Raw genomic sequence first — 72,089 nt, 5'->3', positions numbered from 1 at the left:
AAAAAATAGTTATCCTTACCTCATAGAATTCAATAAAGGACAAAATGTGATAAAACATGTGCTGATCTTGGCATTCAATACATTGTACTCAATTCAAGTTACTATTTTACTCTTTTTCTCCTGAAAGGTGTCCAAACATAATTTATCACCAAAAGAATATGTTCTTGTCCACCTTATAGATAAGATATTCAAAGCATGTAGAGTTTTTATGAGTATAGGTCACTTGATAATTGAAAATGAGCAAATGAACAGATGAAAAACTAGGATTGATAGTGAACATAGTGTTCCTAAGGCATAAGAATGTCATTGAACCTGTACTCATTAATCTCTTAATCATGTCAGTCAGGGAACCAGAGGTAAGTGAGATTAAGGTGTCAACCTTGTGATATGGTTCTTTTAACTTCTAAGTTCTTGGTTTCCAAGTGACACAAAATCAATTGAAGCCCGACAGCTGTTTGGTAAGCTATGTAAAATGAATTCGGTGAGTCAGCTGAGCTTCTAATGGTTAATGTCTTCAAAGTAGTGGATGTCTGATGGGTCTAATTTGTCACCAGGTGCTGCCAACTATTCTAGCAATTTGGGTAAAAAAAAAAAGAAAAGAAAAGAAAAGAAAAAGGATGGGGAGTGGGTCCTGTTACTGAGCAACATTGGTCTGATGAGAATTCCTTTCAGCAAAAATACCAAAGTTGAATTGTAAACAGCATTAAATATTAAAAAGATATATATATTTCTACCTAACAAAAGCAGAAGATATTAAGAGGAGATGGCAAGAATACACAGAAGAACTGTACAAAAAAGATCTTCATGAACTAGATAACCAAAATGGTGCAATCACTCACCTAGAGCCAGACATCCTGAATATAAAGTCAAATGGGCATTAGGAATCATCATATGAACAAAGCTAGTGGACTTGATGGAATTCCAATTGAGCAATTGCAAATCTTAAAAGATGATGCCGTGAAAGTGTTGCACTCAATATACCAGCAAATCTGGAAAACTCAGAAGTGGCCACAGGACTGCTAAAGGCGTTTTCACTCCAATCTCAAAGAAAGGCAATGCCAAAGAATCGCCAAACTACTGCAAAATTGTGCTTATCTCACACGATAGCAAAATAATGCTCAAAATTCTCCAAGCCAGACTTCCAACAGTACATGAACCAGGAAACTCTAGATGTTCAATATGGATTTAGAAAAGGCAAAGTAACCAGAGATCAACTTGCTGATATCCGTTGGATCATCGAAAAAGCAAGAAAGTTTCAGAAAAACATCTACTTCTGCTTTATTGATTGCACCAAAGCCTTTGGCTGTGTGGATCACAATAAACTATGGAAAATTCTTCAAGAGATGGGAATACCAGACCACCTTAGATGCCTCCTGAGAAATCTGTACGCAGGTCAAGAAGCAACAGTTAGAACTGGACATGAAACAACAGACTGGTTGCAAATTGGGAAAGGAGTACATCAAGGCTGTATATTGTCACCCTGCTTATTTAACTTCTATGTGGAATACATCATGTGAAATGCTGCACTGGATGAAGCACAAACCGGAATCAATATTGCCAGGAGAAATATCAATAACCTCAGATATGCAGATGACACCACCCTTATGGCAGAAAGAGAAGAGGAACTAAAGAGCCTCTTGATGAAAGTGAAGGATGAAAGTGAAAAAGTTGGCTTAAAACTCAACATTCAGAGAATGAAGATCATGGCATCTGGTCCCATCACTTCATGGCAAATAGATGGGTAAGCAATGGAAACACTGAGAGACTATTTCTTTGGGCTCTAAAACCACTGCAGATGGTGACTGCAGCCATGAAATTAAAAGATACTTGCTCCTTGGAAGGAAAGTTATGACCAACCTAGACAGCATATTAAAAAGCAGAGACATTACTTTGCCAATAAAAGATCCATCTAGTCAAAGCTATTGTTTTTCCAGGAGTCATATATGGATGTGAAACTTGGAATATAAAGAAAACTGAGTGCTGAAGAATTCATGCTTTTGAACTGTGGTGTTGGAGAAGACTCTTGAGACTCCCTTGGACTCCAAGGATATCAAACCAGCTAACCTAAAGGAAATCACTCCTGAATATTCACAGAAGACTGATGCTGAATCTGAAATTCCAATCCTTTGGCCACCTGATGTAATGAACTGACTCATTGGAAAAGACCCTGATGCTAGGCAAGATTGAAGGTAGAAGAAGAAGGGCATGACACAGAATGAGATGGCTGGATGGCATCACCGACTCAGTCGATATGAGTTTGAGTAAGTTCTGGGAGTTAGTGATGGACAGGGAAGCCTAGCATGCTGCTGTCCATGGGGTCACAAAAGGTCGGACCCGACTGAGCAACTGAACTGAATGGAATTGATACACTCACCCTACCAACAACCTTAAGGGTATACCCTGTTCCTTATTGTTCTGTCTTTTTTGTTATTACACATTGAGTGAGTGAGTGAAGTTGCTCAGTCGTGTCCAACTCTTTGCGACCTCATGGACTGTAGCCTACTAGGCTCCTCCCTCCATGGGATTCTCCAGGTAAGAGTACTGGAGTGGGTTGCCATTTCCTTCTCCAAGGGATCTTCCCGACCCAGGGATCGAAGCTGGGTCTCCCGCATTGCAGGTAGACACTTTAACCTCTGAGCCAACAGGAAAGCCCATTACACATTAGGAAACTATAATACAATTCTATTGTATCTCTTCCCAGAAACGTAAGTTACGTTGATCTTCATGGTCTTCTTTGTGAGTCCTGGTGCTGGTCAAGTCATAGCTGGACAATTTATCTTCCTTTCTAATTCATTCTCATTAAAGCAAGAATTATTGCTTCCCCGAAATATTTTAATCAGATAGGCCCCTATACAAGAAAACATTCTAGCTCTTAATTAGCTCTTGAATCAAACTCATCAGCATCTGCCCAAAGGCCTTGAACTCCTGTAGCTCATTTTGCTGATTTTATTACATGGTATACAAGAAGCACAAGCTGGAATCAAGATTGCCAGGAGAAATATCAATAACCTCAGATAGGCAAATGACATCACTCTTATGGCAGAAAGTGAAGAGGAACTAAAGAGCCTCTTGATGAAAGTGAAAGAGGAGAGTGAAAAAGTTGGCTTAAAACTCAATGTTCAGAAAACGAAGATCATGGCATCTGCTCCCATCACTTCATGGGAAATGGGGAAACAGTGGAAACAGTGTCAGATTTTATTTTTTGGGGGCTCCCAAATCACTGCAGATGGTGATTGCAGCCATGAAATTAAAAGACACTTACTCCTTGGAAGGAAAGTTATGAACAACCTAGATAGCATATTAAAAAGCAGAGACATTACTTTGCCAATAAAGGTCCATCTAGTTAAGGCTATGGTTTTACCAGTGGTCATGTATGGATGTGAGAGTTGGACTGTGAAGAAAGCTGAGCACCGAAGAATTGATGCTTTTTAACTGTGGTGTTGGAGAAGACTCCTGAGAGTCCCTTGGACTGCAAGGAGATCCAACCAGTCCATTCTAAAGGGGATTAGTCCTGGGTGTTCTTTGGAAGGACTGATGCTAAAGCTGAAACTGCAGTACTTTGGCCACCTCATGTGAAGAGTTGACTCATTGGAAAAGATTCTGAAGCTGGGAGGGATTGGGGGCAGGAAGAGAAGGGGACGACAGAGGATGAGATGGCTGGATGGCATCACCGACTCGATGGATGTGAGTTTGAGTGAAGTCTGGGTGTTGGTGATGGACAGGGAGGCCTGGCGTGCTGCAACTCACAAGGTCGCAAAGAGTTGGACGTGACTGAGTGGCTTAACTGAACTGACTGATACATATTCAGGTACGGTAAGTCCCCCTCTTTTCATGTAAACTCACCTGGTCACTTCTGATTCTGAGTTTTCAGGTTTATTTTTCTCCATGTTGAAAATGCACTCTTTATAAATTGTATTTCCAAATCCAACTTTAGATTTTTTTCCTTCAAATTCACCATCTCATTTACCTTATCTGTAAAACTCCCCTGCTGCTGCTGCTGCTAAGTCTCTTCAGTTGTATCCCACTCTGTGCGACCCCATAGATGGCAGCCCACCAGGACCCTCCATCCCTGGGATTCTCCAGGCAAGAATACTGGAGTGGGTTGCCATTTCCTTCTCAAATGCATGAAAGTAAAAAGTGAAAGTGAAGTCGCTCAGTCGTGTCTGACACTTTGTGACCCCTAGATACTAGCAAATCCTTTCATTTTAGTATTTACTTTGCTTTGGGGGCTAGATTTCTACAGGGTACTCAATAAACTTTAGTTATTATATATTTATGTAGAACAAAACATAGATATATAAACATAAATATATAAAACAGATAATATTGAATGTAATATGTTAATTATGTAAATTTATTTGTAAGGCCTCCCCAGATAGCCATTTTGCTTTTTTTGCATTTCTTTTCCATGGGGATGGGAAGACAACAGAATGGGAAAGACTAGAGATATCTTCAAGAAAATTAGAGATACCAAGGGAACATTTCATGCAAAGATGGGCTCGATAAAGGACAGAAATGGTATGGGTCTAACAGAAGCAGAAGATATTAAGAAGAGGTGGCAAGAATACACAGAAGAACTGTACAAAAAAGGTCTTCACGACCCAGATAATCACGATGGTGTGATCACTCACCTAGAGCCAGACATCCTGGAATGTGAAGTCAAGTGGGCCTTAGAAAGCATCACTACGAACAAAGTTAATAGAGGTGATGGAATTCCAGTGGAGCTATTTCAAATCCTGAAAGATGATGCTGTGAAAGTGCGGCATTGAATATGCCAGCAAATTGGGAAAACTCAGCAGTGGCCACAGGACTGGAAAAGGTCAGTTTTCATTTCAATCCCGAAGAAAGGCAATGCCAAAGAATGCTCAAACTACTGCAGAATTGCACTCATCTCACACACTAGTAAAGTAATGCTCAAAATTCTCCAAGCCAGGCTTCAGCAATATGTGAACCGTGAACTTCCTGATGTTCAAGCTGGTTTTAGAAAAGGCAGAGGAATCAGAGATCAAGTTGCCAACATCCACTGGGTTATCAAAAAAGCAAGAGAGTTCCAGAAAAACATCTATTTCTGCTTTATTGACTATGCCAAAGCCTTTGACTGTGTGGATCACAATAAACTATGGAAAATTCTGAAAGAGATGGGAATACCAGACCACCTGACCTGCCTCTTGAGAAACCTATATGCAGGTCAGGAAGCAACAGTTAGAACTGGACATGGAACAACAGACTGGTTCCTAATAGAAAAAGGAGTACGTCAAGGCTGTATATTGTCACCCTGCTTATTTAACTTATATGCAGAGTACATCATGAGAAATGCTGGGCTGGAAGAAGCACAAACTGCAATCAAGTTTGCCAGGAGAAACATCAATAACCTCAGATATGCAGATGACACCACCCTTATGGCAGAAAGTGAAGAGGAACTAAAAGCCTCTTGATGAAGTGAAAGAGGAGAGTAAAAAGTTGGCTTAAAGCTCAGCATTCAGAGAATGAAGATCATGGCATCTGGTCCCATCTCTTCGTGGGAAATAGATGGGGAAACAGTGGAAACAGTATCAAACTTTATTTTTCTGGGCTCCAAAATCACTGCAGATGGTGACTGCAGCCATGAAATTAAAAGACGCTTACTCCTTGGAAGAAAAGTTATGACCAATCTAGATAGCATATTCCAAAGCAGAGATATTACTTTTCCAATAAAGGTCCATCTAGTCAAGGCTATGGTTTTTCCAGTGGTCATGTGTGGATGTGAGAGTTGGACTGGGAAGAAAGCTGAGCGCCAAAGATTGATGCTTTTGAACTGTGATGTTGGAGAAGACTCTTGAGAGTCCCTTGGACTGCAAGGAGATCCAACTAGTCCATCCTGAAGGAGATCAGACCTGGTATTTGTTTGGAAGGAATGATGCTAAGGCTGAAACTCCAGTACTTTGGCCACTTCATGCGAAGAGTTGACTCATTGGAAAATACTCTTATGCTGGGAGGGATTGGGGGCAGGAGGAGAAGGGGACGACAGAGGATGAAATGGCTGGATGGCATCACTGACTCGATGGACGTGAGTCTGAGTGAACTACGGGAGTAGGTGATGGACAGGGAGGCCTGGCGTGCTGCGATTCATGGGGTCACAAACAGTCGGACATGACTGAGCGACTCAACTGAACTGAACTGAATTATGTAAATATAAATTATTTGTGTAACATAAATTATATATAGTAATATATCAAGTGCATTATCTGTTTAATCATATAAATATGTTTATCTAAACATAATAAAATATATTTATTCTATGCTCCTTTAAGCACTTTATACATATATAAAAAAGTGAACATAACTCTATAAAGGTGTTTTTCTTATAGTCAGTTTACTAATAAGGAAAATGAGACACAGAAAGGTAAAATAACATGTCCAAAGTAACTGGCTGCAAAGTGTTGGAAGTGGATTCTGAAGCAGGCCATGTGGCTTCAGAGTCTGTATTATTTATCACCAAACTCTAAGATAGCTGCATTAACTTTCATTCACCTGTGAGTTTTCTGTTTTAAGTTTTGTGTCTTAGTTACATTCTCCCATTTAACTCCTGCATTTTATTGGCAGAACCCAGAAATCACAAACTCTACAGATCAGCCATCTATCTAGAAACATGATGTCCATAGAATAGAATCTCAAAATATTCTGTTGCCTAAGCTCAAAGTCATGTCTGACTCTTTGCAACCCTATGGACTGTAGCCCAACAGTCTCCTCTGTCCATGGAGTTCTCCAAGCAAGAATACTGGAACGGCTGGTTATTTTTTTCTCTAGGGAATCTTCTTGACCCAGGAGTTGAACCCGTGTTTCCTGCATTGCAGTCAGATTCTTCACCTTTTGCACTACCAGGAAAACACATTGCTGCCCAACCCACAACCTAATATTTCAGGAAATTTGTTTTTTCTCTTGAAATTTTGGGCTAAGGCTTTTACTTTTTTGGTGATTTTCACTCTCAAGTTTAAAAAAGTAAAAATGTTGGACTTCTACAGAATTCTGAAGATAATGTTTTCTTTCTGTACACTGCATGTTGGACATCGGGCTAACACTGGTAATAAGCAGGGAATAAAATCACTTTGGAAATAGCTATCCTACTGGAGAAGATGGCTATCAAAGCAGAACAGGCAAATATGTATTTTATTATAATTAAATGCCTTGAAAATATTATTAATTATAATTTTAACTGCAATTTCATTATAGCTTTCACAAATTCTCTGAAGTAGACATACAGGGAATTATAGGATTGAGTAACAAAAGAATCTAACTTTGCGGAAATCAGAAAAGGGTTCCTTGAGAAAGTAACATTCATAGCTTACAGAATCACTGAAAATTGGCCTGATGAAAGGAATAGGTATGGAGTAGCATTCTCAGCAAAAGAATAGGGTGAGGCCAGGTCCTAGAAAGAGTAGGAGTTAGAGACTAAGGAGCTAAAAAGAAAGCTAGAATGGCTGGACCTCTGTGAATAACAGGACCGTAGGGTGGCATGAGACTGGAGTGGTAGGAAGGGGCCAGAAAACACATGGCTTCATGCATCGTAGTGTTTTCTGTGTTTTGAACCATCAAATCCTTTTTCTGCATCCCTGTTTTTCCTCCTAAAAGAGCTCCTCCAGCTCTCAATGTTTCTATATTCTCTCTCTTTTTCCTGTCTCAACAACACCTCTTGTGAAATGGTGAACTTTTCACTAGTGATTGTCTCAAAGTACAGTATTGCCCATGGACTTTTATACATACCAGGGGGCAGAATCAATGTATTGTTATAGCCAAACAAAGTATAATTACCTTTTTTTTTTTTTTTTAAACTCAATGACCATTTAAGAATGTGAGCAGAAGAGCAGTTATTTTGTTATTTTGTTTTTTATTTTATTTTTAAATTTTTAAATAAATTTATTCATTTTAATTGGAAGCTAATTACTTTACAATACTGTAGTGGTTTTGCCATACACTGACTTGATTCAGCCATGGGTGTACATGTGTTCCCCATCCTAAACCTCCCTCCCACCTCCTTCCCCATCCCATCTCTCTGGGTCATCACAGTGCACCAGCCCTCAGCACCCTGTCCCATGCATTAAACCTGGACTGGCAATTCATTTCACATATGATAATATACATGTTTCAATTCCATTCTCCCAAATCATCCCACCCATGCCCTCTCCCATAGAGTCCAAAAGACTGTTCTATACATCTGTGTCTCTTATGCTGTCTTGTATATAGGGTTATTGTTACTATTTTTCTAAATTCCATATATATGCATTAGTATACTGTATTGATATTTTTATTTCTGGCTTACTTCACTCTGTATAATAGGCTCCAGTTTAATCCACCTCATTAGAACTGATTCAAATGTATTCTTTTTAATGGCTGAGTAATACTCCATTGTGTATATGTACCACAGCTTTCTTATCCATTCGTCTGCTGATGGACATCTAGGTTGCTTCCATGTCCTAGCTATTGTAAACAGTGCTGTGATGAACATCGGGGTACATGTGTCTCTTTCAATTCCGGTTTCCTCAGTGTGTATGCCCAGCAGTGGGATTTCTGGGTCATATGGCAGTTCTATTTTCAGTTTTTAAAGGAATTTCTACACTGTTCTCCATAGTGGCTGTACTAGTTTGCATTCCCACCAACAGTGTAAGAGAGTTCCCTTTTCTCCACACCATCTCCAGCATTTATTGCTTGTAGACTTTTGGATAGCAGCCATTCTGACTGGTGTGAAATGGTACCTCATTGTGGTTTTGATTTGCATTTCTCTGATAATGAGTGATGTTGAGCATCTTTTCATGTGTTTGTTAGCTGTCTGTATGTTTTCTTTGGAGAAATGTCTGTTTAGTTCTTTGGCCTATTTTTTGATTGGGTCATTTATTTTTCTGGAATTGAGCTGCAGGAGTTGCTTGTATATTTTTGTGACTAATTCCTTGTCAGTTGCTACGTTTGCTATTATTTTCTCCCATTCTGAAGGCTGTCTTTTCACCTTGCTTATAGTTTTCCTTTGTTGTGCTAAAACTTTTAAGTTTAATTAGGTCCCATTTATTTATTTTTGCTTTTATTTCCAATATTCTGGAGGTGGGTCATAGAGGATCCTGCTGTGATTTATGTCGGAGAGTGTTTTGCCTATGTTTTCCTCTAGGAGTTTTATAGTTTCTGGTCTTACGTTTACATCTTTAATCCATTTTGAGTTTATTTTTGTGTATGGTGTCAGAAAGTGTTGTAATTTCATTCTTTTACAAGTGGTTGACCAGTTTTCCCAGCACCACTTGTTAAAGAGATTGTCTTTTCTCCATTGTATATTCTTGCCTCTTTTGTCAAAGATAAGGTGTCCATAGGTGCGTGGATTTATCTCTGGGGTTTCTATTTTGTTCCATTGATCTATGTTTCTGTCTTTGTGCCATAGCATACTGTCTGGATGACTGTAGCTTTGTAGTATAGCCTGAAGTCAGGCAGGTTGATTCCTCCAGGTCCATTCTTCTTTCCCAAGATTGCTTTGGCTATTCGAGGTTTTTTTTGTATTTCCATACAAATTGTGGAATTATTTGTTCTAGTTCTGTGAAAAATACCATTGGTAGCTTAATAGGGATTGCATTGGGTAGCATACTCATTTTCACTATACTGAGTCTTCCAGTCCATGAACATGGTATATTTCTCCATCTATTTGTGTCCTCCAGGATTTCTTTCACCAGTATTTTATAGTTTTCTATATATAGGTTTTTTGTTTCTTTAGGTAGATATATTCCTAAGCATTTTATTCTTTTCATTGCAATGGTGAATGGAATTGTTTCCTTAATTTCTCTTTCTGTTTTCTCATTATTAGTATATAATAATGCGAGGGATTTCTCTGTGTTGATTTTACACCCTGCCACTTTATTATATTCATTGATTAGCTCTAGCAATTTTCTGGTGGAGTCTTTAGGGTTTTCTATGTACAGGATCACGTCATCTGCAAACAGTGAGAGTTTACTTCTTTTTTTCCAATCTGGATTCCTTTCATTTCTTTTTCTGCTCTGATTGCTGTGGCCAAAACTTCGGACTGATGGTAAAGCTGAAACTCCAATACTTTGGCCATCTCATACAAAGACTTGACTCATTGGAAAAGACCCTGATGCTGGGAGGGATTGAGGGCCGGAGGAGAAGGGGACTACAAAGGATGAGATGGCTGGATGGCATCACCGACTTGATGGACATGCGTTTGAGTGAACTCCAGGAGTTGGTGATGGACAGGGAGGCCTGGCATGCTGCAATTCATGGAGTTGCAAAGAGTCAGACATGACTGAGCGACTGAACTGAACTGAGTGCTGATAGTGGGCACCGTTGTCTTGTTCCTGACTTTAGGGGAAATGCCTTCAATTTTTCACCATTGAGGATAATGTTTGCTGTGGGTTTGTCATATATAGCTTTTATTATGTTGAGGTATGTTCCTTCTATTCCTGCTTCCTGAAGAGTTTTTATCATAAATGGATGTTGAATTTTGTCAAAGGCTTTCCCTGCACCTATTGAGATAATCATATGGTTTTTATCTTTCAATTTTTTAAATGTGGTGTATTATATTGATTGATTTGCAGAAATTGAAGAATCCTTGCATCCCTGGGATAAAGCCCACTTAGTCATGATGTATGATCTTTTAAATAGGTTGTTGGATTTTGTTTGCTAGGATTTTGTTAAGGATTTTTGTGTCTATGTTCATCAGTGATATTGGCCTGTAGTTTTCTTTTTTGTGTGGCATCTTTGTCTGGTTTTGGTATTAGGGTGATGGTGGCTTCATAGAATGAGTTTGGAAGTTTACCTTCCTCTGCAATTTTCTGGAAGAGTTTGAATAGGATAGGTGTAAGCTCTTCTCTTGCAGAAGGCAATGGCACCCCACTCCAGTACTCTTGCCTGGAAAATCCCATGGACGGAGGAGCCTGGTGGGCTGCAGTCCATTGGGTCGCTAAGAGTCGGACAAGACTCAGCGACTTCACTTTCACTTTTCACTTTCATGTATTGGAGAAGGAAATGGCAACCCACTCCAGTGTTCTTGCCTGGAGAATCCCAGGGACGGGGGAGTCTGGTGGGCTGCCGTCTATGGGGTCGCACAGGGTCGGACACGACTGAAGCGACTTAGCAGTAGCAGCAGCAGCAGCAAGCTCTTCTCTAAATTTTTGGTAGAATTCAGCTGTGAAGCCGTCTGGTCCTGGGCTTTTGTTTGCTGGAAAATTTCTGATTACAGTTCCAATTTCTGTGCTTGTGATGGGTCTGTTAATGTTTTCTATTTCTTTCTGTTTCAGTTTTGGAAAGTTGTACTTTTCTAAGAATTTGTCCATTTCTTCCAAGTTGTCCATTTTATTGACACATAGTTGTTGATAGTAGTCTCTTATGATGCTTTGTATTTCTGTGTTGTCTGTTTTGATTTCTGCATTTTCATTTCTAATTTTGTTGATTTGATTCTTCTCCCTTTGTTTCTTGATGAGTCTGGCTAATGGTTTGTCAATTTTATTTGTCTTCTCAAAGAACAAGCTTTTAGCTTTGTTGATTTTTGCTATGGTCTCTTTTGTTTCTTTTAAGTTTATTTCTGCCCTATTTTTTAAGATTTCTTTCCTCTACTAAACTTGGTGTACTTCATTTCTTCCTTTTCTAGTTGCTTTAGGAGTAGAGTTAGGTTATTTATTTGACTTTTTTCTTGTTCCTTGAGATAAGCCTGTATTGCTATGAACTTTCCCCTTAGCGCTGCTTTTACAGTGTCCCATAGGTTTTTGGTTGTTGTGTTTTCATTTTCATTCATTTCTATGCATATTTTGATTTCTTTTTTGATTTCTTCTGTGATTTGTTGGTTATTCCGCAACGTGTTGTTCAGCCTCCATATGTTGGAATTTTTAATAGTTTTTCTCCTGTAATTCACATCTAATCTTATTGCATTGTGGTCAGAAAAGATGCTTGGAATGATTTCAATTTTTTTGAATTTACCAAGGCTAGATTTATGGCCCAGGATGTGATCTATCCTGGAGAAGGTTCCATGTGCACTTAAAGAAAAGGTGAAATTCATTGTTTTGGGGTGAAATGTCCTATAGATATCAATTAGGTCTGACTGGCCTATTGTATCATTTAAAGTTTGTGTTTCCTTGTTACTTTTCTATTTAGTTGATCTATCCATAGGTGTGAGTGGGGTATTAAAGTCTCCCACTATTATTGTGTTATTGTTAATTTCCCCTTTCATACTTGTTAGCATTTGCCTTACATATTGCAGTGCTCCTATGTTGGGTGCATATATATTTATAATTGTTATGTCTTCTTCTTAGATTGATCCTTTGATCATTATGTAGTGTCCTTCTTTGTCTCTTTTCACAGCCTTTATTTAAAAGTCTATTTTATCTGATATGAGTATTGCTACTCCTGCTTTCTTTTGGTCTCTATTTGTGTGGAATATCTTTTTCCAGCCCTTCATTTTCAGTCTGTATGTGTCCATTGTTTTGAGGTGGGTCTCTTGTAGACAAGATATATACGGGTCTTGTTTTTGTGTCCATTCGGCAAGTCTTTATGTTTTGGTTGGGGCATTCAACCCATTTACGTTTAAGGTAATTCTTGATTAGTATGATCCCATTGCCATTTACTTTGCTTTTTGGGTTTGAGTTTATATACCCTTTCTGAGTTTCCTATCTAGAGAAGATCCTTTAGCATTTGTTGGAGAGCTGGTTTGGTGGTGCTACATTCTCTCAGCTTTTGCTTGTCTGTAAAGCTTTTGATTTCTCCTTCACATTAGAATGAGATCCCTGCTGGGTACAGTAATCTGGGCTGTAGGTTATTTTCTTTCATCACTTTAAGTATGTCCTGTCATTCCCTTCTGGCCTGAAGAGTTTCTATTGAAAGATCAGCTGTTATCCTTATGGGAATCCCCTTGTATGTTATTTGCTGTTTTTCCCTTGCTGCTTTTAATATTTGTTCTTTGTGCTTGATCTTTGTTGATTTGATTAACATGTGTCTTGGGGTGTTTCGCCTTGGGTTTATCCTGTTTGAGACTCTCTGGGTTTCTTGGACTTGGGTGATTATTTCCTTCCCCATTTTAGGGAAGTTTTCAACTATTGTCTCCTCAAGTATTTTCTCATGGTCTTTCTTTTTGTCTTCTTCTTCTGGGACTCCTATGATTCGAATGTTGGGGCATTTAACATTGTCCCAGTGGTCTCTGAGATTGTGCTCATTTCTTTTAGTTCTTTTTCCCTCTCTGCTTCATTTATTTCTACCACTCTATCTTCTACCTCACTTGTCCTATCTTCTACCTCACTTGTCCTATCTTCTGCCTCCATTATTCTACTGTTGGTTTCCTCCAGAGTGTTTTTGATCTCATTTATTGTTGCTGCGGAGAAGGCAATGGCAACCCACTCCAGTACTCTTGCCTGGAAAAATCCCATGGACAGAGGAGCCTGGAAGGCTGCAGTCCATGGGGTCGCTGAGGGTCAGACACGACTGAGTGACTTCACTTTCACTTTTCACTTTCATGCATTGGAGAAGGAAATGGCAACCCACTTCAGTGTTCTTGCAATATTAAAAAACAAAACAAAGTCACAAACATTATAAAATATATATATGAAATTTGCTTTAAAAATAGTCTTTTTTTTTGCAAGGTAATAGTAGATTATAAAAATGAAAAAGGAGTAATAGAGGACTTAAAAATATATATTTTTTTAATTTTAAAAGATGAAAATAGTAAAAATATATCTAGGAATTTCTCTGGAGTTGTTGTGGACAGTGTGGGGTCAGTTCAGTTTCAGATAGTTCCTTGATCTGCATTATACTTCTCAAGATCTATAGGCTCCTTCCAATGTAGTCGGTGCTAATTATAGGGTTTTAATCTGTTGCACCTGTCACTTCCAAAGCGGTTCCCTCTGTTTATTTTAGCTTCTTCTGTTTGATGGTCTCTTCAGTGTTTAATTTCTGCCCTGACACAAGGGGGTGAAGGTGGTCACTATTTTAGGCTCACTTGTTCAGTCATGCTGTGGGCAGGGAGGAACACTGCAAACAAATATCACTGGTGTGTGTGGGGAGTTCTCCCAGTGTTTCAGCTGCACTGGGTTTGCACCTGCTCACAGTGTGTGTGCTTTCCCTGTCTACACTGCTCAGGCTCCAGGTTGCTCTGCAGGGGAACTGTCTGAGGCGGGCCCTGGGTTGCGTGCACTCCCCAGGTCTAAGCCACTCATGTTCAGGTTCTCAGGTACTCCCCAAAGGCGCAGACTTGGTTGGGCCTGCGTTTTGTGCCCTTCCCAGGTCCGAGCATTCAGGTGACCAGGTGCTTGGCAAGCGCAGTCTCCCCCTGGTGGGCAGTGCGTCTTATCACCTCTCCTGTCCAAGTCACTAGGTTTTCTGGGTGTACAATGGGCGCTCCTTCTCAGGTGTGCTGTGTGTCTCTTCTGGGGAGCTGATCTCTGACTGTGACCCTCCCGGTGGATGTCGACCATCAAGAATCCCGAGAAGTCTTGGTTAGCAATGAAATCTGCTTGCAGTTTGGTATAGGATGCCTCTCTGGGGCAGCAATTGCCCCCTTCCGGCTCTGGCTGCCCCCGCCTGCCCGTCTCCAGCGGCGGATGTGCTGGTCCGCAGCCGGCTAGCTCTCCTCAGTCCTTTGTTCTGTGAATGGGCCTGGCAGTGCCTCAGGTTAAGACTTTCGCAGGATAGCTCTCTCTCTCTCTCTCCATGACTACCCCACGGTTTGGGTTGCCATCTCAGGTTAGCTCCCTCGGACTGCCTTCAGGGCAGTCTGGCCTGGTCCTTACCCTAAGCAATGCAGCCCGTGCCTCCATGTTCAGCCCCTCTTGCTAGTGGCTGATGCGAGTGTCTGCACTGCTTCTCCACTGGGAGTTGCCATTAGGCACATAATATGTAGGTTTTAATTATTTATTTATTTTTCCTTCTGGTTAAGTTGCCCTCTGAGTTTCCAAGGCTCACCACAGACTCACTGGTGAGAGTGTTTCCTGGTGTTTGGAAACTTCTCTCTTTTTAAAGACTCCCTTCCCAGGATGGATCTCCATCCCTACCTCTTTTGACTCTCTTTTTATCTTTTATATTTTGTCCTACCTCCTTTCAAAGACAATGGGCTGCCTTTCTGGGTGCCTAATGTCCTCTGCCTGCATTCACAAGTTGTTTTGTGGAATTTGCTCAGCGTTCAAATGTTCTTTTGATGAATTTGTTGGGGAGAGAGTGGTTTCCCCATCCTATTCCTCCATCATCTTAGGACCGCCCCCCAGAAGAGCAGTTATTTTGGAAGTGATAATATTGACATCATGCCAGTAGGCAGCCAACTGCCTGCTGGTCTAGGTCTTTCTCTTTAGTCTTTGTCCTTTAGTTGCATGGTTTCTGCTTCTAGTTCCTATGATGGTGATGGGAGTTGGGGTGGAAGCTTGTGAGTGGTGACATGTGAAGGAGACATTTGAAGAGTCCGTAATTGTATGTGTGTATGTTCATGCGTGTTAAAAGGAAAGGCAATTCCAATCCAATAAACTTGGTATATAATTCCTTAATCAGGAGGCCAGTCATTCTAGCCCATACATAAATTTAAAAATAATCCTGAAACTTTTATATGCTTTTCACTTAAAAGAAGAAAACACATTATGAAAGTCTTTCTTAATATACCATGAATCATGTGGTATTTGAACCTGCCACTTGGAACCTTGATTAATAGTATGCTTAATTGCTTTCCTTTTCCTTCTCACAGCTGGCAGATGGAGTGCTCTAGATGTGACTGAACCACATTGATGGCATTTATGCTGCAAACAAATGGTATTACAGTCTGTGGATTTTTTGTCTTTGATGCAAATACCCTAAAGACAGAGCAGAATTCTTGAAAATTTATCTGTTTCCACTTTGGTCTCTTCTGCCTTCTTAATTTTATAGGAGAACACTTGGGATTTGAGACCATTCCAAGGTGAACTTGAGGATTGTAGCTTGTTTCTGTTCAGCTCACAAGATAAGTAACTTAGAAAGCAAAAGCTTTGAGTGATAATTAGGATATGTTCTATTTACTTTGGGAAGATCATTCTTTGGCAATCCTGCTCTTCATGCTCTTTGCTCTTGCAAGCAGCTTGTAGCTACAAAAGCAGAGTAGATATGTGTCATTCATTCACCAGATTTATAATAAAAATACCCATTTGAATGTTTGCAGCTCCCCTTCCCTGGTGGCTCAGATGGCAAAGAGTCTGCTCACAATGTGGGAGATCTGGGTTCGATTCCTGGGTCAGGAAGATCCCCTGGAGAAGGAAATGGAAACCCACTCCAGTATTCTTGCCTGAAAAATCCCAAGGACAAGAGGGGTCTGGCAGGCTACAGTCCTTGGGGTCACAAAGAGTTGAACACGACTGAGTGACATTCAATGTTATATAATGTTATCAAAATTTTATCTCTCATTTTACTAGTGTTTACCTTCAGCTTGGGATACAGGGGTTATTCAGTTCTGTGGCCTCTAGGATTGCAACACTTCAGAGAAGGAGTCTCTCTTATGAGGTACACAGTATGAGGGAGAGGCAGATTCAGTGGTATCAGAAATGAAGCCATCCTCTTCACTGGTAACACCTGCTGAGGGAATTGTTTTCTGAGAGAGATTTTAGTTGCAGGAGTCCTGTTAACCTGAATTGACATGTAGCAGATGGATAGAGAAACAATGAAAAGAATTAACCTTCAAGGATGGAGTTTGCTGAGCAAAGGTTTTTACAATGGGGATAAGTAATGTTCAGTAGCATCAGGGAAATAAAAAAAACATTAAAATAATCCATGCTGGATTTTGGAGTTAAGTCAGGGCATTTTATAATTTTAAGATTTAAATCACATATTAAAATATTGATTTGATAATGTACTATATTGTGTACTGGAAAAACTGCACAAAAAAATCAGTTTCTTAAGTTGCTTTAGGATACTGTGATAGTTTCTGCTCTACAACAAAGTGAACCAGACATATGCATACATATATCCCCTCCCTCTTGGACCTAACACCTACCATCTCATCCATTTAGGTCACTTCAGAGCACCGAGCTGAGCTCCCTGTGCTTTCTAGCAGGTTCTGTTGAGCTTTTTATTTTACACATATGGTATATACATGCCAGTACCAATCTCCCAATTCATCGCTCCTCCATCCTCTGTCCCGCATATCCACACGTCTGTTCTATAACTCTGTGTCTCAATTCCTGCTCTGCAAACAAGTTCCTCAGTACCATTTTCTAGATTCCACATATATGCATTAATATACAGAGGATTATAGGCTTCTTGCCTTGAGAACCCCATGAACAGTATGAAAAGGCAAAATGATAGGATACTGAAAGAGGAACTCCCCAGGTCAGTAGGGGCCCAATAAGCTACTGGAGATCAGTGGAGAAATAACTCCAGACAGAATGAAGGGATGGAGCCAAAGCAAAAACAATACCCAGCTGTGGATGTGACTGGTGATAGAAGCAAGATCCCATGCTGTAAAGAGCAATATTGCATAGGAACCTGGAATGTCAGGTCCATGAATCAAGGCAAATTGGAAGTGGTCAAACAAGAGACGGCAAGAGTGAATGTCAAAATTCTAGGAATCAGCGAACTGAAATGGACCGGAATGGGTGAATTTAATTCAGATGACCATTATATCTACTACTGCAGGCAAGAATCCCTCAGAAGAAATGGAGTAGCCATCATGGGCAACAAAAGAGTCCGAAATGCAGTACTTGGATGCAATCTCAAAAATGACAGAATGATCCTGTTCGTTTCCAAGGCAAACCATTCAATATCACAGTAATCCAGCCTATGCCCCAACCAGTAATGCTGAAGAAGCTGAAGTTGAACAGTTCTGTGAAGACCTACAAGACCTTTTAGAACTAACACCCAAAAAAGGTGTCCTTTTCATTATAGGGGACTGGAATGCAAAAGTAGGAAGTCAAGAAACACCTGGAGTAACAGGCAAATTTGGCCTTGGAATACGGAATGAAGCAGGGCAAAGACTAATAGAGTTTTGCCAAGAAAATGCACTGGTCATAGCAAACACCGTCTTCCGACAACACAAGAGAAGACTCTACACATGGACCTCACTAGATGGTCAACAACGAAATGAGATTGATTATATTCTTTGCAGCCAAAGATGGAGAAGCTCTATACAATCAACAATACAAGACCAGGAGCTGACCGTGGCTCAGATCATGAAATCCTTGTTACCAAATTCAGTCTTAAATTGAAGAAAGTAGGGAAAACCACTAAACCATTCAGGTATGACCAAAATCAAATCACTTATGATTATACAGTGGAAGTGAGAAATAGATTTAAGGGCCTAGATCTGATAGATAGAGTGCCTGAGGAACTATGGACTGAGTGGTTTGTGAGGTTTGTGACATTGTACAGGAAACAGGTATCAAGACCATTCCCATAGAAAAGAAACGCAAAAAAGTAAAACGGCTGTCTGGGGAAGCCTTACAAATACCTGTGAAAAGAAGAGAAGCAAAAAGCAAAGGAGAAAAGGAAAGATATAAGCATCTGAATGCAGAGTCCTAAGAATAGCAAGAAGAGATGAGAAAGCCTTCCTCAGTGATCAATGCAAAGAAATAGAGGAAAACAACAGAATGGGAAAGACTAGAGATCTCTTCAAGAAAATCAGAGATACCAAGGGGACATTTCATGCAAAGATGGGCTCGATAAAGGACAGAAATGGTATTGACCTAACAGAAGCAGAAGATATTAAGAAGAGGTGGCAAGAATACACAGAAGAACTACAAAAAAGATCTTCACGACCGACATAATCACGATGGTTTGATCACTGACCTAGAGACATCCTGGAATGTGAAGTCAAGTGGGCCTTAGAAAGCATCACTACGAACAAAGCTAGTGGAGGTGATGGCATTCCAGTTGAGGTCTTTCAAATCCTGCAAGATGATGCTGTGAAAGTGATGTACCCAATATGCCAGCAAATTGGGAAAACTCAGCAGTGGCCACAGGACTGGAAAAGGTCAGTTTTCATTCCAATCCCAAAGAAAGGCAATGCCAAAGAATGCTCAAACTACTGCACAATTGCACTCATCTCACATGCTAGCAAAGTAATACTCAAAATTCTCCAAGCCAGGCTTCAGCAATACATGAACCGTGAACTTCCTGATGTTCAAGCTGGTTTTAGAAAAGGCAGAGGAACCAGAGATCAAATTGCCAACATCCGCTGGATCATGAAAAAAGCAAGAGAGTTCCAGAAAAACATCTATTTCTGCTTTATTGACTATGCCAAAGCCTTTAACTCTGTGGATCACAATAAACTGGAAAATTCTTCAAGAGATGGGAATACCAGACCACCTGACCTGCCTCTTGAGAAATATGTATGTAGGTCAGGAAGCAACAGTTACCTGGACATGGAACAACAGACTGGTTCCAAATAGGAAAAGGAGAACGTTAAGGCTGTATATTGTCACCCTGCTTATTTAACTTATATGCAGAGTACATCATAAGAAACACTGGACTGGAAGAAACACAAGCTGGAATCAAGATTGCTGGGAGAAATATCAATAACCTCAGATATGCAGATGAGACCAGCCTTATGGCGGAAAGTGAAGAGGAACTAAAAAGCCTCTTGATGAAAGTGAAAGTGGAGAGTGAAAAAGTGAAAAAGTTGGCTTAAGGCTCAACATTCAGAAAACAAAGATCATGGCATCTGGTCCCATCACTTCATGGGAAGTAGATGGGGAGACAGTGGAAAGTGTCAGACTCTCTTATTTTTGGGCTCCAAAGCCACTGCAGATGGTGACTGCAGCCATGAAATTAAAAGACGCTTACTGCTTGGAAGGAAAGTTATGACCAACCTAGATAGCATATTCAAAAGCAGAGACATTACTTTGCCAACAAAGTCTCGTCTAGTCAAGGCTATGGTTTTTCCTGTGGTCAGGTATGGATGTGAGAGTTGGACTGTGAAGAAGGCTGAGTGCCGAATTGATACTTTTGAACTGTGGTGTTGGAGAAGACTCTTGAGAATCCCTTGGACTGCAAGGATATCCAACCAGTCCATTCTGAAAAAGATCAGCCCTGGGATTTCTTTGGAGGGAATGATACTGAAGCTGAAACTCCAGTAGTTTGGCCATCTCATGCGAAGACTTGACTCATTGGAAAAGTCCCTGATGCTGGGAAATATGAAGGCAGGTGGAGAAGGGGACGACAGAGGCTGAGATGGCTGGATGGCATCACTGACTCGATGGTCGTGGGTCTGGGTGGACTCCGGAAGTTGTTGATGGACAGGGAGGCCTGGCGTGCTTGGATTCATGGGGTCGCAAAGAGTCGGACACGACTGAGCGACTGAACTGAACTGAACTGAACTGATGGAACCAGAAGCCATGATCTTAGTTTTCTGAATATTGAGCTTTAAGCCAACTTTTTCACTCCCCTCTTTCATTTTCATCAAGAGGCTCTTTAGTTCTCTTCACTTTCTGCCATAAGGGTGGTGTCATTTGCATATATGAAGTTTATTATAGTCTCCTGGCAATCTTGATTCCAGCTTGTGCTTCCTCCAGCCCAGTGTTTCTTATGATGTACTCTGCATATAAGTTAAAAAAAACAGGATGACAATGTACAGCTTTGACATTCTCCTTTTCCTATTTTGAACCAATCTGTTTTTCCATGTCCAGTTCTAACTGTTGCTTTCTAGACTGAATACTGGTTTCTCAAGAGGCAGGTCAGGTGGTCTGGTATTCCTATCTCTTTCAGAATTTTCCACAGTTTATTGTGATCCACACAGTCAAAGGCTTTGGCATAGTCAATAAAGCAGAAATAGATGTTTTTCTGGAACTCTCTTTTTTTTCCATGATCCAGTGGATGTTGGCAATTTGATCTCTGGTTCCTCTGCCTTTTCTAAAACCAGCTTGAACATCTGGAAGTTCATGGTTCACATATTGCTGAAACCTGGCTTGGAGAATTTTGAGCTTTACCTTACTAGCGTGTGAAATGATTGCAATTGCGTGGTAGTTTGAGTATTCTTTGGCATTATCTTTCTTTAGGATTGGAATGAACAGTGACCTTTTCCAGTCTTGTAGCCACTGCTGAGTTTTCCAAATTTGCTGGCATATTGAGTGTTTCACTTTCACAGCATCATCTTTCAGGATTTGAAATAGCTCCACTGGAATTTCATCATCTCCACTAGCTTTGTTCATAGTGATGCTTTCTAAGGCCCACTTGACTTCACATCCAGGATGTCTGGCTCTAGGTGAGTGTGAGTGATCACACCAGATAACACCGAAAAAAGATGTCCTTTTCATTATAGGGGACTGGAATGCAAAAGTATGAAGTCAAGAACCACCTGTAACAGGCAAATTTGGCCTTGGATTACAGAATGAAGCAGGGCAAAGGCTAATAGAGTTCTGCAAAGATAATGCACTGGTCATAGCAACCACCCTCTTCCAACCACACAAGAGAAGACTCTACCTATGGACATGAAGATGGTCAACACCAAAATCAGATTGATTATATTCTTTTCAGCTAATGATGGAAAAGCTCTATACAGTCAGCAAAAAGAAGACGAGTAGCTGACTGTGGCTCATCATGAACTCCTTATTGCCAAATTCAGGCTTAAATTGAAGAAAGTGGGGAAGACTGCTAGACTTTTCAGGTTTCACCTAAATCAAATCGCTTATGACTATATGTAAGAGGGTTTCCTTTTCTCCACCTTCTTTCCAGTATGAATTTTCTTAGGTTTTTTGAAGATGGCCATTCTGTGAAGTGTGAGGTGTACCTGTCTCTTTTTCTCCTTCCCTCCCTCACCCCCTCTCTTTCCTTCTTCCTTCCTATCCTTTCTGGTTTTGGTTTTTGCCAAAGTTATACACACACAGTCTTAATGGTGGTAACTAACCTTCCATGTTTTATCTCTCAGCACAGCCTATAACCCTCACTCCCCACTACGACCAGAACACTTTCTTTTCATTATGATTTTTTTCATTTATTAAAAATATTTAGGGCTCTTTTTATACCCCTAGGTAACTTTTTTATATTGACATCTTGATTTTTTCAATTAGATTATTATTTATTCTCCACTATAGAAGAAGAAGATACTGTGTAGTCTCTTCCTTTTTTTACAGTCATTCTCCTGACCCTGTTACACACAAAAGAATCCTTTCTGTTCCCATTGTCCCAGCGTTGTTATACTGCAGTTTCAGTCAGATCAACTCCATGGGTACAGTATTTGACTCTGTCAGCACTAGTCACAGCTGAGCCATGATGCTTTACTGGATTATTTTTTCTGTTTTGTCTATCTAGATGGCAAGACAAATTTATAATTCTTATTTTCATATATTTACTTGTCACTAATTGTACCCCAAATCCCTTGTCAATTATCTAAATCTTAATATATTTAGATGATTTAAGAGTTTGTAGTTTCCAATTTTTGAAAATATTTTTGTTAGCTTTCTAATATTCTGAGAGCCATGATGATAATTCTGAGAACTCCTTTTACCGGAACCCCAGGGCCTCTTTTTACCTCTATTCTGATAAAACCCCTATATCTTGTATTCTGTGCTTTTCTTCTTTTGAATTTTTTATTTTGTTGGAGCACAGCCTCTAGTAGCTGTGAACAACGGGGGTGAAGGGATTTAATATTTTCAAGATCTAGCCACTCTAAATTGTTTTTTTTTTAAATTCTATTCTCACATTAAGTATTTAAAATTTGCTATTAGTCATAATTTTCCTTTTGTCTTTTACAGGCTTCACTGTTGTTTACTTTCCACAAATATTGTTTGGCTAGTCTGATTCTTGGTGTTGAAGTGAGACTGATTATATTAAGGACTTCCCTCTCCTCAGACAGTAAAGAATCTGCCTGCAATGTGGGATACTTGGGTTCTATCCTGGGTGAAAGGGTCCCCTGGAGAAGGGAATGTCAACCCACTCCAGTATTCTTGCCTGTAGAATTCCGTGGACAGAGGAGTCTGGCAGGCTACAGTCCATGGGGTTGCAGAGTTGGACGTGACCGAGCCACTAACATTTTCACTTTCATTCTTTCTGATGATATTAATAGCAGTCTCACAAGATTGTTGTGTGGATTTAATAAATTAATCTGAGTCAAGCACTTAGAACAGTACCTGGCATATATTAAACTTTTAACAAGGCTTAGTTTTTTAAATTCACTTAGGTAGAATTCTTTTGAACAACATATTAGGTGAATTTTCCTCTTTTTTTTCTTTTCTCCATTCTCTCTGTCTGGAACTATATTACTCCTGACAGGACCTCTAAATTTCTTATCTTCTCTCTTCTATTTTTTTTTTTTTGTCTATTCTTTTGCTCAGCTTTTTAGGAAATTTATTTTAACTTTGTCTTATGACTCTTCAATTTTTCATTTTTAGTGTCATATCTTAATTTCCAACACTTTCTTTTGTGTGCGTGTTTCATAGCATCTTGTTCTTGGTTCATAGATGTCGTATCTTAATTTTATGAGTATATTAACTGTGATTTTTGCATTTCTTTTCCATGGGGATCGTCTTGATCCCTGTCTCCTGTACAGTGTCACAAACCTCCATCCATAGTTCATCAGGCACTCTATCAGATCTAGTCCCTTAAATCCATTTCTCAAGCCCACTGTATAATCATAAGGATTTGATTTAGGTCATATCTGAATGGTCTAGTGGTTTTCCCTACTTTCTTCAATTTAAGTCTGAATTTGGCAATAAGGAGCTCATGATCTGAGCCACAGTCAGCTCCCGGTCTTGTTTTTGCTGACTGTATAGAGCTTCTCCATCTTTGGCTGCAAAGAATATAATCAATCTGATTTCAGTGTTGACCATCTGGTGATGTCCATGTGTAGAGTCTTCTCTTGTGTTGTTGAAAGAGGGTGTCTGCTATGACCAGTGCGTTCTCTTGGCAAAACTCTATTAGTCTTTGTCCTGCTTCATTCCATATTCCAAGGCCAAATTTGCCTGTTACTCCAGGTATTTCTTGACTTCTTACTTTTGCACTCCAGTCCCCTATAATGAAAAGGACATCTTTTTTGGGTGTTAGTTCTAAAAGGTCTTCATAGAACTGTTCTTGTAGGTCTTCATAAAACTGTTCAACTTCAGCTTCTTCAGTGTTACTGGTTGGGGCATAGGTTTGGATTACTGTGATATTGAATGCTTTGCCTTGGAAACAAACAGAGATCATTCTGTCATTTTTGAGATTGCATTCAAGTATTGCATTTTGGACTCTTTTTTTAATTATTTTTTATTTTATTTTATTTTACAATATTGTATTGGTTTTGCCATATATCAAAATGAATCTGCCACAGGTATACATGTGTTCCCCATCCTGACCACTCCTCCCTCCTCCCTCCCCATACCATCCCTCTGGGTCATCCCAGTGCACCAGCCGACGGCTACTCCACTTCTTCTAAGGGATTCCTGTCCATAGTAGTAGACATAATGGTCATCTGAGTTAAATTCACCCATTCCAGCTTACAAATAGCTGTGAAAAGAAGAGAAGTGAAAAACAAAGGAGAGAAGGAAAGATATAAGCATCTGAATGCAGAGTTCCAAAGTATAGCAAGGAGGGATAAGAAAGCCTTCCTCAGTGATCAATGCAAAGAAATAGAGGAAAACAACAGAATAGGAAAGACTAGAGATCTCTTCAAGAAAATTAGAGGTACCAAGGGAACATTTCATGCAAAAATGGGCTCGATAAAGGAAAGAAATTGTATGGACCTAACAGAAGCGGAAGATATTAAGAAGAAGTGGCAAGAATACACAGAAGACCTGTACAAAAAAGATCTTCACAACCAGGATAATCACGATGGTGTGATCACTCACCTAGAGCCAGACATCTTGGAATGTGAAGTCAAGTGGGCCTTAGAAAGCATCACTACGAACAAAGCTAGTGGAGGTGATGGAATTCCAGTTAAGCTATTTCAAATCCTGAAAGATGATGCTGTGAAAGTGATATACCCAATATGCCAGCAAATTGGGAAAACTCAGCAGTGGCCACAGGACTGGAAAAGGTCAGTTTTCATTCCAATCTCAAAGAAAGGCAGTGCCAAAGAATGCTCAAACTACTCCACAATTGCACTCATCTCACATGCTAGTAAAGTAATGCTCAAAATTCTCCAAGCCAGGCTTCATCAGTTCATGAACTGTGAACTTCCAGATGTTCAAGCTGGTTTTAAAAATAGCAGAGGAACCAGAGATCAAATTGCCAACATCCGCTGGATCATGGAAAAAGCAAGAGAGTTCCAGAAAAAAATCTATTTATGCTTTATTGACTATGCCAAAGCCTTTGATTGTGTGGATCACAATAAACTGTGGAAAATTCTTCAAGAGATGGGAATACCAGACCACCTGACCTGCCTCTTGAGAAACCTATATGTAGGTCAGGAAGCAACAGTTAGAACTGGACATGCAATAACAGACTGGTTCCAAATAGGAAAAGGAGTACGTCAAGGCTGTATATTGTCACACTGCTTATTTAACTTATATACAAAGTACATCATAAGAAATGCTGGGCTGGAAGAAGCACAAGCTGGAATCAAGATTGCCAGGAGAAATATCAATAACTTCAGATATGCAGATGACACCAGCCTTATGGCAGAAAGTGAAGAGGAACTAAAAAGTCTTTTGATGAAAGTGAAACTGGAGAGTGAAAAAGTTGGCTTAAAGCTCAACATTCAGAAAACAAGGATCATGGCATCTGGTCCCATCACTTTATGGCAAATATGTGGGGAAACAGTGGAAACAGTGTCAGACTTTCTTTTTTTGGGCTCCAAAATCACTGCAGATGGTGACTGCAGCCATGAATTTAAAAGATGCTTACTGCTTGGAAGGAAAGTTATGACCAACCTAGATAGCATATGGAAAAGCAGAGACATTACTTTGCCAACAAAGGCTCGTCTAGTCAAGGCTATGGTTTTTCCTGTGGTCCTGTATGGATGTGAGAGTTGGACTGTGAAGAAAGCTGAGCACCAAAGAATTGATGCTTTTGAACTGTGGTGTTGGAGAAGACTCTTGAGAGTCTCTTGGACTGCAAGGAGTTCCAACCAGTCCATATTAAAGGAGATCGGTCCTGGTTGTTCATTGGAAGAACTGATGCTAAAGCTGAAACTCCAGTACTTTGGCCACCTTCTGCGAAGAGTTGACTCATTGGAAAAGACTCTTGTGCTGGGATGGATTGGGGGCAGGAGGAGAAGGGGACGACAGAGGATGAGATGGCTGGATGGAATCAATGACTCAATGGACATGAGTTTGAGTAAATTCCGGGAGTTGGTGATGGGCAGAGAGGCCTGGCGTGCTGTGATTCATGGGGTGGCAAAGAGTCAGACAGGACTGTGCTACTGAACTGAACTGAATTGTGATTTTGCTTTTATTGTTTTGTTTCCTATGAACAGTCTACTTTTCTTCTAATTCAAACTTTGTTTTGTTTTTTTTTTTAAGTTAGAGATTTTCTCAAGTATTCAGTGATACTTAACTGTCTGCTTTACTTGGAAACCCTATTCTAACTTTTGGATACAAATCTGTTTTTTTAAATTTTTATTCAGTTATGTTTATATTTTAGCTGTGTTGGGTCTTCACTGCTATGCAGGGTTTTCTCTAGCTGCAGTGATCAGGGGCTACTCTCTACTTGTAGTGCGCAGGCTTCTCATCGCAGTGCCTTCTCTTGTTGCAGAGCACAGGCTCCAGGGTGCACTGGCCTCAGTAGTTGTGGTTGCTGGGGTCTAGAGTACAAGCTCAGTATTTGTAGCACATGGGCTTAGTTGCTCCATTGCATGTGGAATCTTCCTGGGTCAGGGATTGAAACTGTGTCTCTTGCATTTGCAGGCAGACTCTTTTATCACTGAGCCACCAGGGAAACCCCAAGCCTGCTTTTTATCAAAATATAGTTGATTAACAATATTGTGTTAGTTTCACACATAGAACAAAGTGGTTCAGTTATATATATATAGCTTTTCTCATATTACTTTCCATTAGAGGTCATTTTAAGATATTGAATATAGCTCCCTGTGTTATACAGTGAATCTTTATTGCTCATCTATTTTATTTAAAGCCGTTTGTATCTGTTAATCACATACTCCTAATTTATTCCTTCCCTCCCTCCCTCCCTTTCCCTTTTGGTTACCATAATTTGATTGCTGTATCTGTGAGTCTGTTTGTGTTTTCTATATAGATCCATTTATATTACTTTTTAGATCACATATATAAATGATATATATACATTTTGTTGTTTAGTTACTAAGTGATGTCCGATGCTTTTGTGACTCCATGGATTGTAGCCTGCTAGGCTCCTTTGTCCATGGGATTTCCAGGCAAGAATACTGGAGTAGGTTATCATTCCCTTCTCCAGGGGATCTTCCTGACCCAGAAATCAACCCATATCTCCTGAATTTGCTGGTGGGTTGTTTACCACTGATACACACACACACACACACACACACACACACACACAGAAGGGAGGAGCCTGGCAGACTACAGTCCACGGGGTCACAAAGAGTCGGACCCAACTGAGCATCTAACACTTCCACTTTCATATATGTATATATATTTCCCACATCTTTCTAAACCAATCGTGTGCTGAAAGGCAAGCTGAGTTATTTCTGTGTCTTAGCTACTGTAAATAGTGCTGCTGTGAACATTACGGTACATGTATCTTTTCTAATTAAAGTTTTTATATTTTTTGGATATATATCTTTATCTTCATGGATATATATCATTTCCAGGAGTAGAATATTTTCGACTTCTTTTAGATCCTTAAAATTCCAGGCTGTTTCATGGTAAGAATATTTGCCCTTTAGCTAAAATAATCTGATTTTCACAGAACTTTCTCCCTTTTACATTCAACCTCAGCTATTACAATCTCTTCAGAAAAGCCCTCCCAGGTGTTGCAAGGACAGTAACAACCCACTGATTCTCTATCATAGCCACTGCTTTTAATCCTATAGAATACAATGATGACTATTTGGTATTTTTTACGTTTATATTATTTATTCCTACATGTACTGTATTTGTGTTTACTTTTATTTTTTAATAATTAATATAAGGTTCATGAATACAGGGACCTGGTGCACAGCTATATTCTGGGAGGCACACTGTGTTTACTCAGTCAGTGTATGTTAAAAACAAAACAATTTATGTGATATAAAGTTGTTTATCGAAAGCCTTGGATATAGAGATATGAGTGGAAAGTCATTACTCTTCCCCAGTACTCACTCTGCAAATCAGTTCAATGAATTTCTTCTTCCCCCTCATGGATTAAATCTCTGCCAGGTCTAATAGATTATGTGTTTGCATTCACAAACTCATAACCTCAGGCTAATTTTATATTAAAACTCTAGATTTTCATCTAATGAAAAACCTTCTCTTCCCCTAGTGAGCTTGAGTCTTGTGTCAGGAAAGGACCAGGAAGGAAAGATCAGGGGACTGCCCACAATTTTCCCACATTGTTCTTTCCTCCTCAGCCCTCACTCATTAAGATTTTTCTGTTTCCTCTGAAGCAAGGTGACTGCATAGCATATCATTTGTACTGGGACTCTTCTGTAAGGAGAAAGGCATTGTTAGGAATCACACCTGCACAACAGTCAAGTGAGGCTGCCCTGACACACTAGGACAAGGTGTATGGCTTTCTTATTCCAGGTCTGGGAATGATAGAGTGACGGGAGAAAGGAGGTAAAGGACAGAAAAACATTTCAGTTGGTGGATGCAACTGTAACTTGCACCTGAGCTTTCAGAGTGGCAAATACCTACTTGCTAGGTTTCTCTTGCATGGAGCACCACTGAGGACTTCTCAGAGTGGCACTGCCCCTTTCCCCTATGCTCAGGCCCCAGAAAGTGCTCTCTGAGGCTCCTGACGCAGGCCTCATCTCCTCTGATTGTTAGCCATGGCCTCTGCTCCAGAATCTGTGTTCTCAGCCTCATCCTCTGCCTCCTTCTGCAGACCTCACCACAGCCCAGGTGGAGAGCTCCCTTAGGTGGGTGTGTCTTTCAAGATAGATCACTGCCGTCTCCACTCTATGGGGTCCGTATTTGGTACCTCTGTCACTGCTATCAGTTAATAGACACTTGGTTCTTTTGTGGACTCCTCTCCCTTTTATGCCTCCTGTAGCCATAGTCAGGTACAAGGTGTAAACAAGCAGGTGGCCCATGACCTCTACAAGTATGTATCAAACTCTCTAAGTATTTGTTTGAAGGCCCCCCCCTTATGAGGCGTGGCTTGATGTAGCTGATCCTCCCTTTTTCTTACACAGTTCAGTTCCGTTCAGTTGCTCAGTCGTGTCCGACCCTCTGTGACCCCATGGACGGCAGCATGCCAGGCCTCCCTGTCCATCACCAACTCCTGGAGTTTACCCAAACTCATCTCCGTTGAGTCGGTAATGCCATCCAACCATATCATCCTCTGTTGTCCCCTTCTCCTCCTGCCCTCTATCTTTCCCAGTATCTGGGTCTTTTCTAATGAGTCAGCTCTTTGCATCAGGTGGCCAAAGTATTGGAGTTTCAGCTTCAACATCAGTCCTTCCATGAACACCCAGGACTGATCTTCTTTAGGATAGACTGGTTGGGTCTCCTTGAAGTCCAAGGGACTCTCAAGGGTCTTCTCCAACACCACAGTTCAAAAGCATCAATTCTTCGGCGCTCAGCTTTCTTTACAGTCCAACTCTCACATCCATACATGACTTTCTCCCACAACTCTCCACAAATTCTCAAATATCCTTCTCACCATTGATTTTAACTTCCTGAAGTTTTCTTTCTCTTCCCTTATGTAGCCCAAGTGTGGGAAATGGGTTATTAATGCTGGAATAACCAGTTCCACAATTAAGCTCAAGGAAGGCCTAGTACTTTTATACCTAAGACTATACAATACTGAGCACCTGTGGTAATATTCTTAGCCTTTTAAATCTCAGCTTAAATTCCAAGATAGTACAAAAAAATCCCATACAATACCCTGTTACACTAATCTTAAAGACTCTTTATATGCTGAACACAGCATTGGGTATTTTGCATGCCATTTCTTATTTAATCCTCATGGTAAATCCATTGAAGCAGTAGCCGTCTCCATCATACAGATGAGGAAACTGAGACCAAGAAATGCTAAATAATGAAAAACAGACAAATCACAGTCACACTAATGTTGTCAACTGGAGCCTGGATTTGAATCCAGGAAGACCGCTTCAGACGTGATAGACTTGATCACAATACCATCATGCAAATGAGGTATAAGTAGAGTAAGCATGAAGTCGTCTGCCTTCTTCACTCCTGTTCCTTCTAAATCTTACCCCAAGTGGCTGACAGCCTACTGAGATGGCAAAGGAATATTGTGAAAACTGATTACAATAATATCAAAACAAAACAAAACAGAACAACTGTTTGTCATGTGGGTAATACACTTTAAGGAGTGCAAGGATCCAGGCTAAACTGAGGTCTTGCAGGTGAAGTACAAGGGATCATTGCAAGACACAGCTGGTACCCTTCAGGAAAGATAGGTAGAAAAGGGAGGTGACTTGACAAGGGGAATAAAGAAATATTTTCATCTTTCTCTCAACTTCAGGGTTTTCTGCATAGGTTCTAGGAAGGTAGGGTTTTTATGATGATGGAATGAAGCTTCCAATTACTCAGGAGCAAAAAGGCAGCATACATGTAGTCCAGAGGAGAGGGAGCCAGAGTATTTATGTATTACAGTCTAAATAGAACGGAGCTGAAGAGCAGCTCAGGTCCCATTGGTTTTGGCTGCTTTTCTTATAGTTATCATGGCTGTCTCATAACTGAAAGAGTTTTGTTCCTGATTCTCCAGGATTTAACATATTTTAAGTTTTATTTTTTTCAGTTCAGTTCAGTCGCTCAGTCATGTCCGACTCCCTGTGACCCCAAAAATCGCAGCATGCCAGGCCTCCCTGTCCATCACCAACTCCCAGAGTCTACCCAAACTCATGTGCATCAAGTTGGTGATGCCATCCAGCCATCTCACCCTCTGTTGTCCCCTTCTCCTCCTGCTCCCAATCCCTCCCAGCATCAGAGTCTTTTCCAATGAGTCAACTCTTCGCATGAGGTGGCCAAAGTATTGGAGTTTCAGCTTTAGCATCAGTCCTTCCAATGGACACCCAGGACTGATCTCCTTTAGAATGGACTGGTTGGATCTCCTTGCAGTCCAAGGGAGTCTCAAGAGTCTCCTCCAACACCACAGTTCAAAAGCATTAATTCTTTGGTGCTCAGGTTTAGTGTCCCATTAACACATTGCTGCTGCTGCTGCTGCTGCTGCTAAGTTGTTTCAGTCATGTCCGACTCTGTGCTATCCCATAGACAGCAACCCACCAGGCTCCTGCATCCCTGGGATTCTCCAGGTGAGAACACTGGAGTGAGTTGCCATTTCCTTCTCCAATGCATGAAAGTGAAAAGTGAAAGTGAAGTCGTTCAGTCATGTCCAACTCTTGGCAACCCCATGGACTGCAGCCTACCAGGCTCCTCTATCCATGGGATGTCCAGCCAAGAGTACTGGAGTGGGGTGCCATTGCCTTCTCTGAACACATTGCTAGATCATTATATTTGTAATTTTTTACATCTTACAACCCTCCAGTTCAAACTAGTCTAGCCAAAATAGATTTGGGAATCATACTTAATATTTTAGTAGGGAAAGTAATGGAATGTAAGACATAATATTTTCCAGCAAGAAAAAACATCCTCAGTGATTCTCTAATAACCATGAAAACTTTTGTGTTTGTTTTAATATCAATATGATCCATCATCTATACAAATGTCACTCTAGTTAAGATAGTTAACTTATTTAATGGTTCTCCATAACCTTCCTTTACTAACATACAGTTCAGTTCAGTCACTCAATCATGTCTGACTCTTTGCGACCCCATGAATCACAGCACGCCAGGCCTCCCTGTCCAACGCCAACTCCTGGAGTTCACTCAAACTCAGGTCCATCGAGTCTGTGATGCCATCCAGCCAACTAACATACAAATGCTACACAAATCATAGATGAACAATTTTTTTTAAGGGAGAGAGATGTATATATGTAAGGGTAGTACCAGATTCAAATTTAAGTATTCTCACATTATAGAATGTGTTTAGATTCAAGAATCCAGTGCCTGAATTTATATCTTCCAATATGTCAACTGCCAAGAACTGATTCTTTTTTTTTTTTTACTAAAAATGATTTTGCTACTTCTATATAAGTTGGCCACACAAGCTGCTTAGCCAAAATGTAGGCATTCTTGTTGCTGTCTAGAAATGGACTTTGAGTGAAAACTGCTGTGATACTTAATTCCCAGCCCTATGCATTGGACATAAATTAATATATGCAAACCCAGTTTCTCGACTGAAAGTGACTAGAAACACATCAGATAATGTTGTGTTTTGGTCCATGCTCTGCTCCAAGGAATGCATGATCATGTTGCTTGTCCTCTCACAGCTAAAACAGGTCTTTGCTCTTCTGCAATGACTGGGCACCTGCCATGACCTGTGTCACTGCTTTTCAGGCATCATTTTCTCCTTTGCTTGATGAAACCAATTATCTTTTTTTCCCCAAGAGTGTGTCAATTATGTCACTGTCTATTCTGCAGCAAAAAGAACATCAGTCTTGCTTTCTGTTGAATTTACTCTGAAGCCTTGGCATTTTATTCTATGGCTTTTCCATTTTCTCCCCGTCTTTTAAAAATGTTCTTCCTGTACTGTAATTGCATTTTGTTGTCTCTTTTGATATGAACGTGTCTGCACTTGACATCCTTGTCAGAATGTTTTTCTTTATTTCTAATACTTTATTGTATATGTCACTGTGATTGTACAATTGTGTCACAATATTTGTCACATTCTCAATTTTGATGTTCAGTATGTGTCCTATTACTGCCACAGATACAAGATAACATTTTATCAGATACTTTCAGAGATTTCAGACAAAGAGTCTCAAAGAGTAGTGAAGAAGTTATTCATATTAGAATTTATTCCTGAAATATTCTGCAGACATCTCTAAAAAACAGAGTAAGAGCTTTCTCAAACCCATAGATTTCCTCAATTGTTTATTAAAGCTACCAATGACATTGCATTCTTTTTATGAATTCTTATTCTCATGTCATGCTAAGTAGTTAAATTTTTTTTTTCATATCCTTGCTTGAATTTGGTGGCTCTCCTGAAATGTAGGTCTGAACTTTATACAATGAACACTCACTGTACATGTGTGCATGCTAAGTTGCTTCAGTTGTGTCCAACTCTTTCTGACCCTATGGACTATAGCCCATCAGGCTCCTCTATCCATGGGATTCTCTGGGTGAGAATAGTGGAGTGGGTATCTTTTCTTCTTCTCCAGTGGGTATTTCTGACCCAGAGATTGAACCTGGGTCTCCTGCATTTCAAGAAGATTCTTTACTGTCTGAGCCACCAGGAGAACATTTTAATCTATAATGGAGAAAATATATCTCTTTGAGTTAATATGATTGTAAAAGTACATGTCAGATGCTATAAACACTAATAACATTTGGAGGAAAATAAAAAACTGAAACTTTCATCTTATTCTACAGGGTCATCTAAGTAAACCATTAAGGAATAAGAGGATAATCCACTCCCAAGAGCTAGAAGTGATTTTGATAATATATTAATTAATAGCTATGATTTATGTTACTATTTTTCCAGAATATAAAATTCCCATGGCTCAGTGTTTCATGACTTTTCTTTTCCCAAAACTGACTTAGTATCCTTTGGTTTTGAAGGCCATACTTCTTCTTGAGACCTCTAAAAGATTTCTTTTATGTTCTAGTCCTCCTAAAATTGTCACGAACTCAAATGGGAACTCCTTCCTTTTTTGTGATAAGGGCTTCTCCAAATTCAGTCTTCAATGCCCTCTCCCTGTTGATTTTCTTTTTATTTCAACCATTTACTTCTTCAGAAGTCAGACTAGAATTTTAATTTACACTCACTTGGATTACAGGGAAAGACACCGAAATCTTGGGTTAGGGACATGGTTAAACCACAGGTTGTCAGAAGTTGCATTACTTAAATTCAGCTTTCCCAGATTCATCTCAGTACATGAAGTTTTTCTCCAACCCAGAATATAGCTGTTTTCATGCCATTACTTAGAAATGAAGAGCAACAACAGAAGCAAACTATCACGGAGTGTTCCTTCTCAGTGAGGGAAAACTCAGTGATGTGCATTATCAATCCCATCAGAACAGTTCAATTTCATCCTCTATATATGTCCATCTGTGCTTATGTTACCACAAGACGTTTCTCTCTTGTCTTTAGGAAGAAATCTTCAATTATGAGTAAAGGGACAGAATGGCTTCCCTTGCTATTTTAGCTTGTTAAGGCAATCAGTTAGTGTTTATTATACTAATTAATTATTGCTCTGTTTATCTTGTGCAGTTATTTGCTTTTACTTAGTGGGTAGATAATGAATTCCTGTTGGCAGAGGGGAATAAAAGCAGAATTAGGAAAGTTCTAAAACCTTGGCTCAGGGTTTGAAGCATAAATGGAAAAGTTCAAAGGCTTTATTAGGATGCCATGAATCAGCATGAGCTAGTACTGCCTGTTGTCACTTCTTGAGCATCAGTTCTGCTTACTGAATTCCTCAGTGTTTGAACTTGCAATGAACTGCTTGCTTTAATAGTCTTCATTTTAAGTTGATGAATAAGTGTAAACATGTAATTAGATGCTACAGCCCTTGAAGAGTGATTTATTAGAAGATACATTTTTAGTAACAAATATAAGGCTATTAAGATATTGACATGATTAAGACAGTTACTATTAGAATTTTATATACAAATGTTAGAGTCACCTTTTAATGAGATGGTAGGATTGCCATTTCCTTCTCCAATTTTTAACTAAGCAAATCATTGCCTGCATTTCTCTTTGACATTTCATTATCTCATGAATTACATATTCAGTCTTGTCATAATATAAAAGCTTGGTTACTAAATAGCAGATTAAAAAGTTGATGGTGAATATATCTCAAAGATTTCAGGAATTCAGCCTCTCAGCAGTTTTTATTATTATATTGTTCCCAGCAATTTATTTCACAATGTATCAGTAGACACATGCATTTTAGGTAAACTTGATATATTAAATAGGATATAGTTTTTATCAAGATATATAGCAATCTTTTGAAATTGTTCTATGATATACTTTGTGATCAGCCAAATTGATTCTGTCAAAATCAAAGGAAATTCCCCATAATATTTCTATTTGTGTTATTTGCAGTTTGTTATTCAGTTATTTACTACAATATGGCACACACATATATTTTGAAATACCCAAGATTTAAACACTTTCTGAAGTTGTAAAGTTTTAGAAAGTGAAATTACTTGAATTTAATTGGGAACATGTTACAAATGATCTCAACTAGAATAAATTTTCAGCTATGAATATGGTAACAGAACAAGATGGGATGAAAGTGTTAGTGATGTTTACAACTTCTAGGTATTTAAATAGTCCTTGTTCTAATTAGCTTGAATATTAATGAATTTTATTCCTTAGTTTTTAATCATTATATATTTTAGGCAATTTTTAAAAAGATGTGAAGGGGCATAACTATTGGAGATGGAAAAAAATCTGAAATTGAGTCACTGTTTTTCTAGTTTCACTTTTTAATTTCCAAGAAGTAACATGCTGGAAAAAAAATGAAGACAGCCTAACAAACCTCTTGGACAATGTTAAATGCACCAACATTCACATTATAGGGGTCCCAGAAGGAAAAGAGAGAGAAAATACCTGAGAAAATACTTGAAGAGATAATAGCTGAAAACTTCCCTAACATGTGAAAGGAAATAGTCAACCAAGTCCAGAAAGGACAGAGTCCTAGGCAGGATAAACCCAAAGGGGAACACACAGAGACACATAGTAATCAAACTGACAAGAATTAAAGACAAAGATAAAATATTAAAAGTATCAAAGTGTAAATGAAAAATAACTTACAAGGGAACTCCCATAGGTTAGGTGATTCCTAAACAGAAATTCTACAAGCCAGAAGGGAATGGCATTATATATTTAAAATGATGAAAGGGAAGAATCTACAACCAAGTATACCCTACCCTGCAAGACTCTGGTTCAGACTTGAAGGAGAAATCAAAAGCTTTACAGACAAACAAAAGTTAAGAGAATTCAGCACCACCAAATCAGCTTTACAACAAATGCTAAAGAAACTTCCTAGGCAGGAAATACAAAGGAAGGAAAAGACCTAAACAAAATAAACCCAAAACAATTAAACAAATGGTACTAGGATCATACATATTGATAATTATCTTAAATATAAATGGATTAAATTCACCCATCAAAAGACATAGACTGGCTGGGTGGGTGAAAATGTGTGCATGTATGCACTTCCACTTATCATACCACTCCACTTAACCCCCCAAATTGTATGCAATTATTTGTTATTGTTAGCATAATCATATGTCCACTGAGGCTTGCAATAGGAATTTATGTTTAATTTTTTTGTCCAGCTTGTGTTACTGATAAACATCTTTTATTATTGAGGACAGTGACTGCAGCCCTGAAGTTAAAAGATGCTTGCTCCTTGGGAAGAAGGCTATGACAAACCTAGAGAGAATATTAAAAAGCAAAGACATCACTTCACTGACAATGATCTGTATAGTCAAAAATATGGTTTTTTCCAGTAATCATGTACAAACGTGACAGTTGGATCATAAAGAAGGCTGAGGGTGAAGAATAGATGCCTTTGAATTATAATGCTGGAGGACTCTTGAGACTCCTTTGGACAATAAGGAGGTCAAACCAATCAATCCTAAAGGAAATCAACCCTGAATATTCATTGAAAGGAATGATGCTGAAGCTCCAATACTTTGGCCACCTGATGCAAAGAGCTGGCTCATTGGAAAAAGACACTAATGCTGGGAAAGATTGAAGGCAAAATGAGAAGAGCACAGCAGAGGATGAGATGGTTAGATAGCATCAGAGACTGGATGGACATGAATTTGAGCAGACTCTGGGCGATAACAAAGGACAGTGACACCTGGTGCTACAGGCTGTGGGGTTGCAAAGAGTTTTATAGGACTTAGTGACAAAGGACTTTGACATGACAGTGACTGAAAAACAGCAACTTAAAAAAATAATTGTAATATAAATTAGAACTATATGTAACTTTGTTCTACATTTTCCAAGCCTCCTGTCAATGTATTATTATTATACTTTCATAATTTAAAAAAATAAAAGAAAAAGAAAAAATGAAGTAATGTGCTACATACTTATCTTTTATTACCTGATATATGGGAATAATAATAAGACTTCTGATGCTACTTTATGGACTGATTATAATGAAAGAGAAAATTATCTAGTTTGTTTTTGCTTGGCACTTAATGCAGTGTCTCAAGGATGTAGTAGGCATTTGACACACATGATCTTTAATCTTTACTCAATAACAGACAATATTTATTGAAAATTTACTAAATTCCTCCCATAGTTGTAAATATCTTGATATGTAATAACATATTTACTTTTCTTATCATAAGTTTATAAGTAACAGCTGTATTAATTATATTTTACAGGCAGTGGTAGTTAACATATCCAAGGGCAATATATTTTTTATTGATTGATTTTATTGTGCCATTCCTTATATGATGCATCATTATTTTATGTTAAAACTACAAGAAAAAACACTGCAGTTAAATTATGATTTATACCATCTATTTTGATGCAAACCAATTTCAGAGATGTTAGAATATGAAAAAATGTGCATTCTTTAATTGATGAAATAATATGGCATCTAGAAAATGTGAAAACTAAGACTTAGAATCCAGGCAGTCTTTTCCCAGAGATTTCCTGCTTTTTTTCGCACTATACTTTTGTACACAGAGTAAAGTTTCAACCGATACAGATGTATTGTTTTATAATTGTATAATTGTATATATAATTATAATTTATAATTGGTGGCACAAGGCCATCAATATGCCAATCACTCCACTTTTTGGACAGTCTTCACCCAGCTATTTAGGAGCATTAAGGAAGTGAGAAATGCTGGGCTGGCTGAAGCACAAGCTGGAAATGGGATTGCCAGGAGAAATATCAATAACCTCAGATATGCAGATGACACCACCCTTATAGCAGAAAGTGAAGAAGAACTAAAGAGCCTCTTGATTAAAGAGGAGAGTGAAAAAGTTGGCTTAAAACTCAACATTCAGAAAACTAAGATCATGACATCCAGTCCCACCACTTCATGGCAAATAGATGGGGAAACAATGGAAACAGTGGCTGACTTTATTTTGGGGGTCTCCAAAATCACTGCAGATGGTGACTGCAGCCATGAAATTAAGATGCTTACTCCTTGGCAGGAAAGTTATGACCAACCTAGACAGCATATTAAAAAGCAGAGACACACTTTGTCAACAAAGATCCGTCTAGTCAAGGCTATGGTTTTTCCAGTAGTCATGTATGGATGTGAGAGTTAGACTATAAAGAAAGCTAAACACTGAAGGATCGATGCTTTTGAACTGTGGTATTGGAGAAGACTCTTGAGAGTCCCTTGGACTACAAGGAGATCCAACCAGTCCATCCTAAAGGAGATCAGTCCTGGGTGTTCATTGGAAGGACGGATGCTGAAGCTGAAACTCCAGTACTTTGGCCACCAGATGCAAAGAGCTGACTCATTGGAAAAGACCCTGATGCTCGGAAAGATTGAAGACAGGAGGAGAAGGGGAGGACAGAGGATGAGATGGTTGAATGGCATCACCGACTCAATGGACATGGGTTTGGGTGGACTCTGGGAGTTGGTGATGGACAGGGAGGCCTGGCATGCTGCTGTCCATGGGGTTGCAGATAGTTGGACACAACTGAGCAACTGAACTGAACTGAACTGAAGGAAATGAGAGAGTGGGGGTAATACGGAATTATTTGAAAACATTTCTAACTCTTTTTGACAAATGTCATTGGTTGTTTATTAAACACAGACACACCTGGCATGCATGCAATAAATATTGTAGAGATAATGGTTGCTTAATTGTGACAAGCGAAATGAACATAAAATGTTTATAAATCCTCTTCCTTTCAGTTGCCTTTTTTTTTCCTCCTAATTTATATCATCAACAGTATGAGGAAAGATAGAAACAACTCCTCTTACTAGATGTCTGAAAACAAAGCAAAACAAAAACTGTGAATGCCTTTTTCTGAATTAAAGTTAACATTCTAGTGTAGAAGGCCATTTCTACAATATAATATTGTTTATACTTATATAATTCTGTTAAGTCATTAGAGACAGCACTTCTGAAACTTAAAATAGACAAGAATTTCTCTTTCATCTCTGTTATTTTACTATTGCTCAAAAGGTCACAGTTAATGCATTGGGTTATGAAACAAAAATTAAAAGATAAAATTATTGAAAAGGAAAATATACAAATATTTACATTTATGTATAGTACAAAAGCCTTCTTGAAAACAAAAAGAGGTTAACAAAATCTATTAGAAATAATGAGTTCAAAACAAGTGAGATATCAAATAATTATGCAAAATATATTTAGCAATAATCATTTTAGGATAATAGAAAAATTCTCATCATTAAGTAATAAGCAATATATAAGACAACTGTAAAGTATCTTTGAAGTTCTGTGTAGGTCAAATTGAATTGAAAAACCTAAGAGCATACATGATTTGGCAGAGAGACATATTTTGGATGATGGAAAGTCTCAATATTGTAAAATTTTCTATTCTTCCAAAATAATTTCAAATTTTAATTAAAGTCATAGGAATACTCAGTTATAAATCTTTACATTTAATGTAATTCCATTTAAATGCCAGCATGATTTATTTCCTTGAACTAAGTATGAGAATTCTAAAATTCATTCAGTAGAATAGACAGAGAAACTTTAGAAAAAAATAATTAGGGAAAACTAACATTTCAGATGTTAAATCGTATTATAAAGACACAAAAATTAAAAATGCTTTATTAGTATAAAAATAAACAGACCTATCAGGGGAGTAACTTTTTAAAATTCATAAATATGCCAAAATACATATGAGAATTTAGTACATTTTACAACAGTGGAATAATAAATAGATTCTTTAATAATTGTCATCTTGAACAAAATATGATTAGATTCCTACCTCTCACCTTCTATATAAATGAACTACCAAATGGATCAAAGACTTAAATATAAAAGAATGACAAAAATAGTAGACAAAAACATGGGAAATTGTTTTTAATATCCTTCAACTGGCAAGGTTTATTTAGGTAAGAGATAGAAGTCAGCACTCAGAAAAGATTGGTATTAGTGAATATTTAAAAATTAAATAAATAATTCTTCATTACATAAACCACTATTATCAAAGACAAAAGTAAAGAAAGTCTAGAAATGAAAAATTTCATTAAATATTACAGAAAAAAGTTTATTTAATGCATTTCAAACTCATTCTAATCAAGAGAAATGAAAACTTTAGAATAACATTTAAATATCATGAAATTTAATAGCCAGTGTAAACATATTTTAAATAAATGAAAAAATGCTTAACTTGACCTGTGTTATTAGAAATACAAGGTATTTCTAATATTTCTCATCTATTTGGTCAATAAGGTGGTGGTAGTGGTAAAGAACATGACTGCCAATGTAGGAGACATGAGACATGGGTTCGACTCCTGGGTTAGGAAGATCCCCTGGAGGAGGAAATGGCAACCCATTCCAATATTCTTTCCTGGAGAATCCCATTGACAGAGGAGCCTTATGGGCTATGGTCCATGAAGTTGCAAAGAGTCAGACTGACCAAAGTGATTTAGCAAGCAGAAGCTCTGAGAACACCTCAGTTAGTAAGGGAATGAAGAATTAGAGAATCTCATGAATGCTGGTGGGAGTGTTAACAAATGAAAGGATATGGAGAGCAATTTATCCATTTACTTAAAAATAAAACATGTACGTACGCTTTGAATCAGCAATTCTACTTCAGGCTTACTTACCTGCACATTCAGGATTTTGATCTCAAAAAGTCTATCAATGAGGATGACCCAGAGGGATGGTACGGGGAAGGAGGAGGGAGGAGGGTTCAGGATGGGGAACACGTGTATACCTGTGACAGATTCATGTTGATATATGGCAAAACCAATACAATATTGTAAAGTTAAAAATAAAATAAAAAAATATTCAATTACATGTTATCACAAATAATTTTCTTAGTCTGTTTGAGCTGCAATAACAAAGTACTATGGACTTGGTGGCTTATGAACATTAAAAATTTATTTCTCACTGTTCAGGAGGCTGGGATATCTAAGATCAAAGTGCTAACAGATTTAGTATCTGTTTCCTTATTCATTGATAGATGTCTTCTCACCATAATCCCACATGACTGAAGGGAGCTCTGGGGCTCTTTGGTACCTTTCTTATAAGGGCACTAAACACATTCATGAGGGCCCACCCTCTTGACCTCATCACCTCCCAAAGGCCTCAACTCCTAATACCATCACATTGGAGATTACAATGTTAACTTTTGAATTTGTGGGGAGAACAAACACTTTGTGTACAGCATTCGTATCTCTATCAATATCTACCTATTTATCTATCCATATAGTGAAAACTCCAAGATGTATTAGTGTAATGAAAAAAAAAAAAACAACCATGATGTGGAGTATTAGGAAGAATATTTTTACTTTTAATGTTTATAAAAAATACATATATACAGAAGCAATATTTTGGAACGCTTGAACTTTTTCTGAAAGGGTATTTAAGAAAATGAGTACAGCAGGTGCCTCTGAACAGGGCATAGGGTGGCTGGAAGACAAAGGAAAGTGGCATGTTTCTTGTGGTGGTGGTGGCTGTTTAGTTGCTAAGTCATGTCTGGCTTTTTGCAACTCCATGGACCGTATAGCCCATGAAATTCTCCAGTTCAGAATAATGGAGTGGGTAGCCATTCCCCTCTCCAGGGGATCTTCCCAAACCAGGGATCGAACCCAGGTCTCCCACATTGCAAGCGGATTCTGTACCAGTTGAGACACCATATTTCTTTGTATACCATTTCAAAACATTAAAAAAAAATTGTTTTATGTCATGAAATTTCATTAATTATAAAAAATATAAAGTTAAAACAATTAGAAACTCAAGATATTAGTGTACAATTTTGTACCTTCCTGCATTTTCCAAATTTATATAATGAGCATGAATATTAATTAGATAGCTTAACTATGTTTATAAGATGGGACTGAATTCACAATGCCTGTTTCACCACTTAGTTATGGAAAATTGTGTTACATAAGCCCCAATTAGAATTCTTTGTAATATATTTTAGTGTCATGATTTAATTACACTCATCACACTTATAGATTATTAGTGTTGTTTGCATTATCCATCAGACTGTGAGATTTAAGAAGTCAGGAATTGTGTCTGTCTTGTTTATGTTCAGTCCCTAAATCCTAATAGTGTTTGAGACAAACTTGGTATTCAATATATATTTATTTAATACAACAGAATAAAAATAACTAAGATATTTGAAAATATTTATACTTTTTATATCTTAGAAAAACAATTTACACATGATACAAACAATAGATTTACAAACACAAAAGTTGAAAAATTTAGAAAGCATTATACAATCTTAAAGAAATACAGTTATTACTCATAGAGTAAACTCAAATTTGGGGTTCCATATAAAGGGATTTATAGAAGCTGCTTGTCCTTCAAGTATAGAGCAGACTGGTTATGCAAAGGTTTTAGGAATTTTAAAACCTTAAGTATGGTTGATTTGCAATTTTATGTTAGTTTCAGGTATATAGTAGAGTGATTCATTATTTTTACCAATTACACTCCATTTAAAGTTATTGCCAATAATGACTATATTTCCCTGTGCTATACAGTGTATTCTTGTAAATAACTTATTTTATACATAGTACTTTGTACCTCTTAATCCTCTACTCCTCCCTTACCTCTTGCTCCTCCCCTCTCCCCACTGTTGTAACCACTAGTTTTTCCCCTATAGCTGTGAGTCTGTTTCTATTTTGCTATATTCATGTATTCATTTTATTTTTTAGATTCCAAATAATTAACAGTATTGTCTTTATCTTTCTGATGTATTTTACTGAGAATGATACATTTTATGTCCATTCACATTGCTGAAATAGCAAATTTCATTCTTCTATGGCCGAGTAGTATACATATATATACATATACATGTATAGGTAATCACATCTTTATACATTCGTCTGTTAATGTACACTTAGGTTTTTTCAATATCTTGCTTATCATAAATAATGCTTCTTTGAACACTGGGGTACACATATCTTTTAGAATTACTATTTTTGTTTTCTTTGGAAATATATATAAATATATAAATATATATAAATATATAAAACTGCATCATATGGCAGTTTTATCTTTATATTTTTGAGGAAACTCCGTACTCTTTCCACAGTGGCTGCATCAGTTTACATTCCTGCCAACAGTGTTCAAGGGCTCCCTTTTCTCCACATCCTTACCAATAGCTTACTTACAGACTTTTTGATGACAGCCATTCTGACAGATGTGAGGTGATATCTCATTGTGGTTTTTATTGGTATTTCTCTGATTAGTGAGGTTGAGCATCTTTACATGTTGGCCATCTGTATATCTTCTTTAGAAAAAATGTCTGTTCAGTTCTTTTTCTCTTATTTTTAAAATTTCTTTTATTTCATCAAAAAATTTAAATTGGAGAATAATTGTTTTAGAATGTTGTGTTAGTTTCTGCTGTTCAGTTCAGTTCAGCTGCTCAGCTGTGTCCAGCTCTTTGCGACCCCATGGACTGCAGCACACCAGGCCTCCCTGTCCATCACCAACTCCCGCAGCTTACTCAAACTCATGTCCATAGCGTTGGTGATGCCATCTAACCATCTCATCCTCTGTTGTCCCCGTCTCCTCCCATCTTCGACCTTTCTCAGCATCAGGGTCTTTTCCAGTGAATCAGTTCATCACATTAAGTGGCCAAAGTATTGGAGTTTCAGCAGTTCAAAAGCATCAATACTTTGGAGCACAGCTTTCTTTACAGTCCAACTCTCACATCCATACATGACTACTGGAAAAACCATAGTTCTGATAAGACAGGTCTTTTGTTGGCAAATAATGTTTCTGCTTTGTAATATACTGTCTAGGTTGGTCATAGCTTATCTTCCAAGGAGCAAGCATCTTTATTTTCATGGCTGCAGTCGCAATCTGCAGTGATTTTGGAGCCCCCCCAAATAAAGTCTGTCACCATTTCAATTGTTTTCCCATCTATTTGCCATAAAGTAATAAGACCAGATGCCATGATCTTATTTTTCTGAATGTTGAGTTTTTTTTAAATTTTATTTTATTTTTAAACTTTACAATATTGTATTGGTTTTGCCAAATATTGAAATGAATCTGCCACAGGTATACATGTGTTTCCCATCCTGAACCCTCCTCTCTCCTCCCTCCCCATACCATCCCTCTGGGTCATTCCAGTGCACCAGCCCCAAGCATCCAGTATCGTGCATCGAACCTGGACTGGCGACTCGTTTCATACATGATAGTATACATGTTTCAATGCCATTCTCCAAATCTTCCCACCCTCTCCCTCTCCCACAGAGTCCATAAGACTGTTCTATACATCAGTGTCTCTTTTGCTGTCTCATATACAGGGTTATTGTTACCATCTTTCTAAATTCCATATATATGTGTTAGTATACTGTATTGGTGTTTTTCTTTCTGGCTTACTTTAAGCCAACTTTTTTCACTCTCCTCTTTCATTTTCATCAAGAGACCCTAGTTCTTCTTCATTTTCTGCCATAAGGGTAGTGTCATCTGCATATTTGAGGTTATTGATATTTCTCCTGGAAATCTTGATTCCAGTGTGTACTTCACCCAGGCTGGCATTTCACATAATGTACTCTGTATATAAGTTAAATAAGCAGAGTGTCAATATACAGCCTTGATATACTCCTTTTCCAATTTGGAACCAGTCTGTTATTCCTTGTCCAGTTCTAACTGTTGTTTCTTTACCTGCATACAGATTTCTCAGGAGGCAGGTCAGGCGGTCTGGTATTTCCATCTCTTTAAAAATTTTCCATAGTTTATTGTGATCCACACAGTCAAAGGTTTTGGTGTAGTCAATAAAGCAGAAGTAGATGTTTTTCTGGAAGCTCTGCATGTGTGCTAAGTTGCTTCAGTCTACCACACTGACTGAAATACGTGGTATAGCTGAATATATTTAATATATCTACATTTTTTATTTCCACCATTAATATTCAATGCCAAGTTACCATATCTCATGTGGACTCTTAGAGTAGACTCCTAACCAGTTTCCTCATTTCCATTTTGTCTTCCTTCAATGCATCTCATTTAAAACATTTCTATGAAATATACATAGAACGGCTCTATCTCCTAGATATAGAATTAATGAAAACCATAAAATAAACCTCATTACACGGTACATTTTCAGGATGTTTTAAGACCTTGATGCATTCCACCTAGTATTTCCTCCATCCTTCCACATCAGGAGTAACCACTATTTCGCAATTGTGTTAATCATACCCTTGTGTTTTTAAAAATAGTTTTACCACACATGTATGGTTTTTATAGTATCTTTTACATTTTATGTGTTATTATTTTTCTATAAAAGGAGTTCTGCTTTTTAATTTGTTGTGACCTTTTCCCTTGCTCAGCAATATTTACTTGAATATTTCAGTGATAACTGGATAGTTTTTTCAGTGATAGCTATGTCTGTAGTTCTTTATCTCTAATGACGACTAATGCTCAAAATATGTCTACAACTTTTAAAATATTACAAATGTAAAATTCCTATTTTGTTTTTGACATTGCTTATTTTCTATTTGATTTTTTTTTCTGTTTTGCAACAATTATTGCAAGGACATTCCTGTTTATGTCTCTAGGTGAGCATGTACATATGTGTCATCCCATAGCTAGTGTGTTAATCATTCAACCATGTCCAATTCTTTGCAACCCCATGGACCACAACCTGCTAGGCTCCTCTGTCCATGGGATTCTCTAGGCAAGAATACTAGAGTGGGTAGCCATTCCCTTTTCCAGGGGTCCTTCTTGACCCAAAGATTGAATCTAGGTCTCCTGCATTGCAGGCAGATTGTTTACCATCTGAACCATTAGGGAAGCCCTATCCTATAGCTACCATATTATAACTAATCAATGAAAATAAACATGTCAATAGCAAGGAATCAATTAAATATTGTTGTATAATGAAACACCTTCAACTGTTAGCAAACTAATGCTGGTCTTGTGAGGTTGGGTTAGCTGTTCTGCTTATTTGCCCCACACTAAGCTGATGCCTCCCGGGTTTGTCATGTGTCAGCCATCAGCTTTCGAGCTGGCTGGGGCTGAACAGACAAGGATGGAGGCATCAGGGCAAATTCAGCTTGGCTCTGCATCATCTCACATCCTAAGCAGGCTACCTTGGGCTCATTCTCATGCTCATTCTCATACAGTGTCAAGGTTCATAAAAGAGAAGGCAAGAACATGCACAGATGCTTGGAATAGGCACACTACCCCTTCTGTCACATTTCTTTGGTGGTGGTTGTGTTATTAGCTCAGTCATGTTTGACTCTTTGACTCCATGGACTGTAGCCCACCAGACTCCTCTGTCCTTGGAATTCTCCAGGCAAGGATATTAGAGTGGGTTGCCATTTCCTTCTCTAAGGGATCTTCCCTATCCAGGGATCAAACCCAGGGATCCCACATTGTGGACACATTCTTTACCATGTGAACCACCACAAAAGTCACATTTGTTTGGCTAAAGCAAATCTCAAATGCAGCCAGCATTCAAGGAATAGAGACATAAACTCTTGATAAGTGGAGCTATGAAGTCAAATTGCAGAAACCATGAGTACAGGGATTGGGGTTGAATTGCACCTTGTTTATAATGTGTGCCATGCCAACTAGGAGGATGAATGGTTGGGGGAGCTCTCCTGCTCTGCTGGCATCACTGTAATTGATACAGTCACTTTGGCAATCAGTTTTGCATCACATAATAAGCTTCAAGGTTTTGCTCTGTTGTTCGATGTCATAACATTTTCAAGGGCAGATCATCTAGGAACAACAGCAAAGGAAGCCTGTGATTGCCCCTTTATACCTGTGCCAGGGTAGGTATGTGCCTGTCTGGGGTGTGGTGTTGGGAAGTCTCCTGTTCCCCTGTATGAGGCATATCTGGAACAGAGCTGACATTTTGACCTCTATCTGCCTCCCTACTTACCTCTTTCTCTACTATATCAGAAAAAGCACTGGGGAAAGCATTATTGTTAACTGGGCTCCTTCAAATCACCACAGCACATTGTTTAATATCTGTCTTTATGTATGAAAAATAAACTTTCCCACCCCCTGCAATATCAGTCATCATGTCAGTGTAATTCAATACAGTATTTCCAGCATGCATAAGTGTCAAGGTATTCCATAAGTGATGATTGGACTGATACAATGAATGAATGGATAAAATAACTTTTTCCTCTTGAAAAAACTAAGAACAAAGTGAAGCACAGTCTTGTGCTTTAGGTTGCTGAGATATTTTTGGCTCTGACCCATTTTATTTTTACACCACACCATAATCAGCACCTTTGGCTCATGTTCACATGGTGTATGTGATCCTTCACACTATGACGCTGAATAATCACTACCTACTGGTAGGTATTACTTCTTTCCAGGTTATCCTGTGATGGTGACCTCTATAAAGACAAAGGAAGCTCAGTGAATTAGCAATCCTGCCTACTTAGCATCTCAGCAGTGGACAGTTGGTTTCAGGTTTTTGGCACCCCCAGCATTTTTCGTTCATTATGATTCATACAGTGGGATCTATTCAGAGCAAACACATTAACAAGGGCATTTATAAAACTATCCTTACTAGGAAAGGATAAGATAAAAAAAATCTAGGCTTTGTTTCTCTTAGAAGGGAGAAATTTATGCCAGGCAGCTTCCTCCAGTGGGTGTTGGTGATTTATGAGACTCTTAGAGAATTATATATTTTAAGCTTTTTATTCTAGAAAGTTTCATATATATATGTATGTGTGTGTGTGTGTATATATATATATATATATGCTAGATTAGAGACAATAGTTTAATACCCTTTATTACCATCATCATGCTGAAACAAGATACAGGAGTACTATACTTTGGATAATGAGACACAGAAAAATCAAATGGCTGATGTATAGGTTCTTATATTGTTCCATCTTTTTTTAAAAGGGATGATTAAAGAATGATAAGAGCTCTGAGAACAGAGTCAGAGGTTAAGCAATAACTCTGTAGGACTGCACTATTGTTTACTATCATTTCACCTATGAGGAAATAGAGACAAGGGGAGACAGAGTAACTGACACAGGATCACAGAATTGGCAAGCGGTGGAGTGGGGGTCCACAGATCTCTCTTGGTCCTGAGGTCATAATCCTACCGTCATCTCACTCAGCCCCTCTGTGCTCCTTGGCATACCTGATTCCATTCCATTGCCTCCTATTTAAATCTCTGGATCCCTTATTTCATGGTGAACAGAGTCTTTGAAACTGATAAATTATCTTTTCCTTTGATCTTGTTTACTCCTCCAGTGAAGCTCACTTGCCTTCAGGAATCCATACCACGATCTTTGCTCTATGTCTACTTCTGGGTCATGGTTGTATTGTACTGCTTAAATTGTATCTTTGAAATATCATTCCTCTGCCTAGGGCATCTCTTTTTTTCTAGGGGGGAGCGGTCATCTCTTGCCTCCTTCATCTTCCCATTTTCACAGTTTCTGCTCATCCTTCCCCTGACATTAGCCTTTAGCATTTGTGTTGATTACCCTGAAACTCTTTTAGTCTCAGAATTGTACACAATTCTCAGCAATGATGATGTTATCCACTACATCACATCTGGCAACTTATTATCATTGCAGAGAGAGTGAAGCAAATCTTAGTGATAAAGAATATTGACTTTGAAGTTAGATAGACCTAAATTACAAAATGTGGCTTTCTTAGCTACAAGGCTTTGGGAAAATTGTCCTCCATAAACCTTATTTATCATCTAGTGAGAAATCATCTACTATAAGTATAGCATAAAGCTTGGAATGCTGTGTAAATCCTTAGTAAATGTTGGCACTAGCAATGTGTGTACACACATTCTTCCCTCCTAAGAGTTATTCAACCTTTAAGATCTATTTTTATTCTTTTTATGACCATTTCTATGCCTCACTCTTCTCTCCTTACTATAAATAAAAAGCTGTATTCTAAATCAATGGTTATTGTTTCAGTTTATTAATTCTTCTAAATTCAAGACCCTGTTTCTTTGCTCTAAGCCATCTTCATAGGTGCTTGCTAATAAGTACCATTGAATCCTTTGTACTCTTCCAAATCTAGAAATTCCTCAAACTTATTGCCTTCTTTCTTTATGTCTATGTTTTCATCTTTATGTATCTTTGGAAAAGTCATATTTCTTCTTAATGAATCTCTATGTATTCATGCTATTTAACTTCATCTGGTCCACTGGTGTTCAAAAATATTTAATTCATTTAATTGACTCCAAATAACTTAAATCTGATATGATTTATTCAAATTTCCTATTTTTCTCAAATCAGAAACATTGCTTTAGTGAGACTGTTAAGACTATTGGATGAAAATACCATTTACCTCTTTGAAGGTCTTATTCAAAGCACATCTCTCCTATTCTAATTTTTACCTGGTTGCTAAGATATTAAGTTTGATCCTCCTAGACTCTGTGGGGTCATTTTTCCTATTATACATTTCTGAAAATGAAGAAAACAATTGCAATACTTTTCTAAACAACTGCATATTTCTTATTTTTGACTGAAAGTGCACACACTCCAGCAGGAATATCATGTGTATCTGTATTGTTAATATATTAGGTTCTGGTGATCTTGGGTCTTGCCAAGGATATATAAAGAAAGCTATTCTTTACAGTCATTGTTGCACAGTTTTCTATGGTTCTTTATATGATGGTGTTGTTTACTTACAGTAGATAGTAAGGGAGTTTATAACTCCTTCTCTTCTTCCTCTGTTTTGCTCTTTGATTAACATTTATGATACGACTCCTACTGTAGTCCCTGTAATTGTATTGGCCACTGTAAGATATAAACATCCAATCTCTAATTAAAAATTATCTTATAACTGACATATGCCATTCTGGTTTTTCAGTATAAGTCATTCATGTGTTTCCTCCCTGGATTTGAAACAATGAGTCTTTCTACTCAATATCAACCCCAATTCATCCTTCTGTTTAGCAGAGAGGAAGTCTAAGCTAGATCTGTAAGCCACATGATCTGGCTCAGTCATTTCACAATGTTAGGCCAAGTTGCATTTCTTTCCTATTGGTATTTACAAGTTAGACTTTTTGGTAATTTCAGAGTGAGTGATGAACTTAGTCAATTTCTAAAGTTTAAGAATAAAATAGAAAAGCAACAGTTCAGCAACATGATTCTGGTGTCATGTTTAAGCATTATTTTTTTGTCTTTAAATTTTGTTAAAAATCAGATTGAAGGAAGACAGAATGGATCTTGACTGGTCTCAGGAGATACACAAGTCACAGAATGGGATGGCCTTACAAGGTCACCTCTGGGAAACCTCAGCCTATAGAGGATGTTACTCTTTATTTATGGAACCGGTGAGCTGTTTGTAAAAGACTAGCTGGAAAAAAAAAATGCTTTTTTAGAGAAAATGCTGTCTTCTTCTTTGACTGAAAAGAAAGCAGATTTAGCTTACCCTCATTTTGCCCTGGGACTGCCACATCTGCGGCTGAGACTTCCCTGAGTCTCAGTTGAAAGGCTAAGGCAGATGGAAGCTCTAACCTTTATAAAGGATATATAACATAAAAACAGTTGGGAATTTAATCAATTAAAAGATAAAGCCATTTACTCAGTGGTCTTTTTCCCTGAACAGGATGATCTTTTGCCTACAGGCATGCAAAGTCTACTTTACTGTTCTTGTGGTTATTTTTAGGTCAAATCTAAAAACAGATAGAGAAGTCATTTCCCAAAATGTCAGTGGACACTTACCTTCAATTAGTACTTATAATTAACTGGATTTTCAGGAAGGAAAAAGGCTCTCTTATAAGATGGCTTTATTTTAAAGTCTGAATACACATTCTTAGCGATTTTGGTATGCAACAAATCTTTCTCTAATGAAACTGCATGTTTTGCAAACTCTTTGCCTTCTTAATTCTTTGAAAGATTAAAGATTATATCTGTTTTTCAAAAACCAATTTCAGCTCCCTGTGTAAGAAGCTTTATCGAGGGAAAAAAACTTGAATTTTTAAAAATTTTATTGGGGTATAGTTGATTTAAAATGTGCTAGTTTCAGGTGTACAGCAAAGTGATTTAGTTGTACATACATATATATTCATTCTTTTCTAGATTCTTTTCTCATATAGGTTATCACAGAAAATCAAGTAGAGTTCTCTATGTTATGTATTAGGTCCTTGTTGGTTATCTTATGTATAGTAGTGAGAAAAAATCTTAATAAATATTAACAGTATAAAATTTATACTCAAGAGGGAAGGTGGCTTTCCTGGTGGCTTGGTGGGTAAAGAATCTGAAATGCAGAAGACACAGGAGATGTGGATTTGATCCCTGGTCAGGAAGATCCCCTAGAGGAGGGCATGGCAATCCACTTCAGTGTTCTTGCCTGGAGAATATCATGGACAGAGGAGCCTGGCAAACTTCCATAGGGTCACAAAGAGTTGGACATGACTGAAGCACGTGAGCATGCACACAGGCCTATATAGTTTTGACTGATTTGTGTTGTACGGTGGAAAACAGTACAACAATGTAAAGCAATTTTGTTCCAATTTAAAAATTTAAAAGAAGAAAATCTACAATGTTTTTCTGTGTCTAAGAAACGCATTAATCAGAGTACACTTATCCACCTCAAGTGTTTTAAGTGCGTATTTTGAATTCCCAGCCTCAGCAGGACTTAATTATTAACTGAGAGGATGTTGGCATTTATGTTACTGTTGTTGCTCAGTTGCTAAGTTGTGTCTGTCTCTTTGTGACCCCGTGGACTGCAGCATGCCAGACATCCCTGTTCCTCACTGTCTCTATCTCCCAGAGTTCACCCAAGTTCATGTCCACTGTATCAGTGATGCCATCCAACCATCTCATCTTCTGCTGCCCTCTTCTCCTTTGCCTTCAGCCTTCCCCAGTATCAGGTTACAGGCATATCTGTAAATATCTAAATAATGATTAGAGTAATGGGGCCGAAAACAGGTAGTCAAAAGGAATAAGCTGCAAGTTGAATGACTATCTGGATCTGGAAGTACTCTTGAGAATTTGATCTATTGTAGATGAAAATACTATATTGTAGACAACATTAAGGAGGGAGCTCACCAGCATCATGCAGTTTGCAGGATCTTATTTCCCTGACCAGGGATTGAACCTGCGCCCACAGCAGTAAAAGCACTGAGTCTTAACCACTGGACCACCAGGAAATTCCCAAGACCTCACCTCTTGATCTATCACTCAACATTCAGTACTGAGCACAGTGTCTGGAACAAACGGTCATGAAGTAAATATTTGTTGAGTGGATAAATGAGTGAGTGACTTGGAATGGAGCCATTTTATTTTGATTTGATGACTTTCATCTCTAGAATAAGCATAAGACTGTCAGGAATAACAGCTCTGCTAAAAGTATCACAGTATTAGAGGAACAGTTCTGGACATTCTATCCCTGAGGATTCAAGTCTCAAGTGCTTATTTGTCTATGCTCTTTTCCTGTCACTTACTAAAATAATTTTTAATCCATATTTTAATCCTGAGATTTTTGAAAAGTCTTTCCTGAAATCTAATCTATAACAAATTTCCTTTGGTTATACATCTGAAATATGCCTTAAATATGTTTCTCTCTTACCAGTCTCATTCCTGGTGTATAACATGTGATCAATAAATGCCTTTTGAACCAAGGAATAAATGGATTAGAGAACAGAGTGATCCTAATTCAGGTATTCACTGAAGGGTTTGAAGAGAGGTATCTGTTGAAGAATGCATTTTCTTACTTTATAGGGTTTTCCCTTGTATGCTTAAAATCAGGATGGAAGGGGATATTTTCTCAGCTGTTATCATGATTTCTGTCCTCTCTAGCTCCCATAAATGATTGGTATCCCTGTTTGGATGTCTTACTGTGACTGCAAATACAACACTTTTAAAGCAAGTTTATCATTCTCTCCACTTAAATGCTTCTCACTTCTGACTCCCCTTTTAGTTAATAATATGGTTGCCAGGGAGGAAAGATGAGGGGGGAGGGATAGTTGGAGTTGACATGTACATTCTGATATATTTAAAATAGATAACCAAAAAAGGACTTACTGCATAGGACCAGGAACTCTGTTCAATGTCATTTGGCAGTCTGGATGGGAGGAGAGTTTGGGGGAGATTGGATACATATATATGTATGACCGAGTCCCTTTGCTGTCCACCTGAAACCATCACAACATTGTTAACTGCTTATACTCCAATATATAATAGTTGAAAAATAATAATTTCATCACTCTTCAGACCCCACACCCCACAACTGGGAGCCAAATTTAACCACTGTTCCTAGTGAAACCAATGGTCCAATTCTTTAACATATTTTTCACATCTATCCTTCTATCCATCTATCTCTTCTGACTACTGGCACCCATATTTAGGTACTAATATTTCAAGCTCACACAATTAAAACAAATCCATAATTGAACTCTATGCCTCCCAAGGTTGCACAAGTTTACCCAGACTGTAACTATGGGACACCTTCAGTAACTCCAAGTCCTCTTATATTTGTATGTCTTTAGCATTTAAGGCTATCTAAAATCTAATTTAGCAACTTTATCTCTGTGTCTCTAATTGTTGCCCCAAAAGAACTCTGCTTAATTCAGACCTGACCATGAACTCATTTGATATCAGACACAGGACCCACCCGCTTTCAAAATAATACTCCATCCTCATACTACCACACAATTAAACAGCTAGTTTGACTATTCGTAACTGCATTATGGAAAACAAATGTAAATACTCTAACAGCAAGTGCAGCTACAATTTTTTATAATACAATATGGGCAAGAAAAAAATAATAAGGGAAATGACTAATACTTGAACAATTTGCTGCATACACAAAGAACATGATAATTGGCTCTGAGACTGGAGAGAAAGATCATAAAAATCTTTTATAACATTCCTAATTGTGCCCAAATTGAAAACTAAGAGTTTATGGCTTAAAAAGGGAGCGTAATTCAACAGTCCTGTCTTTTGTGGATAATGGGCTAGGGAGGGAGTCAAACTCTGAATATATCAGCTTTTTGGTGTGTGATAAAGGGTAGTATAAGTATATCTACAAAATTGCAAGCTATTTCTGATATTTATAAAGGCAAAATATCATATTCATCTTTTATTTACAAAGAAAATTCAGCAAAACTTCTAAAATACATCTGTAAGAAAGATTTGAGTGTGTATTTTCTGATGTTCAGGAGTAAGTTATTTAGAATTCATTATAGTTCTTTTCTGACACAAGCAGAACTACTTCAGGGAAGCAATGATTTTGGAGGAAAGTCTGATTCTGCCATGATTATGGATCAAAGTCACAAATAAAATATATCTACGTGGATTATAAGATGGACTCAAACATTGTCACTTAAAGAAAATGCGAGTAACTAAGTGATAAAAATATGCTAGGTTTTACAAACTAAAAAAAAAAAAGCAAAACATGTTATGATAAAAGCTTTACCATCTAATGTGTTTAAAACTAAATAATAGCATCAACAGAAAAACATGGAATATTTAACAACCACATAGGAACTTGACAAGCATATTCTGAGTTTTTAAATATGCATTTTAGTCTGACTTATTTAAAAGTTAATGTTTTGAGCTATAACATTTGATGAGTTAAAAATGTAAATCAATCAACTGAAAAGAAGAATCAATAAAGAATAATCTAATTCAGTCCCGCATTTTAGCACTTACTTTTGTGGAATTAAATACCTATAATGAAGATGCTCTTTATCATTTTCCAATCAACAAACTATTTTCACTATATTTTATAAATGTAAGCTAATTTTGGATGTTGGACCAGGAGCTTGAGGAATTCCCATATGCTAGACTAGGTGAACTGCAACCCTGAAAACTTGGCACGTCCTTTTGAGACAGAGAGAAGTTGAGAGCAAATTCGTTGTCAAGTTTGGGGATGACATACAGTCAGACCAGTGTAGTCTCTGAAAAGAGACAGCTACAGGTAGTTGGTAGCATTGACAGAGGATTGGTGGTAGAACCATCTAACAAGAGGGACAGTCATTGAGGGGTGAGCATCACATTGAGGAGCCTGAAAGCAAGAAATATTGAAATGTGGAATAGGACAATCTTGTGTCTTAAATCAAAAAAATTTGATAGCAGAGATAACCCCATCTGTTTCCTATTGTGTCCAACAGAACCAGAGTACAAAGATCTTTAAACAGTTTTTGACTATTGCCTCTAACAGCAAAGACAGAAGTGGGTCTACATTTCATATACACATATTTATGTATGCACTATCAGTTCAGTCTCTCAGTCATATCCGACTCTTTTTGACCCTATTAATGATTTATAAGAATTTATTAATATCTAATTGCATACTATACATTAAAGGGGATTCATAATTAAAATTTGTTGTTGTTGCTGTTTAGTCACTAAATCATGTCTGACTCCTTTATGACCCCACAAACTGTAGTCCACCAGGGTCATCTGTCCATGGGATTTCCGTGGACAGGCAAGAATACTGGAGTGTGTTGCCATTTCCTTCTCCAGAGGAACTCCCTGACTCAGGGATCAAACCTGCGCCTCCTTCATTGGCAGATAGATTCTTCACCACTGAGCCACCAGGGAAACCCCTCATATTAATGATTAAAATAGGAAGAGTAAATTCACAATTTAGATAGTCTTCTTATTTTTATTTTATGTGTTTATTTAATTATTTATTTATTTATTTTAATTGGAGGCTAATTACTTTACAATATTGTATTGGTTTTGCCATACATCAACATGAATCTGCCATGGGTATACACATGTTCCCAATCCTGAACCCCCCTCCCATCTCCATCCCCATATCATCCCTCTGGGTCATCCCAGCGCACCAGCCCCAAGCTTCCTGTATAACGCCCAAATCATTTTGTATTGGGGCATAGCTGATTAACAATGTTGTGATAGTTTCAGGTGAACAGTGAAGTGACTCAGCCATAAACATACATGTATTCATTGTCTCCCAAACCCCCCTCCATTATTTGATTATTTTTGCAAACTTCTAGTCATTGTTTCTCCTTTGAAGTGTAGCTGATGGAGAGCTTGTGTTAGTAGTTGTCATTTTCCTAGTTTTTAATGATTCTTTATGAATATTAGTCTTAATCTTTACTTAGTTTAATCTTTAGTTTACTTGCATTGGCTACTTTTAACTTATGTTTTAAAGTATGTTTTCTGTAAGGGTTAGCTTACATTTTAATAAATATGTATAAAGTTGCTCCATTTTTTAGTCACCTGGGAAATAAAAACAAAAACTGCAGTGAGATACCTCTATACATTTTCCAACGTGGCTGAAATTAAAATTATTGATAATACCAATTATTGGCAAGAATGTAGAGGTACTAGAACTCTTACTACTGATGGTGAATTAATTGCTGCAATTATTAGGAAATTCTTTTTCAATTTCTGTTGAACATATGCATAGCCAATGAGCCAGTATTCCAACTGGAATCTTTATACTTTATAATCTATGAAAATCTGTGCACACATGTCCCAAAAGACATGTACAAAATGCTCATAGAAGTGTAATTCATAATAGTCTAAACTGAGAACAATCCAGTTTCTATCAACAGTAGAATAAAAAAAATGAATAGTGTTACACTATACAAATTAATACTACTAAGCAATGAACTACTGCTATGTAAAATGTGGATGAATTTTACAAATAGAGACCTCAGCAAAGGAAGTCAGGTACTGAAAAAATACATGTATTTTATTTCATTAAACATCTTAAAACCCAGCAAATTAATATGTATGGTAATAAGTCAGGTTAGGTAATACTTTTTCAAAAGAATAGGTAATGATTGAGAGGAGTACAGAGGGAGCTTTCTCTGGGACTACTAATGTTTTGCTTCCTGATCTAAGTATCTTTAGTAAAAATTCACATAGTCTGTACATTATGACTTGTGTAAATTTCTACCGTTTTAAAAACTTTTAAAATAAATGTATTAAATTAAAAAATCTATTTTATATCAGACTGATTGTATTTTTTTTCCTATTGTCCCTTCAACCTCTTCAAGTTAAAAGAAGAAAATGGACATTTTTACATAAGCAGATAATGAACAATATACTGGTGATATGATATTTAACACTTCAGACTTAAAACTGTCTTCTCTTACCCTAAATTATCATTGTACTTCTGTGTGTGTGTGTGTGTGTGTGTGTGTGTGTGCACGTGTGCGCATGCACATAAACTGATGAATTACATATGGATCCAACAAAAGTGACCATGTCTAATATCAAATATTAGTTGTTTCACTTTTCTTATATTTTAATTTGAATAGAACTAACATAGAAAGTCTAATACTTTTATGCCTAAATCCACTAGATCACCCACTGAGTGTCTCCCCATTTTGTAGACTACTACTATAATTACCCCTTAAGAACACTTGAATGGGGCTTCCCTCATGGTCCGTTGATTAGTAATCCACCTTGCAATTCAGGGGACTCTAGTTAGATACTGGTCAAGGAAGATCCCACATGTTGCAGAGCAACTAAACCTGTGTGCCACAACTTCCAAGCCTACGCTCTAGAGTCCATGAGCTGCAACTACTGAGACCCGCCTGTCCTAGAGCCCCTGCTCTGTAACAAGAGGAGCCATCACAAGGAGAAGCCTGTGCAACACAGTTACAGAGTAGTCTCCAAAACTAGAGGATGCCTGAGTGCAGGAACAAATATCCAATTTGGCCAAAAGTAAACTAAAATAAATCAAGTTTAAAAAAAAAAGAAAAAAAGAAAACTTGAACGAAGTTTCACGTTCGTAAAGCTAGTCAGTGATTTCTAACGAGTCGCCAGTCCAGGTTCGATGCACGATACTGGATGCTTGGGGCTGGTGCACTGCGATGACCCAGAGGGAGGGTATGGGGAGGGAGGAGGGAGGAGGGTTCAGGATGGGGAGCACGGGTATACCTGTGGTGGATTCATTTTGATGTTTGGCAAAACTAATACAATATTGTAAAGTTTAAAAATAAAATAAAATTAAAAAAAAATAAAGATTATAGAATAGAGATTTAATGAAGGAGATTCTTGAGTCTAACTTTGCTGGAGAGATTTGAACAGAGAGAACAGATAAGGAAGTGGTTTGAGAGGGTAGGGATCAGTTCAACTGAGTTCATCGCTCAGTTATGTCTGACTCTTTGCGACCCTACAGACTGTAGCATGTTAGGCCTCCTTGTCCATCACCAACTCCTGGAGTTTACTCAAACTTATGTCCATTGAGTTGGTGATGGCATTCAACTTTCTCATCCTCTGTTGTCCCGTTCTCCTCCTGCCTTCAATCTTTCCCATAATCAGGGTCTTTTCCAATGAGTCAGTTCTTTGCATCAGGTGGCCAAAGTATTGGAGTTTCAGCTTTAGAATCAGTCCTTCCAGTGAATCTTCAGGGCTGATTTCCTTTAGGATGGACTAATTGGATCTCCTTGCAGATTCTCAAGAGTATCTTTCAAGGGACTGTCAAGAGTCTTCTCCTACATCACAGTTCAAAAAGCATCAGTTCTTCAGTGTTCAGCTTTCTTTAGAGTCCAAGTCTCACATTCATACATGACTACTGGAAAAAACCAAAGTTTGACTAGATGGATCTTTGTTGGCAAAGTAGTACCTCTGCTTTTTAATATACTGTCTAGGTTAGTCATAGCTATTCCTCCAAGAAGTAAGCATCTTTTAATTTCATGTCTGCAGTCACCATTTTCAGTGATTTTGGAGCCCAGAAAAATAAAATCTGTTGCTGTTTCCATTGTTTTCCCATCTATTTGCCATGAAGTGTTGGGACTGGATGCCATGATATTAGTTTTTTGAATGTTGAGTTTTAAGCAAGCTTTTTCACTCTCCTCTTTCACCTTCATCAAAAGGCTTTTTAGTTTCTCTTCACTTTCTGCCATTAGGGTGGTGTCATCTGCGTATTTGAGGTTACTGATATTTCTCCTGGCAATCTTGATTCCAGCTTGTGCTTCATCCAGCCTGGCATTTCACATGATGTACTCTGCATGTAAGTTTAATAAGCAGGGTAAAAATATACAGCCGTGACATACTCCTTTCCCAATTCGGAAATAGTCTGTTCCATGTCTGGTTCCAACTGTTTCTTCTTGACATGCATACAGATTTCTCAGAAGGCAGGTCAGGTGGTCTGGTATTCCCAACTCTTTAAGAATTTTCTACAGTTTGTTGTGATCCACCCAGTCAAATCTCTCTCTACCAGGAGATCCAACCAGTCCATCCTAAAGGAGATCAGTTCTGGGTGTTCATTAGAAGGACTGATGCTGAAGTTGAAACTCCAATACTTTGGCCACATGATGTGAAGAGCTGACTCATTGGAAAAGACCCTTATGCTGGGAAAGATTGAGGGCAGGAGGAGAAAGGGATGACAAAGGATGAGATGGTTGGATGGCATCACCGACTCAATGGATATGGCTTTGGGTAGACTCCGGGAGTTCGTGATGGACAGGGAGGCCTGGGCACGCTGCGGTTAGTGGGGTCGCAAAGAGTAGGACATGACTGAGCGACTGAACTGAACTGACACAGTCAAAGGCTTCGGTGTAGTCATTAAAGCAAAAGCAGATGTTTTCTGGAACTCTCTTGGTTTTTCTATGATTCAATGGATGTTGCTGATTATGTCTTTGATTCCTCTGCCTTTTCTAAATCCAACTTGAGCATCTGGAAGTTCTTGATTCATGTACTGTTGAAGCCTTGCTTGGTGAATTTTGAGCATTGTTTTGCTAGTGCAATTGTGCAATAGTTTGAGCATTCTTTAGCATTGCCTTTCTTTGGGATTGGAATGAAAACTGACCTTTTCCAGCCCTGTGGCCACTTCTGAGTTTTCCAAATTTGCTGGCATATTGAGTACAGCACTTTAACAGCATCACTTTTTATGATTAGAAATAGCTCAGCTGGAATTCCATCACCTCCACTATCTTTGATCATAGTGATGCTTCCTAAGGTCCACTTGACTTTGGACTCCAGGATGTATGGCTCTAGGTGATTGATTACACCATCATGTTTATCTGGATCATTAAGATCTTTTTTACATAGTTCTTCTGTATATTGTCACCTCTTAATATCTTCTGTGTGTTAGGTCCATACCATTTCTGTCCTTTTTTGTGACCATATTTGCATGAAATATTCCCTTGGAATCTCTAATTTTCTTGACGAAATTTCCAGTCTTTCCCATTATATTGTTTTCCTTTATTTCTTTGCATTGATCACTGAGAAAGGCTTTCTTATCTTTCCTTGCTATTCTTTGGAACTCTGCATTCAGATGGATATATCTTTCCTTTTCTCCTTTGCCTTTAGCTTCTCTTCTTTCTCAGGTATTTGTAAGGCCTCCTCAGACAAACATTTTGCCTTTTTGCATTTCTTTTCCTTGGGGATCGTTTTGATCACTGCCTCTTGTATCATGTCATGAACTTCTGTTCATAGTTCTTCAAGCACTCTGTCTAGCAGATCTAGTCCCTTGAATCTATTTCTCAGTTTCACTATATAATAGTAAGGGATTCGATTTAGATCATACCTGAATGTTTAGTGGTTTTCCCTACTTTTTCAATTAAAGTCTGAGTTTGGCAATAATGAGCTCATGATCAGAGCCACAGTCAGCCTGTGGTCTCTTTTTTTTTGCTGACTGTATAGAACTCCATCTTCAGCTGCAAAGAAAATAATCAATCTGATTTCAGTTTTGACTATTTGGTGATGTCCATGTGTAAAGATGTCTCTTGTGTTGTTGGAAGAGGGTGTTTCCTATGACCAGGGCATTCTTTTAGCAAAATTCTATTAGCCTTTGCCCTAATACAGAGCTTCATTCTGTATTGCAAGGCCAAATTTGCCTGCTACGTCAGGTATGTCTTAAATTCCTACTTTTGCATTCCTGTCCCCTGTGACGAAAAGGACATCTTTTTTAGTTCTAGAAGGTCTTTTAGGTTATCATAGAACCATTCAACTTCAGCTTCTTTGGCATTAGTGGTTGGGACATAGACTAGGATTACTGTGATATTGAATGATTTGCCTTGGAAATGAACAGAGAGCATTCTGTCGTTTTTGAGATTGCACACACATACTGCATCTCAGACTCTTTTGTTTACTATGCGGGCTACTCTATTTTTCTAAGGGATTCTTGTTGCCCACATAGTAGATATAACAGGTCATCTGACTTAAATTCATCCATTCTAGTCCATTTAAGTTCACTGATTCCTAAAAAATCGATGTTCACTCTTGTCATCTCCTGTTTGACCACTTCCAATTTACCTTGATTCATGGACCTAACATTCCAGGTTCCTGTGCAATATACAAAAGAATGAAATCGGACCCTTTTCTTACAGCCTGAAGAAAAATCAACTAAAAATGTATTAAAGACTTAAAACTCCTAGAAAAAAACTTAAAACACAGGGAAAACTCTATAACATTGGCTTTGGCAATGATTTTTTGGCTATGACACTAAAAGCATAGGCAACAGAAGCAAAAATAGACAAATGAAACTATATTAACCTCAAAAAGATTTTGTATGGTAAAGCAAAAAGTTAACAGAATGAACCAGCAGTCTACAAAATGGGAGGAAATATTTGCAAACTATATATTATGATGAGTTAATATCCAAAATATATAAGAAACTCCTATAACTCAATAAAAATAGTGTAAAAAAAGAACTTAAATAGATATTTACCCAAAGAAGACATACAAATGGTCAGCAAGTATATGAAAAGATACTTAGCATCACAAAGTAATCAGGGAAATGTAAATCAATACCAAAATAATATATTAGCCTGTACCTGTTAAGATAACCATCATTTGAAAAAAATGATAACAAGTATTGGTAAAGATGTGGAGAAATATGAATGCTTGTAAACTGTTGATGGAAATGTATAGCAGTGCAGCTGTTATGAAAAACAATGTGGAGATTCCTCAAAGAATTAAAAATAGAAATACCATATTAACCAGCAAACCCACTTCCTAGTATAGATCCAAAAGAATTGAAATCAAGATCCCAAATAGATATTTAAACTCCCATGTTACCAATGCATGAATGGATACAGAAAATATGGTTTACACATACAATGGGTTATTATTTAGTCGCTCAGTTGTGTCTGACTCTTTTGGAACACTATGGACTGTAGCCTGCCAGGCTCCTCTATCCATGGGATTTCCTAGTCAAGAATACTGGAGTGCTTTGCCATTTCCTTCTCCAGGGGAATCTTCCTGACCCAGGTATCAAATCCGTGTCTCCTGCATTTCTTGCACTGGCAGGTGGTCTTTTCCACTGAGTCATTGAGAAAACCCCTCAGTGGGCTATTGTGCATGTTAAGTCACTTAAGTCGTGTCTGACTCTGTGCAATCCTATGGACTGCATTTTGCCAGTCCACAGTCTATCAGGCATGTCCAATTGTTTGTGACCCCATAGACTAGGGTTAACCAGGCTCTTCTGTCCATGGCATTCTCCAGCAAAAATACTGGAGTGGGTTGTCATTTCCTTCTCCAGGGGATCTTCCCTACCCAGGGATCGAATCTGCATCTCTTATGTCTAACCTGCATTGACAGGCAGATTCTTTACCATTGGCACCACCTGGGAAACCCACAATGGTCTATTATTCAGCCTTAAAAAAGAAGGAAACCCTACAACATGTGACAACATGGATGCATCTTGAGAACATTACACTAAGCAGAGTAAGTCAAAAGGACAACTATTTTATAACTCCAGTTTTATGTATATCTATATAAAACAGTCAAACTCAGAGAAGCTGAAGCTAGAAGGTTGGATGCCAGTGGCTGGAGAGAGGGGAAATTGCGAGTTGCTGATCAGCAGGTGTGAAGTTTCAGTTATGCAAGATGAATAAATTCTATAGATCTGCTGGAGAATATAGTGCCTAGGTTAGCAATTCTGTATGGTATACTTAAAAATGGATCTCATGTTAAATGTTCTTACTACAGTAAAAAAAAATTAGAATTTAGAATTAGTCTTATTTCTTACATTTCCTCTTGCTCACAGGGTTTCAGCCTCTTTCTACCTTTACCAAGCCTTTTACCAGCCCAGGCTCTTGAGAAAAACTATTCTTTCTCATTACTGTGAATCTGGATTTCTTCTCTTCCTGACCTCCTTCCACCTTCTCCACCTTCCCTCCCCCATTTTCTCCTGGATATTTCTACCATAATAGAAGTGGCATTCTCCTAATGTCACTTCTTCAGGGATGCCATCTCAGATTGCTGCAGTATTCCCTCTCATGACACATTGTATGCACCCTTTGAAAGACATTTTTAGTTAAAAATATATTATGAATTTTTAATGTCTTCTTACTAAATAAAAAAATTATTTGAAGGCAGTTCTTTGCCTCTTTATTTATTATTACAACAACTCTGGTGACTAGACAAGAGTCTGTCAGATATTGGTTGCTCAATGAATATTAGTTGAATAAATTCATAAATAAATGAGTAAAAGACAGCCTGAGACTGAGTCACCATTAGACTTTCCATTAGGTAACTTGTTCTACTCTGCATCAACCACAGGCCAGCTATTGACCTTGAGCAAGTTATTTGAATGATTCACGTTCTCATTTTCATCCCTTATTAAAAGAAGGGATTAATCTAAATCAGTTGTGTTTGTTTCTATAACTTTGAGTTCAATTTGTTCATCTTGATGCTGTCAATGTCTTTCACAAAATTTTTTACTATAGTTGATAATTAGTTTTTCTCTTAAAAAGTCATATTATTAAATTTTATAAAGACTTGATTATAGATTATATTTAATTTGCTACATATGACTCTGGATTAAATTGAATAGTCATTTTTTAGTTTTGGCTACATTTAGGATATTTTGGAAAACTGAAGGAAAATATTTTAATAATGACTGGAGCCTATGTCTATCAGTAAAGGAATACTGTATCCAAGTCTTATTGTAGCAGTCAGATAAATTACGTATTTTAAAAAAACGTTATTTTGCTTTTCACTTTTATGCTTTTAAATTAGTTTTCTGACTAACAATGGGAGATAATAAATAATTCTATTAAACCATTTGATCAGTTATGCAAGATGAATTAAAAAATGCAAAAAAAAGAAACCCTTAGAAATGATAAGGCCATAGTGTGAATAATGTTAAGCCTCAAATTAAAATTATAATCCTCTTTGAATGGACTAGCCTCTGGTTTTTAATATCATTAGTAAAATGGTCTTGTTTTTACTGACTATTGTGCGCATTCTCTTTGCTGCATTCTAGCAGAGAGAGATTCTGTGCAGATTCTCACTCACCCAGGTCTGAACATACCAGGCAAAAAGATTAGTGTCTCCCAGCAATTAAAGACCTGAGATACTGGCATTTGTGACTTTGATAACATTAGAAGGGATTGGCATATATTTAAATGAGAATTTTGATAAAACAATAGAACATTAAATGTGGAAACTATAACTGAAGGTAAAAATTAAGACTTTTATAAAAAGGGGAAAACATTAGAAATTGTTACTATCTCATACTATCTCATAGATGATATATGCAGAATATTTAAAGTTGTTCAAAAAGTATTTGGATAGATTCATAGGTGAGGAAAGTGCTTTTTTTTTTTCCTGGAAAGACACATGTCCTGATACTTGTGATTCTTTGGGGGAAATCTTTTAACCATTGTGACAGGCTCTGTAAAAAAAGGGTAATTATAATATACATACTGTTTTTTAAAGCACAGTTGTTTTAAAGGTAAAATCTGATAATACTTGGAGAAATGCTAGCATGTACTCTGGACAAGAGATATTTTAAAATCTTGATCTATATAATGTGAAAAACCAGGGGAATAGACTAGGGGAATGGTTGCAGAAATGGAGAGAGATAAAACTTAGGAAACTATTTGGGGGATGATAAATAATTCTATTAAATCATTTTGGGGTTATAATAGATAACACTTTCTAGAATTATTTGGGAATTAGATATTGCAAATAGGCTGGTATTTAATCAGGGGTGTATACCTAAGAAGCATTCCTGATCCTTGGGAATAATGTCAAGAATTTTAGAACTTCAAAGATCATTATATCCCATGGATCCCCCTTTATCTTCTGGTACAGGGAAATTGTTAGATTAAACAAGGAGAATATTATGGAGATTCTTAAAAAAACTAGGAATAAATCTGCCATATGACCCAACAAGCCCACTACTGGTCATATACCCTGGGTAAACCATCATTGTAAAAGATGCCTGTACCACAATGTTCTTTGCAGTACTATTTACAATAGCTAGGACATGGAAGCAACCTAGATGTCCATCGACAGATGAATGGATAAAAAACTTGTGGCACGTATATACAGTGGGATATTACTCAGCCATAAAAAGGAATGCATTTGAGTCAGTTCTAATGAGGTGGATGAACCTAGAGCTTATTATACAGAGTGAAGTAAGTCAGAAAGAGAAAAACAAATATCGTATATTAATGTATATATATATGGAATTTAGAAAAATGGTACTGATGAATCTATTTGCAGGGCAGCAATGGAGACGCAGACATAGAGAACAGACTTGTGGACACAATGGGGAAAGGAGAGGATGGGACAAATAGAGTAGCATCGAAACATACACTATATATATATACACACACACACACACACACACACACACACACACACACACACACACATATATATATATATAATAGATAACCAGTAGTAATTTGCTGTATGATGCAGGAGTTTAAGTCCGGTTCTCTGTGACAACCTAGAGGGTGGGATGGGGGTGGGAGGTGGGAGAGAGGTTCAAGAGGGAGAGGATATTTGTATGCCTATGGCTGATTCACATTGATGTATGGCAAAAACCAACACAATATTGTACAGCAATTATCCTTCAATTAAAAATAAATAAATTGAAGAAAAAAGGAACAGTTCAATGAACCTATTGTGCAGAATGACTCAAGAGAGTGAACGTGGGACCATTCCCTATTTAATACAACTCCCAAATTCCTTCCGGGAAGAGTCCAGGATACCTCTTTGACTTTATGAAATTTGGATTGCAGCTTTCCTGGTTTTCAAGATGAGCTTTTGTGTCTTCTTCAAGTTCTACTTGGTTAGTCCTGGGAAAGATTTATGACCTCATGATACCCTTCGCATTTCCAGGCAGCATGCAGTTTTGCACACAACAGATGCTGGACTCTAGGCAACCTCATCACATGCCATTCTGGTACTGTATATGACCCGAGTATCCAAAGGTGTGTGTGTGAAGACCCAGCAAGCCACAGGAAACAGGAAGAAGAAAAGCTCCAAATCCACGTGGCAGCAGAGTAAAAAGCAATATAATGCTGCCCAAAGCTGAGAAGCAACAGCAGGAAGAAGTCTATCCTGGCAGGAGAAGCCCAACTTTGCCTTGTAGGCTAGGAAATGAGGCCCCGCATTATAAAGCTCCCTGTGGCTAGCAGCTGCAGCCATTGTTTCTGGAACAGACTGTGAAGCTGACTAGTGTGAAACGAACTGCTCTCTGGCTGGCTAGTGACACAATAGTCTCCCCATTTTCACTTCCAGGCATAGGAAACTGTACCTATTAATAGCTGGAGTAGAGAGAAACCCAAGGAGGCAGCTTTTGTTCAATCTGAATGTTGCCAATCTCCATCTTCTCTCTCTCTTTGGATGCTTATATTTAATTCTGCAACTGAAGTTCAAGTTCACTTCTTTTTTTCTCTTTAGAAAGGGCAAAAAAAAAAAAATATTAAACACTGGCTGAGAAGAGAATATCCTTCACTTAATAACAATATTAAGTAATATTAAAAAAAAATCTTCTAGGGGAATAAATCAGTTTCTTTAGCTTTTCCTCTTGACCCCTACCTCATAGTGCATTGTGCTAAGTTGCTTCAGTCATGTCTGACTCTTTGCAATCCCATGGACTGTAGCCCACCAGGCTCTTCAGTCCATGGAATTCTCCAAGCAAGACTATTGGAGTGCATTGTCATTCCCTTCCCCAGGGGATCTTCCCAACACAGGGATCGAACCCTCATCTCGTGCATTGACAGGCAGGTTCTTTACCACTAGCACCACCGGGGAAGCCCTATCTTATAGTCATGTAGCCAACTTTGAACTCATAAGTGGTCCCTCCATACTGTTTAGTGTGGTACCAAGAGGAAGGCCTGTAGCCAGTCTGTAAACTGTTGTGTGCACTGCAAACAGAACTGACCCATTCCTCCCCATATTCTACTATCACATACTAATCACCAGACAGCTCTGAATCAGGGAACGCAGATATTCTTTTTACATTGTCTTCCTTGTCACCTCTATGAATGTCTTTCTCTTTCCCTCTCTCTCACTTTTTAACAGCCACATGGACAAAGCTCCTTCTCTAGGGCCTTTGCACTTGCTCCTCCTTGCTCCTTCTTACAAATAGCTGTAGGGTTCACCTTCTTGTCAGATCTTTGCTCAGATGTTAGCAAAGTATCAGCATATCTTTCTTGATCAGTTTATTTAATTTTTCCACTTTTATTTATAGCATTCTATCCCCTATTCCTGCTTCATTTGTCTTTATAGCATCTATTGCTGAAATACACACTACAGGTTTTGTTCATTTTCTAACATCTTCTGTACTAGAACATAAGCTTCATGAAGGCAAGGCATTTGCTTGTCTTATTTAATGATGCATTTCCAATGTCTAGAACAATGTCTGATACATAGTAGGTGCTAATAAAAAAGATCAATTGAACCTATTAAAAACAGGCTATAGTGACATTTATCATAGTGTTATTGTGACATTTATCATAGTGTTATTGTAACATTTATCAATAGTGTTATAATTTCATATATCTCATTTTTAGAGTTTAAAGTAGCACAAAAAACTAACTTTTTTTTTTTTTTCCCAGCAGTAGTTCTTAGCACGCTGTCTGTAAGAGAAAATGCAGAAAGCACACAGGAAATGATTATCGTTAAGACAGGACCTTTATGCCTGCAGTTTAAAATTAGCACCACCAGATGGCGATGTGTTATTAAAAATTACTGAGACATACATTAAGGTTTCTAAAAAACGTGAAAGCTGAAATTTCTTTCCATTAAAAATAGAGAACAGACTAAGGGAACATGGTGGGGGAGAAGAGGGAGAAGATGAGATAAATGGAGAGAGTAACATGGATGCATAAACATAACATGGATGCAAAAATCACAACATAAACGTGTTGTGATTAGTCGCTCAGTCGTGTCGCACTCTTTGCGACCCCATGGACTGTATGTAGCCTACCAGACTCCTCCATCCATGGGGATTCTCCAGGCAAGAATACTATGGTGGGTTGCCATGCCCTCCTCCAGGGGATCTTCCCAACCCAGAGATCTAACCAAGTTCTCCTGCACTGAAAGCGAATTTTTTATCGTCTGAACCACAACACAAGGGAAGCAAGAATACTGGAGTGGGTAGCCTATCCTTTCTCCGGGGAATCTTTTCAACCCAGGAATCCAATGGGGTCTCCTGTATTGCAAGCAGATTCTTTCCCAGACTAACACATGTAAACAGATAGCCAATGGGAATTTGCTGTATGACTCAGGGAATTCAAACGAGGCTCTGTGATAACCTGGAGAGGTGGGAATGGATGGGAGGTGGGAGGTAGATTCGGAAGGGAGGGGACATATGTACACCTATGGTTGTTTCATATTGATGTATGAATATTGTAAACCAATCATCAATCAATAAAAAGTAAATAAATATTTTAAAATATTTTATGAAAATTTAAAAATAGTAATGTTATACCCAATACAAAATAAAATGTTCAAGATTTTGTTTAAATAAAGAAATTAAAAATACATTTAAAATAAAATTTAAATTAAAAATATATAAAATATAAGCATAAATGTTGATAGCAGAATAAGGTTTCATTAAGCTATCTGATTTAGAATGCAATTTGGTATTTAAGGAGAACTAAATTCTAGCCACTGAAGTAGCTTACCACATCTAATTTACTATTATCTGTCACATTTCCAGACCCTTTTCAATAGAAATTTTTTTTCAAAATCCTCTTAGATTCTTCCTTTGGAAATAGGAGCTTCCGTAGAGATTTATTCAGCTTCTGGTAGGATGTTTTCTTTTTTCCAGTAAATTTTATTAGTTATCTTTATTCATAGAAAATATCTCCCACATTTTCCTGGGCTTGGCCTCCAAGAACTATACCAGGTTCACAGCTGAAGTTGAAGAATGATTTCCTCTGGCTTTGGCAGGGAGTAAGGACCAGGGGTTCAGTGGTAAACGAATCTTCCTGTAGTGCAGGAGATTTAGGAAACTCAGGTTCCATCTCTGAGTCAGGAAGATACTCTGGAGTAGGAAATGGCAATCCTCAGCAGTATTCTTGCCCAGAAAATCCCACAGACAGAGGATCCTGGCGGGCTACAGTCCATGCTGAGCATGCATGCAAGTACACATGTGAAGAAGAATAAACATTGTGAAATGCACTTGGAGCCTTTTCCATGGTAAAGACCCATTCTCCAGGTAAAATGACTTTGCCAGAGATTTAATCTTTCTTAACAAAGGAAAGAAAACACAGTCCACAAGAGTTAAAGATTCAAGGAAATAACGTTGAGAAGCTAGGGAGGAAAGCAGTGGGCAGAAGGATAAAGCTACACTACTGGATACACTGGAGACAAATGTGAAGGTGAAAGCCCCAAGTCTGCATGACCCATAAAATGATTGATATTCAGTCATAAGATTATAAAGTCATCACTCCACCAACAATGTTCCACTATGAAACCATGGATAAGAGCTCAAAGCCCTGAAATACAAAGACTCTCCTTAAGCAAAAGGACTTAAGTCCAAAAAAAAGGGGGAGATGAAAACAAAGACATGAGAGGAATCTGAAGCCCCTGGCACATACACTTATAGCCAACATTAAACACATGTAGCATATGGACAAAGAAATGAATATATGATATAGCTATGTTGCAAGAAATGGGAGGGAGCATATGCACTAGTGAAATGGTGTAGTGTTAGTTGAAGGTGAGTTTAGATGAGTTAAAAGTGCATGCTGAAAACTCCAGGATGACTATTAAGATACCATCAAAAAGAAGACCAGTTGGTGCATGCACACACAATGGAATCTACCATAGTTAAGTTCAGTTCAGTCACTCAGTCGTGTCTGACTCTTTGTGGCCCCATGGACTGCAGCATGCCAGGCCTCCCTGTCCATCATCAACTCCTGAAGTTTAATCAAACTCACATCCATTGAGTTGGTGATGCCATCCAGCCATCTCATCCACTGTTGTCCCCTTCCCCTCCTGCCTTCAACCTTTCCCAGCATCAGGGTCTTTTCCAATGAGTCAGCTCTTCACATCAGGTGGCCAAACTATTGGAGTTTCAGCTTCAGCATCGGTCCTTCCAATGAATACTCAGGACTGATCTCCTTTAGGATGGACTGGTTGGATCTCCTTGCAGTCCAAGGGACTCTAAGGGTCTTCTCCAACACCACAGTTCTAAAACATCATTTCTTCAGTGCTCAGCTTTCTTTATAGTCCAACTCTCACATCCATACATGACTACTGGAAAAACCACAGCTTTGACTAGACAGAACATTGTTGGCAAAGTAATGCCTCTGCTTTTTAATATGCTGTCTAGGTTTGTCACAGCTTTTCTTCCAAGGAGCAAACGTCTTTTATTTTTTTTATTTTTATTTTTTAAAATTTAAATTTATTTATTTTAATTAGAGGCTAATTACTTTTCAATATTGTATTTGTTTTGCCATGGCTGCAGTCACAATCCTTAGTGATTTTGGAGCCCAAGAAAATAAAGTCTGTCACTGTGTGCATTTTTTCCCCATCTATTTGCCATGAAATGATGGGACCAGATACCATGATCTTAGTTTTCTGAATGTTGAATTTTAAGCCAATTTTTTCATTCTCCTCTTTCACTTTCATCAAGAGGCTCTTTAGTTCTTCCTTGCTCTCTGCCATAAGGGTGGTGTCATTTGCATATCTGAGGTTATTGATATTTCTCCTGGCAATCTTGATTCAAGCTTGAGCTTCATCCAGCCCAGTGTTTCTCATAATGTACTCTGCATATAAGTTAAATAAGCATGGTGACACTATACAGCCTTGATGTGCTCCTTTCCTGACCTGGCACCAGTGTGTGGTTCCATGTTCAGTTCTAACTATTGCTTCCTGACCCGCATACAGATTTCTCAGGAGGCACGTAAGGTGGTCTGGAATTCCCATCTCTTGAAGAATTTTCCACAGCTTGTTGTGATCCACACAGTCAAAGTCTTTGGCATAGTCAATAAAGCAGAAGTAGATGTTTTTCTGGAACTCTCTTGCTTTTTTGATGATCCAGTGGATGTTGTCAATTTGATCTCTGGTTCCTTTGCCTTTTCTAAATCCAGCTTGAACATCTGGAAGTTCACGGTTCATGTATTGTTGAAGCCTGGCTTGGAGAATTTTGAGCATTACTTTGCTAGCGTGTGAGATGAGTGCAATTGTGCAAGTTTGAACATTCTTTGGCATCACCCGTCTTTGGGATTGCAATGAAAACTGACCTTTTCCAGTCCTGTGGCCACTGCTGATTAAACATAATGCTTAATTAAACTAAACTACGTAGAATAAGAAAGAAGTAAATAAAAAATGTAACAAACAAAAGACAGTTATAAACATCAGAGATATCAATCCCAATAGTTAAATAATTGCTTTAAATGTGAATGGTCTAAAGTCAGGATTATAAGATCAGGAAAAAATTAAGGTCTGAATGTATGTAGTTTAAAAGAAACATATTTTAAACATATAAAGACTCAGGTAAAAATAAAGAAGTAGATAAATATATCATGTTAAAACTAATCTATAGAAAGTGAGGGTATTTATATTAATTTTAGAACTTGAAGATTATTTGGGGAAAAGGGATATAATAATAGCAAAAGACTTAATTTTCCAAGAAGACATAATAATCATAATGTGTTTGTGCCTAACAATACAACATCAAAATACATTAGGCGAAACAAATGACACAACTGAAAGGAGATATAAGTCCACAATTATAGTAGGAGAATTTAATACTCCTTTGTCAATGATTGATAGATTCAGTTCAGTTCAGTTCAGTCGCTCAGTCGTGTCCAACTCCTTGCGACCCCATGAATCGCAGCACGCCAGGCCTCCCTGTCCATCACTAACTCCCGGAATTCACTCAAACC

Source organism: Bos taurus, chromosome 15 (assembly GCF_002263795.3).
Source record: "Bos taurus isolate L1 Dominette 01449 registration number 42190680 breed Hereford chromosome 15, ARS-UCD2.0, whole genome shotgun sequence".
Taxonomy (NCBI): domain Eukaryota; kingdom Metazoa; phylum Chordata; class Mammalia; order Artiodactyla; family Bovidae; genus Bos; species Bos taurus.
This window is presented reverse-complemented; position numbering follows the sequence as displayed.